General features: G+C 43.2%; 1 protein-coding gene across 1 annotated transcript; it reads right to left on the bottom strand.

The window, feature by feature from the left end:
- Positions 1-4,407: 4,407 nt before the first annotated feature.
- On the bottom strand, positions 4,408-48,267 carry Mttp (microsomal triglyceride transfer protein). Its single transcript, XM_021157355.3, has 18 exons — positions 48,113-48,267; positions 44,093-44,280; positions 42,790-42,933; positions 37,354-37,461; positions 35,465-35,581; positions 35,039-35,178; positions 34,185-34,335; positions 32,940-33,097; positions 31,330-31,498; positions 30,534-30,641; positions 28,053-28,265; positions 26,297-26,505; positions 24,182-24,279; positions 23,904-24,025; positions 22,517-22,744; positions 9,325-9,449; positions 7,138-7,308; positions 4,408-5,775 (listed from the first exon to the last, which is right to left on the bottom strand). The coding sequence occupies exons 1-18, from the start codon at positions 48,171-48,173 to the stop codon at positions 5,601-5,603; spliced, it is 2,685 nt and encodes an 894-aa protein (XP_021013014.1). The 5' UTR covers positions 48,174-48,267; the 3' UTR covers positions 4,408-5,600.
- Between the last annotated feature and the right edge of the window lie 2,582 nt (positions 48,268-50,849).

The raw sequence follows: 50,849 nt of genomic DNA, 5'->3' as shown, positions 1-50,849 counted from the left end.
TCATGTACAGGCACCCATAGCTGCTGCCAGTTCATGAGCACAATGGCCATGTCACATCCAGGAGAGAGCACTTCACAGCACCTCTTATCCCTCAGCTGATACATCCTTGCCGCCCCCTCTCCCATTGTGTCCCCTAAGTGTTGGGGTGGGAGGTGATATAGCTATCATGTTCATAGCTGAGTATTCAACAGGCACTTGTTCTCAATACTCTCATAGCTGTGAGCCTCTACCAAGGGGCTGGGAACTGAACCCAGGTCCCCTGCAAGGGCAACACATGGTCTTAGCTCCAGAGCCTCCATTTATAGAGTTTTAAATGTGTTAGGGTTTCAAATATGTTTTTATTAGTTTTCAATGTTTTAAAAATTGAGCACACAAAGTCATGGACTTCATTGTCATACATGCACACACACTGGAGGTTTGGAAATCTAGACATTGCATGTAAATAAAAATGAGTTATTTGTCTTTGTGAATCTGGCTCATATCACTTAACCTGATGATCTCCAGTTCTACACATTTTCCTGCAAATATTGGGATTGTGTTCTTTATAGATGAATAAAACTCTACTGTGAATATGCCTTATATATATCAGTTCATCTCGGCAACTGAGCTAGTACCATATCTTGGCTATTATGACCAAGTCAGTATCTCTGCGGCATGCTGACTTAGAATCTTTTGAATAAATCCCTAAGAGTATCCTTGCTGGTCTAGAGGGTAGCTCTAGTTTTCATTTTGAGGAATAAGCATAGTGATTTCCATAAGGACCCTACCAATTTACATTCCCACAAGCAATGAAAAGCAATTGTTGTTCTTTCGACACATCATTGCCGGCAATTAGGATTGGTTTTCTGGACGTTAGCCATTTTGACTGGAATGAGGTAGAATCTTGATGTAGTCCTGATTTGCATTTCCTCCAATGATTAAAGATCCTGGCCCCTTCTCCAAGTATTTAATGGCCTTTTTTCATTTCTTCCTTTGAGAACTGTCAGGTCAGCAGTCTATTTTCTGATCACGTTATTGGAGTGCTTATTTTTTGCAGGTTTTCTTGTTTACTATTTTTGTTGTGGCCAAGTCCCTGAGAAACACCAGCTCAGGGAGGACTCAGGATTTGAGGGGACATAGTCCATCATGGTGGAGGAGGCATGGTGACAGGAACATGAGGCACACTGGGTCTTCGGTCAGGGAGCAGAGGACAGGGTGCGGCTGGGCTATACGATCCAAGGCCTACTGTCTGTGACCTACTTCCTTCAGTGAGGCTCAGCTTCTTAAAACTTCCACAACTCTCCAAATCAGCACCACCAGGCTAGCAACCAATTTCTCAGACATGGACCTAGAGGGGACACTGTGCATTCAAAGCACAATGAAAGCCTCTATAGACTGCAGCTATTAATATCTTGTCTGATGTGGCGTTGGCAATGATAGTCTCCTATTCGGGAGGATTTGCTCCCTAGTCTGCTGCTTGTTTCCTTTGCTGTTCAGAGTGCCTTTAATTCTAGGCAATTCTGTCAGTTCTTAGGATCATTTCTGCTCTATTAGAGTCTCTTTACAGAAAGTCTGTGCCTATTCCTGTGTCTTGAGATATCTTGTCTGAGTTTTTCTCTAACGGTTTCAGAGTCCCAAGTTTTACACTAAAGTCTTTGACCCATTTTGGAAGTGTGTGTGTGTGTGTTCCAGTTTCATTGTTGTGTCAGCACCAATGTGCTGAACAGTTGTCTTTTTTTTTTTTTTTTTTCTAATCTATGTGCCGGATACCTTTGTCAAAGGCTCTGTGGCTATTGCTATGTGGGTTTATTTCTGGATCCTCTATTCTATCCCACGAGTCCACACACCTGTTTTGTGTCTGTGCCTTGCTGTTTCTGGTACAAAGGCTCTGTGGTGTAATTTGAGGTCAGCCTCTACCGAGACCCCAGGGGTCTTTCTGCTTAGGGTTGTGTTCCTATTCAGGGTCTTTTTGTGCTTCCTTGTGAACTCCTGAGTTCTTCTTCTTTCTGCCTCTATGAAAGACGACCTTGGAATTCAGTGGAGGCACATGGTAGTTTGCTTTTCTTGATGTAGCCATTTCACAGTACTAATTTCTGCCAATCCATGAGTGTGGGGTGTTCTTTTATCTTCTTGTATGGTTTTCAGTTTCTTTTAACAGTGTCTTTCTGTTTTTATTACAGAGGCTTGTTACCTTCTTTGTTAGGGTTATTCCTGGGATTTTTTTTTTAATGCATTGTGAACAGAATTTTGTTCCCAAGTTCTTTCTAAGAAAGCTTGTTATTGGTATACAGAGAAGCTACTGATTTCATTATGTTAATGATGTATCCTCCTACTTTGATGGGCGTGCTTATCACATTGCAGAATTTTTCTGTTTATTTTTAAAGGTCCTTGAAGTAGAGGATCATGTCCTGTGTCCTCCCATTAATGAACAGGTAGACAAAAGACACATCCATGTGATGGAACATTACTCAGCCATACAACAGAATGAAGCCCTGATTATGCTACAGTCCAGACAACATGGAGAACACATTGCTGAGTGAAAGAAGCCAGTCTCAAACAACAAGTAACATATCTCATTCCGTTAGCACGAGATATTTGGAGCAAACAGGTCATTGATTTCCTACGGTTAAGAGAATGAAAAGATTGGAGGCAATAGCTAAAAGGGGAAAGATTTCTTTTTGAAATGATGCAGATGTTCTAAACATGATTATGATGATGATACACTGCGATTATACTAAAATATTGACTTCTACAAAGAGGCAATGTGTGTAGATTCTTATCCGGTAGAGATTGTGCCAAAAAATTATTGTATGTTATTGAGAATTCAAACGTGCTTCTGAACCTAAACACTCTTCAAAGAGGAAGGGACTTCTGGCAAAAGACAAAGGAGCATGGAAAGAAACCTATAACATAGAGTGAGAGAGGGCTTCTGAATAGCCATACATACACCAGGGTCTACAGAGGGACGCAGGGGCTCCAGGAACTTAGGACTCTTCCTCAAAGCTTTGTAGCTGCTGTTGCATTGTTACCCAACCTATTACCTGGATGCTTTTAGCAGTAAATATTTGAAACTAAAAGACAGATATAGGACAGTGGTGCCTGACACCAGGTTGCTCAGCAGTGAGCCCCAATTCTATCATTCTCTAGGTCAGAAAATGTCTTCTGTGCTTCATTTTCTCCACCAATAAATTAACAGCTCAGTATAGTAGTCACTAACCCTGCACGTCTACCAAGCACTTGAAATGCTAGTCTGAGAAGCAGGGAACAACCTGTCATGAGTGATTCTGTATCCAAGGACAGGGAACGGTAGTCACAGTTCATGGAAGAGAAGCTGGCTAAATCCTCCAAGCATGTAGGCAGGTGCTGGCTGAGCAGAGCCTGGAAAGCCACCTTAAGAGTAGCCCACAGTTTCCAAAGCCGGGCGTGGTGGCGCATGCCTTTAATCCCAGCACTCGGGAGGCAGAGGCAGGCAGATTTCTGAGTTCGAGGCCAGCCTGGTCTGCAAAGTGAGTTCCAGGACAGACAGAGCTATACAGAGAAACCCTGTTTCGAAAAACCAAACAAAATAAAAAAAATTAAAAACAAAAAAGAGTAGCCCACAACTTCCAAATCTCTTCAAAACACAAAGTCTGTCTCAAATGCACAGCAGTAAAGTGTCCAGGACTGGAGAGAGGACTCCAAACAGGTTCAAACTTAGGTTTCTGACTCAAATACCTCATTCCCCATCCTGGCTTATAGTCCAGGTCTCTTAAATTTCTATCTTGTTTATCTAAAAAGGAATTATTGCTTGCCTTGGGTTTATGGGCCCTTGTCTCTTTGGAGCATGTCTGAAGCATGCTAAGTCTTACCCAGTCTCCAGTGATTGGGTTCAGCTAGGCTAGTGGGACACTCACGCTCCATGTACCAGAGTCATCCCTTCTAGAGAAATGATTCCGCCACATTTCACAGAGGCAGCTGTGGCTTATTCCACAGGCTTAGAACTGAAGTCCCTCAGCCCATGCCCCCTCAGCTTGTGCTACAGATCAACCTGCCCAACCACCAGCATCAGAAGACGGCCTCCCCCAAAGCCAACCCGCCACCTTCCACATTCCCACCCACCTTCAATTTTTGACTTGATTTCCCATTCTTCAATAAGACAAGCATGCCAGTCTATATCAGTAACATATGTGTGCTAATCAATGTTAGTAACATAAGCGTTTCAATCTATATTGGTAACATAAGCATGCCAATCTTTGTCACTTTGTTGAAAACTTGAGTTGTGTGTTGTTTGCAGACTGCCAGGTCCTGAAGGATTGGTCCATCTCCCTCAGAGAGCTGAGTAGAGACTGTGTGCTCGGCTGGCTGCTGGGTTTAATGCGGTACATCCCTGGGCTCATAAATAGCAGGATTAAAGGACCATAGATTCAAAGTAACCCAAGACAAAAGGGGCTCAGTAAATTATAAATGTTTATTTGTCATCATCACAATTTATTTTCTACCTCAGCTAAACGTCCACTTCGTGTGTTTCCACTTCCATTTTAAACTCCCATTTATTTAGTAGACTAACAAGTACCTGACATTTGGAGGGGGGGTGAGATACTATAATAAACACATCTGCTTTACTAATAAATATGTTTAAATGCTTGGTGTGGCCTTTTAATTCACACAAATAGACATGGTCTTTATTTAATTTCATAGTTTTGAAATACAAATCCATCATTTTCTTGAAGCAACGATCATCCCAATTTTTATTGACTGCATAAATTGCAGTCAAATTGATGGATTATTTCCAACAATTGAGGTATAGATAGAGTGGTAGCTACAAGGGTGTCCCCTACAAAGAGAACAATGTACCACATTACACTATCAAAAGGACACATCCAGGGAAAAATCTAATGGATACTCTGAAACTCAATAATTTTTTCCCTGTATGACAGTTCCATTTTTTAAAAGGGTGAATGACTTCCAAGTGGTCTCACTGTGGGGCCAGCAGAGACATGTCACCGTACATTTTAATTCTGTCTCTTGCCTTGTCGCTTATAAAACTATCAGAAAATATAAATATTAATTCTTAAGATTGACTAACAAAATTCTTTTAAGTCTTATCTGTATCCTTTCTTAGAACCTTCCCATATACACCAGAAGGGGAAAAAAGTAAAAGAAAGAGAAGAAAAGCAAACAGAACAAACCAACAACAAAAGAAAAATGGTTTGCTTGGGTTCCTTTCACCCTGCCCTTCTTAGGCAGTGTGTTTCATAGAAAACAAGCTTAGGGGTCTATCAAGGGTTCACTTTCACTGAAAAGATGTTGAATAAAATTCACATTTACCTAAGTTTTTATGGTGTAGGTTTTTGTTTTGTTTTTATACAAATACTAGTTTCTCAATGCAGAACTAGACTCATGTACTAGTTAGAACTTTTGCAAAGTTCAAGAAGTAAGCATGTTGCTAAGTGTCATATGGTGACTCAGAGGGACACTGTGGGTCTTCTCCTGAATAGGTTCAACTTTAATCAATTGAAGTTCTCCACTGCTCTTTACAAACATCTTAAATACAGCTAAATATGTAAACACTGTGCTCTCAGAGAGCAAGGGTTAGGCACATCAAAGCATATCGTTCTGATGGAAGTGAACCCCCACGGGAATCAAAACCATCCACCGGAGTTATCGCTTTCTGGCTGAGGTGGGAATACCACGTTGCACATCTCAGAGTTCTCTTGATGGAGGGGGAGTTCACATCCGGCCACTAGGCTCTCTTTTCTTCTCCGAGAGACATATCCCCTGCCTGTAGATAGCCTTTCATACTTTGTCTCAAATTGCCTGTGTTGCAAGAGGAGGAAGGGCAGAGTTACACACAGTTACGTCACCCACGCTGGTCCCTGCTTCTGCCCTGCTTGGGAAGCTCTGTCGGGGGAGGAGTCGTAGGAACTATTCTTTAAAGCATCCTCATTGTTCTTTCTTCTGATATCAATAAGTACATTGTGACTGGATGGAGTGTGGGGATCCTACCACACTTTGTTCTGAAAAGAAGGACCAACGTCCTGGGATGCTGTTAAGCCTTATAGACCTTGCTGCCTCCTACCTCCAGGGCCCTCCCCTTCGAATCACTGAGTTCAACATGGTTGAACGTTGAGAAGGAAATATACCTAGAGAATGGTCCGAGAAAATGGTAAAGTAGTCTAGCTTGCCATGTGGCGGGGTTTGTGGTCACTGTATGTATTTATGGGGAATTACTCCAGACAAAAACATAAGTTAATATCAGTGAACACCAGACATTCTGAACATAAGCTGCTATTATTTGTTCCAGGAAAACGTAAATCCCTGGTACTTGTAATTAAATCATTGGTGCATTTTTAAAATATGGATCATGAAATCCCAGTAGAATAAGGTATTCAACTTTGGCCTGGTTATCACAAAAGGTGATGTAAATTGTGACTTGCTAGCTCAAGAGAACAAATTGCAGCTTATGGTTAGATACGGTTCAAGAAAACCTTCCTAAACACTATGGAGGAGTTGGGTGTTAGCTAGACTCAAATCATGCTTGCTCTACAGGATAAGTCTGCTGAAAAGAATGGCAACTAGACCCAAGGATGTGATGATAATGAGAGTTTGACCCAGAATGGAAGAGGAGCTATGTAGATACCTAGACAATTGTGTGGTAGGTTTTTAAGGACCTCAGCTTTCTCATACTTTTTTTTTTTTTAAAGAAATCAAAATGCCAAATTCTCAAGACTGAGCTCAAATTTAAACAAGGTCAAGTTGCTGCTGTACAATTAACTGTGGATTCCCTTGGGCTATAGGACATGGGTGACCAGATGTATTCTGTCCATGAAGCAATTGCAAAGATGCCAGACGGCAAAGGCACATGTGGTTTATGTTTTTCTGAAACTAGGTGGTGACTCCTAGAGTAAACTGAAACCCCTTCTTTCCTTAAAAATTTCCTTAATTCTAGATTAAATATGACTTAATTCCATATCAAACGAATGGGTCCTTGGTATCTTAGAAACCAAGCTTTCTTTGTTTTAATCTACCATTCTCTTCTTAGGATAACTTGCTGCTCCCATGGTTTCCACTGTCTCCTTTTACGTCTCACACTGAGTGCTGAGGAGCGGATGCGAGCTCGTGGTGAGGCAGGCGAGACTCTGGAACTTGTGCGAGAGAGCAAGCGAGCATTCATCTTACCTGAGTGGGGCTTCAGCCTTGTCCATCTGCATGCAGACCAAGAACGGGTACTGTGAAAACTGCACTGTGGAGATGAACTCCAGCCCAGCCTCTGTCTCTGCTCTGCTTTCCAGACCAGCTTTCACAAAAGAGGCATCCACTGTGACGTCGCTGGTTATCACCACAGCCACCCTGCGATTTTAACAAACATCTCGTATTGTCTCATCGAACTCAGCAGGAGGACTAACAGAACTTCAGCAAATCTCCATTCATGGCACCATAAGGAAATACTTAAGAATGGAGGTGTCACCTCAATGCACATAAAGTCTTGTTGAAACCAGGGCACAGTGGTGCCAGAGATTAGCCACGGAAGAGTCACTCTTTCCCTGGGCTTCCCTTGCCTCGAATTCTTGACATGGGAGCTAAGTGTATATCACATATAAGCTGTTTGGAATATGTGTCCCCCAAAACCAAGGTGGATCTTGGCCTGGAACCTTTCCCAGTCCCAGAAACATCCACATTTTCTTAGAAAGAAGTAGGAACACATCGAGAAGACATCTGGCATTTATGATAATTCTGTTATTAACTATTGGCTTGGTTAGCTATTTCAGCTTCATTTCATTACTTTCTCCCAGGGTTTGCTCAAGGCATGTATGTGGTTGCCAAGGTACATGAAAGAGTGCTGTGTGACAAAGAGCCACTCCCATGGTGGATACACAGATAGGGTGGGTTTAGCAGTGGTCACTTAGAGCAACAGACAGACAGGTTGGATGGTGAGGGAATATGGCTCGGTTGGCAATGTAGAAGTTAAAAAAAAATCTAGTACAAGTTTGGCTTTCTTTAAGCAACTGTAAACTTCATCTAAATGGTGGGAAGTGATGTTCACGGTGAGATCAGATTTATGTGTCCATACTTTTTTATTTTAAAAAGAGGAATGCTAATTTGTGTCTGGAAAATTATAAAAGAATTTTGCTGTTGTTGTTCTCAGTATCAAACAGGCCATACGGTCTTTGAGATGTGCACAGGTAGCCTTTAGTCCTTTACGAGATCTTCCACTGTCTTATATGTAAGCAAATGTTCAAGGAGTGTTATTTATGTGAATAAACAAGCAAATGAGATAGAAGACAGAAGAGTCACAGCACAGACGCTGGGGAATGGAGGGTGAAGGGGAAATGAGCTCAGCAAGCAGTGTGTGCCTATGTGAAAACGTGCTTATGCACAACGAGTATACAAAAATGAAAAGTTTTAATTTGGTTAAAGGTGAAATTATCACTTTATTATTATCCAGTAGAATTAGCAAATGAAGAGAGATTGGTGCCAATAACAGAGATAAGCTTAAACTTTTACGTTTTATGGTGTAATTTTAATGTGAGATCTTGGGGATAAACAAGAAAGGAAAGGCTATGGTTTGCCAGCAAGGTGTCTGTGCATCAGTTTGACAAGAGATCAACTTGGCTGGCTAGCTCCATGTCAGCACAAGTTAGTGTCATTTGAGAAGAGAGACTCTCAATGGAGAAAATCCCTCCATAAAATCAGGCTGCAGGCATGCCTGTAGGACATTTTTAAAATTAGCAATTGATGTGGGTTAGCTCGTTGGCTCCTCATCTCTGTGATTCTTACCTCAGTGCTCATCTCAGTGTTCAACTCAGTACTCATCTAAGTGCTCACCTCAGTACTCATCTGAGTGCTCACCTCAGTGCTCCTCACCTCAATGATCATCTCAGTCCTCATCTCAGTGCTCACTTCAGTGCTCACCTCAGTGCTTACCTCAGTGCTCATCTCAGTGCTCAGCTCAGTGCTCATCTCAGTGCTCACCTTAGTGCTCATCTCAGTGCTCACCTTAATGCTTATCTCAGTGTTCCTCTCAGTGCTCATCTTAATGCTCCTCTCAGTGCTCATCTCAGTGCTCACCTTAGTGCTCATCTCAGTGTTCCTCTCAGTGCTCCTCTCAGTGCTCACCTTAGTGCTCATCTCAGTGTTCCTCTCAGTGCTCATCTCAGTGCTCCTCTCAGTGCTCACCTTAGTGCTCACACTGACCTGTTTCTAAGACACTATTAATGTAATGAATTCCTACAGTCGTTTCTAGTCCCATGGCTTACAAACACTTCAAACAGAAAGCACAGATTTGAAACAGTCAGAAGGTTAAACAACAACCAAGACATATTCCTGCTTTGTTGTTGTTGTTGTTTGTTGTTGCATTATGCTTACCGATTTTTCACTCGGGTTTTAGACTCGCGATACCACAGACTGAATTCCATTGCACCAGAAATATCAATAGCTAGACCACCCTGGATCTCCATATTGGCCTTTAGTCCAGATTGCAGCTGAATATCCTAAAATCAAAAAGTACAGTATAAGAGACACACTTGGCTTCCTGATCTACAGTCCTCTGCTGGAGGACTTTAAAAATCAATGCCCATCCATTCCTTTGTTTCCATGCAAGCCCAGGACCTCTCACCTACTAACTAGTGTTCTACCATCACACTATACCCCGCAGTGAAGAAGGCTTAGAAATACAGTATCCTGATCTTGGTCACCAGTGAAGGCATCGCTGATATGCTAAATAAGTCAGTTAAAGTAGTGGAGGGACAGAACATCAATAGAGAAGGCTGTTTTCCGGCAATCGGTGCCTCTCTTTGGGAGGGGCCATTCATTTTCAATGCGTGGCTTTAGGCAGTGTGTCAGCACTATCTGGGAACAGTTTCAATATGCAATCTCTGATTTAGAAACACTGAGGATGGGTGGGGGCCAGCAATCTGCTCTACTACGCCTTCATGTGATTCTGGCACAACTGAATTTGAGAGCCACTGGACCAAGAGAATGAAGGGATTTCCATCAGAAACCTAGCCATGGCCTTTTGGGAAACCTGAAGATCGGACAGAGTGATGTTCGAGTCCTGAAGCACTCTGCTAATTGAATGCTGAGGCAAACACACACAACTGAATCTTCTGGCAAACGAGCAGACAAACAAAGGCAGGATGAAAATCTCGGGAGTAGAACTCGAGCACTGGGGACTGCCTAGGGCAAGCTGGAAATCGGAAGGAAGGCAATTTAACCAAGCCTCAGCACCTGCTGCTTGACATTTGAAACGACATCCAAACAGTGGTCAAGCCAAGCACACACTCCACTGTATTTCCCACAGGCACAGTGACCCTCCTGGGTGGATTTCTGAAGAGGCTTCGTGTGAGACTGAAATGTCACGTCTGAAGCTGTGCTGAATGTAACAGTGATTCTGGAAGCACGGCTCTGTATTCCTCCAAAGATGTTAGAGTTCCTGGCAGCTAAGAGCATGACTAACCTCCTTGTGTAGCCGCCATAGCAGCCATGCATTCACCAGGAACAAACGCCCTGACTGTGTTTTTTTGTTTTTTGTTTTTTTTGTTTTGTTCGTTTGTTTGTTTTCCGAGACAGGGTTTCTCTGTGTAGCCCTGGCTGTCCTGGAACTCACTTTGTAGACCAGGCTGGCCTCGAACTCAGAAATCCGCCTTCCTCTGCCTCCCAAGTGCTGGGATTAAAGGCATGTGCCACCACGCCCGGCCCTGACTGTGCTTTTTAGAAAGGATCACGCTCTTCTCTCTGAGTTTCAAACAAACAAGGGAACCAAACAGGGCAGGAAACATCAGAGAACTGGTTTATACCGAGTGGACTAAGGAAGTTTGACCTTGATATGGAAACGCTTTCATTCTGAAGGCCACCCCTCAGAAAAGCATGGAGCACTCAGTGCCAGGGCTGGGACACATGACTCAAGATCTCTAAGGCCACTTACAGTTATACTTACTCTAGGACAAAAAACGTGGCTGCCATTGGATACAGGATATATACCATGCTTCATAACTAATTTAATAAAACAAACAAACAAAAAAACCAACTCACAACCTCTTCTGTAAAATCCACATCAGTCACACCCAAATGTGTACTTAGACCGATGAAAAAGAGGGGAGATGTCAGAGGTCGGCTGCATCCCACCTCCATGTCTGTTGCCACATAATTCCTAATGTGTCCTGCCTCAGAATGACTCCTTTTTCTTGCATAATCTTTTGTTTGCTTGATCTGAAACACATAGCCTTGTTAATCCATCTAGTCCAGTAGGACCCTAACGTGTAGCTCTCAACCTTCCCAAGGCCATACATCATCGGGATGTCAAAGCAGCCAAGCCACAAGACAGAGCATTTCACAGTTATCAGACAACGGGACTTGTGTGAGAAGACCCTGTTCACTGCGAGTGGTTTGGAGAAACACTTTGTCTTTCTCAAATGGTTCCTTTCCTCCCCACAATGGGACCAGGGAAGAAGTCACAATTAGTTCTACTGAATCCTCTTATGAGGACAGACCGCCTGTCCACACCTACCACCCACCTCTGTGGAGGGACTAAACCATACAGTGCACTGGATAAGTGGAACTAACAGGCGAGCCCCACTATGCTGAAGCCTTACACGTGATAGGTCATTTAAACATGCCGATTTACATCGGAGGCATTCTTCATTGATAGGAGTTATGGCTCACCAGTGCACTTAGAGCCAAAACTGCCCACACCGTGCCTAAGGTCGGGACTTTTCAGCTGCTGTCACACAGCTATCACAGTCACAACTCTTTGTCTCGTAGACTGAGTCCATTCTGAGGGAGAGTGCAAAGAAGACAGAGCATAAACTTAAGTCCTCAATTGACCCAGAATACACATTGGTTTAATGTTTTGTCAACAGACTTCAGGAAAAAGGCTGCAGAACTTTGTGTTTGTGATTGGCGTGATTCCTTTGCCCTTTAACTCTGACCTGAAAACTTTCTTGTAGAATAGACACTGACATCTGACAGCTCCTCTTATTGCTTCTAAGAAAATGCATTATTTCCTAGCTAAAGAGGCTCCTCTTTTTCAGACATCTGTCTCTGAAATGTAATCCAATTCTAATGAGAGTCAGACAGAGAGAAAGACATGTGTGTGTACACACACACACACATACACACACCGAGAGAGGAGGGAGGAGAAGGGGAAGAGACAGACACACACACACATATAGACACAGAGACAGAGAGATACACACATACATGCACACAGAAAGAGAGACAAAGAGAGACAGAGACAGAGAGAGGGAGAGACTGAGTAATGATATCTGTCCTGGCAGCTGTGACAGGCTACCAGCTGCCAGGACTCCCTTCAATGTCAGCACTTGACCTGGAGTGGAGTGTGCTTCTGAGGCTAAGATGGAATCACTGGGGTGGTCTGCAGAGCCCAGGACCTTGGTTATTTGTAAAATAACCTCAAATCTGCCAAATACATCAGCCTGATACACAGAGACACTGGTTATGGCTAAAACTGAAGGGGCAGTCTCTCTTTGACCACACCATGCCCAGGGTGTCTTATCTTAATGAGCAGAAAAATCATATAAGAAAATTTAAATCAGGGATTAACAAGCTGTAGCCTATAGGCTCTCTGCCTCGCTGGCCATTTTCACTCAGTAATCACAGGGTTACACAGATTATCAAGAGCATTGGCTCTTGAAGGCAGAAATAGTCACTCCCTGCCATTTACAGTTTTGCCAGCACGAGTGCTTATTTCTGTGTGACTTGGGGGTTAGAGAGAATGGGCTGCACCTCTGTTTTTTTCTCCTTCTCTTCGTTCACATGAAGAGAAATGTGCTTTTCTTCAGAGCGCGCCTAAGCTGTGGTGGTTTGAAAGAAAATGGTCCCCATAGGCTCAGAGGGAGTGGTGCTATGAAGAGCTGTGGCATTGTGGGAGGGTGCGTGTCACTGTCATTTCCTGCTGCCTGGGAATCAAGACATGGAATTCTCAGCTCCTTCTCCAGGACCATGTCTGCCTGCACGGCACCAGGCTTCGCCATGATAAGAATGGACGAAACCTCTGAAGCTGTAAGCCAGCCCCAATTAAATGCTTTCCTTTGTAGGAGTTGTCATGTTCGTGGTGTCTCTTCACAGCGATAAAACTCTAATTAAGACATATGGGATCAGCGCCGGGGTAGCGGGAGCGCAGGGTTGCCTGACACCCGCCAGCTACCCACGACCCCCGCCGCAGGATTTTGGGACTGCTGGTGAGTGGAACACAGCTTCTGCTCCAATCCAATTGCGCGGGACCTGAGACTGCATTAGTTAGGGAAGCAGAAACCGGCCTGAGTAGGGCCACAGGCCTCATCCGGCTGGATCAGCACCAGGGTAGCGGGAGCGCAGGGTTGCCTGACACCCGCCAGCTACCCACGACCCCCGCCGCAGGATTTTGGGACTGCTGGTGAGTGGAACACAGCTTCTGCTCCAGTCCAATCACGCGGGACCTGAGACTGCTCTGGTTGGGGAGAGAGAAATCCGGCCTACATAGGGCCACAACCCTCTTCCGGTCAGAAAAGCACCGGGGCAGCTGGGGCGCAGGGTCTGCTGACACTCGCCAGCTACCCACAACACCCGCCACAGGATCTTAAGACTTCTGGTGAGTGGAGCACAGCTTCTGCTCCAATCCAATTGCGCCGGGACCTGAGACTGCATTAGTTAGGGAAGCAGAAACCGGCCTGAGTAGGACCACAGGCCTCATCCGGCTGGATCAGCGCCGGGATAGCAGGAGCGCAGGGTTGCCTGACACCCGCCAGCTACCCACGACCCCCGCCGCAGGATTTTGGGACTGCTGGTGAGTGGAACACAGCTTCAGCTCCAATCCAATTGCACGGGACCTGAGCCTGCATTAGTTAGGGAAGCAGAAACCGGCCTGAGTAGGGCCACAGGCCACATCCGGCCTGATCAGCGCCGGGGTAGCGGGAGCGCAGGGTTGCCTGACACCCGCCAGCTACCCACGACCCCCGCCACAGGATTTTGGGACTGCTGGTGAGTGGAACACAGCTTCTGCTCCAATCCAATTGCGCGGGACCTGAGACTGAATTAGTTAGGGAAGCAGAAACCGGCCTGAGTAGGGCCACAGGCCTCATCCGGCGCGGGAGCCCAGAGTTGCCTGACACCCGCCAGCTACCCACGACCCCCGCCGCAGGATTTTGGGACTGCTGGTGAGTGGAACACAGCTTCTGTTCCAGTCCAATCACGCGGGACCTGAGACTGCTCTGGTTGGGGAGAGAGAAATCCGGCCTACATAGGGCCACAACCCTCTTCCGGTCAGAAAAGCACCGGGGCAGCTGGGGCGCAGGGTCGGCTGACACTCACCAGCTACCCACAACACCCACCACAGGATCTTAAGACTTCTGGAGAGTGGAACACAGCTTCTGCTCCAATCCAATTGCACGCGGGACCAGAGACTGCATTAGTTAGGGAAGCAGAAAAACGGCCTGTGTAGGACCACAGGCCTCTTCCGGCTGGACCAGCACCGGGGTACCGTCAGCTACCCACGACCCCCGCCGCAGGATTTAGAGACTGCTGGTGAGTGGAACACAGCTTCTGCTCCAATCTTTAAACAGTGACAACGATAACAACTAACCCCAGAGATTACCAGATGGCGAAAGGTAAACGTAATAATCTTACTAACAGAAACCAAGACCACTCACCATCATCAGAACCCAGCACCCCCACTTCGCCCAGTCCAGGGCACCCCAACACACCGGAAAAGCTAGACACGGATTTAAAAGCATATCTCCTGATGATGATAGAGAACTTCAAGAAGGACTTTAATAACACACTTAAAGAAATGCAGGAGAACACTGCTAAACAGGCAGAAGACAATAAAGAGAAAGCACAAAAATCCCTTAAAGAATTGCAGGAGAACACTGCTAAAGAGTTACAAATCCTTAAAGAAAAACAGGATAACATAATCAAACAGGTAGAAGTCCTTACAGAAAAACAGGAAAACACATCCAAACAGATGATGGAAATGAACAAAACCATACTAGACCTAAAAAGGGAAGTAGACACAATAAAGAAAACCCAAAATGAGGCAACACTGGAGATAGAAACCCTAGGAAAGAAATCTGGAACCATAGATACGAGCATCAGCAACAGAATACAAGAGATGGAAGAGAGAATCTCAGGTGCAGAAGATTCCATAGAGAACATCGGCACAACAATCAAGGAAAATGTAAAATGCAAAAAGATCCTAACTCAAAACATCCAAGAAATACAGGACGCAATGAGAAGACCAAACCTACGGATAATAGGAGTGGATGAGAATGAAGATTTTCAACTCAAAGGACCAGCAAACATCTTCAACAAAATTATAGAAGAAAACTTCCCAAATCTAAAGAAAGAGATGCCCATGAACATACAAGAAGCCTACAGAACTCCAAATAGACTGGACCAGAAAAGAAATACCTCCCGACACATAATAATCAGAGCAACAAATGCTCTAAATAAAGATAGAATACTAAAAGCAGTAAGAGAAAAAGGCCAAGTAACATATAAAGGCAAGCCTATCAGAATTACACCAGATTTCTCACCAGAGACTATGAAAGCCAGAAGATCCTGGACGGATGTTATACAGACACTAAAAGAACACAAACTCCAGCCCAGGCTACTATACCCAGCCAAACTCTCAATTAACATAGATGGAGAAACCAAAGTATTCCACGACAAAACCAAATTCACACATTATCTCTCCAGGAATCCAGCCCTTCAAAGGATAATAACAGAAAAAAACCAATACAAGGACAGGAACCACGCCCTAGAAACAACAAGAAGGTAATCCCTCAACAAACCTAAAAGAAGACAGCCACAAGAACAGAATGCCAACTTTAACAACAAAAATAACAGGAAACAACAATTACTTTTCCTTAATATCTCTTAATATCAATGGACTCAACTCCCCGATAAAAAGACATAGACTAACAAACTGGCTACACAAACAAGACCCAACATTTTGCTGCTTACAGGAAACTCATCTCAGAGAAAAGGATAGACACTACCTCAGAATGAAAGGCTGGAAAACAATTTTCCAAGCAAATGGCATGAAGAAACAAGCTGGAGTAGCCATTCTAATATCTGATAAGATTGACTTCCAACCCAAAGTCATTAAAAAAGACAGGGAGGGACACTTCATACTCATCAAAGGTAAAATCCTCCAAGAGGAACTATCAATCCTGAATATCTATGCTCCAAATACAAAGGCAGCCACATTCATTAAAGAAACTTTAGTAAAGCTCAAAGCACACATTGCACCTCATACAATAATAGTGGGAGACTTCAACACACCACTTTCACCAATGGACAGATCATGGAAACAGAAACTAAACAGGGACACAGTGAAACTAACAGAAATTATGAATCAAATGGATCTGGCAGATATCTACAGAACATTCTATCCTAAAACAAAAGGATATACCTTCTTCTCAGCACCTCATGGTACCTTCTCCAAAATTGACCACATAATTGGTCACAAAGCAGGCCTCAACAGATATAAAAAGATTGAAATTGTCCCATGCATCCTATCAGATCACCATGGCCTAAGGCTGATCTTCAATAACAAAATAAATAATAGAAAGCCAACCTTCACGTGGAAACTGAACAACACTCTTCTCAATGATACCTTGGTCAAGGAAGGAATAAAGAAAGAAATTAAGGACTTTTTAGAGTTCAATGAAAATGAAGCCACAACATACCCAAACTTATGGGATGCAATGAAAGCATTTCTAAGAGGAAAACTCATAGCTCTGAGTGCCTCCAAAAGGAAACTAGAGAGAGCACACATTAGCAGCTTGACAACACACCTAAAAGCACTAGAACAAAAGGAAGCAAATTCACCCAAGAGGAGTAGACGGCAGGAAATAATCAAACTCAGGGGCGAAATCAACCAAGTGGAAACAAGAAAAACTATTCAAAGAATCAACCAATCAAGGAGCTGGTTCTTTGAGAAAATCAACAAGATAGATAAACCCTTAGCCAGACTCACTAGAGGGCACAGGGAAAGCATCCTAATTAACAAAATCAGAAATGAAAAAGGAGACATAACAACAGATCCTGAAGACATCCAAAACACCATCAGATCCTTCTACCAAAGGCTATACTCAACAAAACTGGAGAACCTGGATGAAATGGAGAAGTTTCTAGACAGATACCAGGTACCAAAGTTGAATCAAGATCAGGTTAATGATCTAAACAGCCCTATATCCCCCAAAGAAATAGAAGCAGTCATTAATAGTCTCCCAACTAAAAAAAGCCCAGGACCAGATGGGTTTAGTGCAGAGTTCTATCAGACCTTCAAAGAAGATCTAATCCCAGTTCTTCACAAACTATTCCACAAAATAGAAACAGAAGGTACTCTACCCAACTCATTCTATGAAGCCACAATTACTCTGATACCTAAACCACAAAAAGACCCAACAAAGATAGAAAACTTCAGACCAATATCCCTTATGAATATTGATGCAAAAATCCTCAATAAAGTTCTTGCTAACCGAATCCAAGAACACATCAAAACAATCATCCATCCTGACCAAGTAGGTTTCATCCCAGGGATGCAGGGATGGTTCAATATACGGAAATCCATCAACGTAATCCAGTATATAAACAAACTCAAAGACAAAAACCACTTGGTCATCTCCTTAGATGCGGAAAAAGCATTTGACAAGATCCAACACCCATTCATGATAAAAGTCTTGGAAAGATCAGGAATTCAAGGCCCATACCTAAACATGATAAAAGCAATCTACAGCAAACCAGTAGCCAACATCAAAGTAAATGGTGAGAAGCTTGAAGCAATCCCTCTAAAATCAGGGACTAGACAAGGCTGTCCACTTTCTCCATACCTATTCAACATTGTACTTGAAGTCCTAGCCAGAGCAATTCGACAACAAAAGGAGATCAAAGGGATACAAATTGGAAAAGATGAAGTCAAAATATCACTTTTTGCAGATGATATGATAGTATATATAAGTGACCCTAAAAATTCCACCAGAGAACTCCTAAGCCTGATAAACAGCTTCGGTGAAGTAGCTGGATATAAAATTAACTCAAACAAATCAATGGCCTTTCTCTACACAAAGAATAAACAGGCTGAGAAAGAAATTAGGGAAACAACACCCTTCTCTATAGTCACAAATAATATAAAATATCTTGGCGTGACTCTAACTAAGGAAGTGAAAGATCTGTATAATAAAAACTTCAAGTCTCTGAAGAAAGAAATTATAAAAGATCTCAGAAGATGGAAAGATCTCCCATGCTCATGGATTGGCAGGATCAACATTGTAAAAATGGCTATCTTGCCAAAAGCAATCTACAGATTCAATGCAATCCCCATCAAAATTCCAAATGAATTCTTCAACGAATTAGAAAGTGCAATCTGCAAATTCATCTGGAATAACAAAAAACCTAGGATAGCAAAAACTCTTCTCAAGGATAAAAGAACCTCTGGTGGAATCACCATGCCGGACCTAAAGCTCTACTACAGAGCAATTGTGATAAAAACTGCATGGTACTGGTATAGTGACAGACAAATAGACCAATGGAATAGAATTGAAGACCCAGAAATGAACCCACACACCTATGGTCACTTGATCTTCGACAAGGGAGCTAAAAACATCCAGTGGAAGAAAGACAGCATTTTCAACAAATGGTGCTGGCACAACTGGTTGTTAACATGTAGAAGAATGCGAATCGATCCATTCCTATCTCCTTGTACTAAGGTCAAGTCTAAGTGGATCAAGGAACTTCACATAAAACCAGAGACCCTGAAACTTATAGAGGAGAAAGTGGGGAAAAGCCTTGAAGATATGGGCACAGGGGAAAAATTCCTGAATAGAACAGTAATGGCTTGTGCTGTAAGATCGAGAATTGACAAGTGGGACCTCATGAAACTACAAAGCTTCTGCAAGGCTAAAGACACCATCAATAAGACAAAAAAACCACCAACAGATTGGGAAAGGATCTTCACCTATCCTAAATCAGATAAGGGACTAATATCCAATATATATAAAGAACTCAAGAAGGTGGACTCCAGAAAGTCAAATAACCCCATTAAAAAATGGGGCTCAGAACTGAACAAAGAATTCTCACCTGAGGAATACCGAATGGCAGAGAAGCACCTGAAAAAATGTTCAACATCCTTAATCATCAGGGAAATGCAAATCAAAACAACCCTGAGATTCCACCTCACACCAGTCAGAATGGCTAAGATCAAAAATTCAGGTGACAGCAGATGCTGGCGAGGATGTGGAGAAAGAGGAACACTCCTCCATTGTTGGTGGGATTGCAAGCTTGTACAACCACTCTGGAAATCAGTCTGGCGGTTCCTCAGAAAATTGGACATAGTACTACCGGAGGATCCAGCAATACCTCTCCTGGGCATATATCCAGAAGATGTCCCAACCGGTAAAAAGGACACATGCTCCACTATGTTCATAGCAGCCCTATTTATAATAGCCAGAAGCTGGAAAGAACCCAGATGTCCCTCAACAGAGGAATGGATACAGAAATTATGGTACATTTACACAATGGAGTACTACTCAGCTATTAAAAAGAATGAATTTATGAAATTCCTAGCCAAATGGATGGACCTGGAGGGCATCATCTTGAGTGAAGTAACACAATCACAAAAGAACTCACACAATATATATTCATTGATAAGTGGATATTAGCCCAAAACTTAGGATACCCAAGATATAAGATACAATTTGATAAACGCATGAAACTCAAGAAGAATGAAGACCAAAGTGTGGACACTGTGCACCTTCTTAGAATTGGGAACAAAACACCCAGGGAAGGAGTTACAGAGACAAAGTTCGTAGCTGTGATGAAAGGATGGACCATTTAGAGACTGCTGTATCCAGGGATCCGTCCCATAATCAGCTTCTAAACGCTGACACCATTGCATACACTAGCAAGATTTTGCTGAAAGGACCCAAATATAGCTGTCTCTTGTGAGACGATGCCGGGGCCTAGCAAACACAGGAGTGGATGTTCACAGTCAGCTATTGGATGTATCACAGGGCTCCCAATGGAGAAGCTAGAGAAAGTACCCAAGGAGCTAAAGGGATCTGCAACCCTATTGTTGGAACAACATGATGTACTAACCAGAACCCTGGAGCTCTTGTCTCTAGCTGCATATGTATCGAAAGATGGCCTAGTCGGCCATCAATGGAAAGAGAGGCCCATTGGACTTGCAAACTTTATATGCCCCAATATAGGGGAATGCCAGGGCCAAAAGAATGGGAATGGGTGGGTAGGGAAGTGGGGGGCGCTATGGGGGACTTTTGGGATAGTATTGGAAATGTAATTGAGGAAAATATGTAATAAAAAAAAAAAAAAAAAAAAAGACATATGCCCAGTGCAAAGCTGCAAATTACCACTTGCCTCGCAGCTACAGAGAGCTATGTGACGCCATTGTGGATTTTGGTCAATAGGATCCTATCAGCACTTCTGGATGGGCACACAGCTCTTCATCCTTCCCCTTTCCTTCTTTGGGGGCAGAGGAGGCGGGGTTTTCTGTGCCAGAATGGGGGTTGCCATCACATAGTCACAAGGTGACAACTGTGAGATTTAAAGTCGTAGTAAAACTGGGCGTGGTTGCACACACCCTTAATCCTACCAGTTGGTGGGCAGAGGCAGGCAGATCTCTGTGAGTTTGAGGCCAGCTTGATCTCAGTCACGGTAGGCAGGCAGAGGTAAAGTGCACAGATTCTGGTCCCTGAGGATTTCTGTGTTAGCACTGAACTGTTTACTTCCAAATACTTATTGCATCATAAAAGCCAAACTGTCAAATCATGTTTTTCAATCTATGGCTACCTTGAACTTATATAAGGAGCAATAAAGATCCAGACATGATATACTTTCATTTCAGCCATTGATGTTTTGGGGTGAGTTCTAACAAAATGTAGTATCAAAGGTTTCCCCAACTCTTAAAACCCATGACTTTGTAACAAGAGCCTTAAAAAAATAGGCCAAAATCTTCAAATAATTTGGTGAAGAGCAATACAGCTGAGAAAATATTCAAGTCTGTTTTAACTGCCTCACTTTGTAGCAGGAAACCATGACTTGAAGCTATTTTGTAGCTTTCTTCCCAAGATCACACCTAGGAATCTGTAAAAGTCAACCTCGAGCTCAGACTGTTAGGTATGATGTCACCTCAGCCCCAAAAAAGCCAGTCTCACAGTACATACATTTTAAAGGAAATCTCTACTTTGTGCTTCAATATAGTAATAGGAATTAGAGTAAATGCCAATGCCCCATAAGATGTTACCCAGTAACATTCCACTTTTAATATCATCCTGCTAAGGCGGGGCATGCATCAACACAGTAAAGAAAAAAATCCAAGTATCAAGCACTCAATCTCTAGGGCTCTTCAGATAGAAGAAGAACCCTCTCTGACTTTCAGAAAATCCAACTGGACAAGTCATCTAAAGCCCACAGCATCTTAGACACAGAAACCGTTCCACATAAGAACTAGTGTAAGGGGGCTGGTGAGATGGCTCAGTGGGTAAGAGCACCCGACTGCTCTTCCGAAGGTCAGGAGTTCAAATCCCAGCAACCACATGGTGGCTCACAACCATCTGTAACGAGATCTGGCGCCCTCTTCTGGAGTGTCTGAAGACAGCTACAGTGTACTTACATATAATAAATAAATAAAAAAAAAAAAAAAAAAAGAACTAGTGTAAGACTTAGCACCAAGGAGCTCTGGAAAAATAATCACGAAGAACAAGGTCAAGGAAATGAAAGTATGTGTGTTCTCTCTGAATGAGCAAGCTTGTCTAAGAGCCTACGACCATGACACCAAGACTGGTGTCAACTAGGTAGGTATTCAGGCCCTCGCTTGTGTGACATCATCAACATGATGCGCCACACTGGTTTTCATAATCATTGTCATCACAAATGATGCCAGGTAGCTCATGTCCTGCATTCCAGGTAAAAAAGACAAGACACCTCAGTCTCCCCAGTGCAGGAAAACTGTGTTTGCAGGTAATACGAGCTCGGCTCTGTTGCATTGCAGGCATTCTTCACTAAGCAGCTAATAACAGAGAAGGCAAATGGTACTTACCTATAGCAAAGGGGAAAGGGCAGCAATAGCAAGAGGACCAAAGGCGTAGGGAGTGAGCTCGAGGATCCGCAAAGCTTTAACTTGTATTTTCTAGACATGCTTACAATTTACAAGCTGGGTAAAACGTCTGCTGTACAAGCAGGAGGCCTGATTCCAGTCCCCATCACTCGCATAAAACCAAGGCACCCGAGTGCCCAGCTGAGATCCCAGTGCTGGGAGGCAGAGATGGGAGAATTCCTGGGACTTGCTGTCCAGCTATCATAGCTTAACTGAGCATGCTCTAGAGTCAGCGAGAGACTATCTCGAAAAATAAGCTGGAAAGCAATTGTGGAAGACTTCCAAGGTTGACCACTGGCTTCTACATGATCTAACAGAGCAAAGGCTTCTTACTGTGCTCCAACATGTACACATGCAAGTGAGCACACACACACACACACACACACACAGAGTGTGTGCTGGAACTCAGTAAGTATTTGCAGGCTGAGAAAGTTAGAGAATTACCTGAGAATGGTCTATTAACAGAATAAGCCCTTTCACCACGCTGACAGGGTCGCCGGATGCTGACAGCATTTTGGACATTAAATCACTGTATCCATTAAAAAATGTGACAGGTCTAAGCTGAACATCAAACAGGATGGCTGACATGCCAGCATAAGAGTCAAGGTTCTCCTCTCCTTCATCAGGAGTGGCTGCAATTAAGCCTTCCAGCCCTTGGGCTTCAATCACCACCTAGGGGAGAAAAGGACACACGGTTGATGGTCACATCGACCTTTTTCAGGACCAAAACCTCAAGTAACTTCTGCAACTAGGCAAGAATGAAAACTAAACCTCTATGTCTAACATAATGGAGATGAATTTTCTCCATGTGCTCTTTGCAATTACCCTTGGATATGTGGAAGATTTTATTCATTTAGCAGACAGAAGTGAGGACAGGTGAATATTCACTTAGCTAGTATGTGGCAGAAGTGGGGCTTTGAGTCCTTGCTATGCAACTACAAAGACCGCAGGCCTTCTCTTGGAGGGCATCACTAGTGAAGCTCAGTTACTTTCCCCACGCTGTCTCAAGCAAAGGATCTGCCATCTTCACGAGCCTCTGACAGGAGATGGAGAGGCACGGGCACTCCACTCAGTCAGCTGTGCTGAGAGAGCACATTCACGCCTCTCCATGTCAAACTTTCATCCCTCACCACAAAAATGATGCCACACCATGAGGAAGTTCACGCCCAGATGACTAGCCCATAAGGAATTTTGCTTATTTTCCATCCTGCATAGCCAGGCTCTAACCACTGTGTGCTTGGCATTTCTGAGGGCACATGAGACAGCAGGTGGAAATGCCTTGGCATGGCAGGTATGGGATTCTGAGTGGTGCTATCGAACGGGAAGATGAGTTCATATTGATGAGCACCCAAGTTTCCATAACAATGGATCATGTTGAGGCTTGAATAACTTCAATTAGAATGTTATAATCTGATATTCATAAAGCCAAAGTGATGGTATGGTTGACAGTAAAGATAAACCGTCATTTCATTTAGGACTAAAATTCAACCAGTCCTCAACTGCTAATAATACTCGATTCTTTTCTTTCCTAGCAGTATTGGAGAAATATAAACTAATTCTTTTGTCTTTTTTGTACATTGAAATTTCTTGTCGGTGCAATCAGTCTCTGTAGAGATAAGCAAAACAGGCAAACACAGCATAAACTTAAATACTTGGGGATATCTAAGTGATGTATCCCTGAATGAAAGTCTAACTAGCAAATTCTGGCACAGTTTCAATTCTCTGTGTGTGTGTTATATGATATAAAATATATGCTATAATGCTGCACTCAGTATAGGTCATTTCCCCTCAGACAGGTTTCTCTCATTAGTAACTCTTGGGCGTGCGGTACCTGACTACCATGAAGCTCTGCCTTCCCGATGTACTGGAAGATGTTCAGGTTACTTCTCCTCAGAATGCCAGAGCCAGAATAAAGGATGTCAAGGCTGTATGTAGACGCTGCACGGGGGCTACCTAATGACAAAAGAACCACGGAACTCAGTCACAGTCCCAGCGACGAAAGGGCACGAGGGCAGGAAAGCAGGGGTCCTCAGGGGTGGAACTCAGTCACAGCTCCAGCAATGTCGATGAAAGGGGGTGCAGGGGGGAAGCTCCTCAGGGGTCACCTACGTTCTACGTAGCCAGTATAGGCAGAAGAGGATCCACTCTTGGAGAAACGGTCATAATTGTGAACAGCCATCTCCTTGAGAACTCGACGGATCATTTTGCTGCAACACAGAAGAGAAGGCTTTTCATTTACGGTAATGTCTGTTTCCCAGATCAAATCAGGAATGCAACCAAATCCCCGGTGTTAAAAAAAAAAAAAAAAAAGTCCTCATGCCACTGTGAGACCCAAGGACGTGCTTGGCTGGGCACCAGTGGCAGGATGAGGGCTCACCCCTTCATTCCTCAAATAGCTGACATTTAGTTTGGTGTCAAAAGGATAGAGCATAAGAATGCCCAGCCATGGGACGACTTCAGCTGACTGGTGGACACTTAGGGAGCAGAAAACTCACGTTTTTGAATCATCATGGTTGTAATGTGAAATTGTATATAAATTTAAGAAAGCCGTGCCAAACAGGAGGCTGGCATTTTTTTCTTCTTCTTTGCCTTCTAAAATCATCATTGGCAGACAACACAAAAGCACAAACTTCTAGGATTGCTATTTATGTATTTTCCGCCACAGAAAAAGCCCAATAGGGCCCACAAGAGAACAAACTATAGGTCTCCTCCAAACCTTTCACTCTTCCTTCATGCCCGTGTCGCGTTTATGGAATTCGCATTGAGATCCTCTCATTTCTCATGATCTCACACTAATCCGTCAGTAATGGTACAACTACTACATTTTGAACCCCCCAACTAGTCAACTAGAGTAAACCAGGCCTAGCTCTGAGGCAGAAGCATTTTGTAAGGAATAGCTCTTTATTAATAATCTCCCTATCCATCAATATTACCAGGTCACTGGATTTTTAGCTTAGAAGGGAAAAGTTGATATTCTGAGATATCCGAGGGTTTCACGTGGATGAACTTTATAGACACATCCTGCTTCGTTCCAAATACAAACCCAGAGCCAGGAAGAAGGCACGATAGGACAGAGCACAATAATGAAGTCCTGAATGGGGGCACACATTCACTTAGTGGCAGTGAGCTTCCTGTCATTATAGAGAGTCAGTGGGGTCTGGTGCCACTTGCCAGGAAATTAAACTAAGACAGACAAACAAACAAGCAAAACGGCCCCACATGGAAAGAGATACACACCAAGCAAGGGGGGCCTTAATTTCCCCTCCTGTTGTAAGGATTTTGTTTCTGAGAACCTGGTGTAAGTGGTTACAGTGGCTTCTTTCCATTTGCCAGGTTGCTGTCTGTCCCACTCCCTCCTCTTTCCTGTCCCCAGATGACTGGGCTCATGAAGCAGAGGCACTGGCTACACCTGAGGCCTCCTCTCAGAAGTCCTGAATAACAGCAGAGAGCCAGAAGAATCCAATCCACACAGGCCAGAACGTCCCAGATTCCTTCCTGCTCCTGACAGACACCTCTGTTCTGACTGTCCTGCTCCTGCCATCTCTGTTCTGACTGTCTGTCCTGCTCCTGTCATCTCTGTTCTGACTGTCCTGTTCCTGACACCTCTGCTCTGACTGTCCGGCTCCTCCCTTGAGGGGAGATGCCTAAGGAGTGGGTGACATTCAGAGTGAATGTGGAAGGCGGCTTTTGGGAGATGGGATGAAGTGTGTTTAGGGAGAATGACTGAGCACAGTGAAGTCAGCCGGTGCAGCTCTTCATAGCCTGGCTCCTAAACTGGGCCATGACTAAGATTTGCAAATTCAGGGGAGTTGTGATAAAAGACTTCAGAAAGTCCTCACATCTGAAAAGTTAAGATGAAAGAACTTTCTTCGTCTCATTGTGCTACTTACAAAAATAGTCCTGTTGAAAATGCAATTAGACTTTAAAACTTTACTAACATTTGGTGATATATATATATATATATATATATATATATATATATATATTTACCATACTGAGTGGATACCCAGAGAAGCCGCCCTACCCAGAGTTCCAAATCGCAAGGAGCGAAAGGAAAGCTGTTTTATCCAACTCACTAAAGAGTTCCTTTGGGGAAACTTGACACTCATTAGGTTTATTTACCATTGCTCAGTGTAATGGCCAGGTCATGGTTATTAGCTATGTGGCACCACGTCAATATTCAGATAGGCTTGCATAAGAAGAGGTACGTAGAATGCATTGTACCTTGCAGGCATTTCAAAATGCAGGATGTCTTGCACAACGGTGAGCATGTACTTGTTCATCTCTTTCGGAAGTTCCCCAATGGACAGCAGAATGTTCTTCACATCCATGTAGGATGGGTTCTTTAAGATGACAGCAGCGGCAGTTGTGCGCACCGTCTTCTCATGAACCTTACGATTCTGGTGGTATATCCTGTTCAAGGTCTTCTTCACCTGTGGGGAGATGCTTAAGCTTAGCACATCCAGAGTTTTAAATTTGCTATTGCAGGGACAGTGAGGTGGGTCACCAGATAAAGGTGACTGTGACCAACCTTGATGTATATGAGTTTCACCCTCTGGGTCCACGTGATGGAAGGAGAAGTCCAAAAGGTTGCTCTCTGAACTCTCCATGGTGTGTGTGTGTGTGTGTGTGTGTGTGTGTGCCCTGTGTGATGAGGTCAGCTACTGGACCATGAACAGAAATGATGTGAATGCCAGGCGGTGGTGAAGCACGCCTTTAATCTCAGCACTTGGGAGGCAGAGGCAGGTGGATTTCTGAGTAGTTCGAGGCCAGCCTGGTCTACAGAGTAAGTTCAAGGACAGCCAGGGCTACACATAGAAACCCTGTCTTGAAAAAACAAACAAAAAAAAAAAACAAAAAAAAGGAAAAAAGAAAGAGAGAAAGAAAAGAAAAAAGAAATGATGTGAATGACTCAGGCAGAGGCAGTTAAAAGCTGGCATGCCTTCTGCCTCTCTCTTGACTGCTGGAAACACATAGCTACATATCCCCTAGCCCACTCTAGACATATCATGTATAACAAATTGTGGACTAACTGTAAGGTTTTGTGGCTCATGTGCTACAGCAATAGTGCTTGGTATTACTGGAATAAACTTTGAAGGCTACTGCTGTGGTATTGGGCTTTTGGGTAGGTGAAGGGGGCGGGGCAGGGGAGAAAGCAATATGAACTGGTATTTTCTTACAACAAAGTACCCCAGGTTCCTTTCCTCTTTAATAATTTTTTTGTTTTTGTTTTTGTTTTTTGAGGCAGGGTTTCTCTGTATAGCCCTGGCTATCCTGGAACTCACTTTGTAGACCAGGCTGTCCTCGAACTCAGAAATCTGTCTGCCTCTGCCTCCCGAGTGCTCGGATTAAAGGCGTGCGCCACCACACCCAGCTCCTTTCCTCTTTAATTTAAAAGAAAATTTAACATGCTAGTTTCTAGTAGCAGTTTTATGCTCATCATAAAAGTCAAAAAAGTTTCCAAATCTCTTCAACCCCAGGTCATGAATAATCCCTGCCCCGCTAGCAGCCTTCTGCACCAGTCTCTGTGGTTTGAGTGTGTCCCTCCAAAGGTCTATATGTGGTCATCTGTGTGGCGGTGTTCAGGTGGCTGAGCACTTGAGAGGTGAGGTCTAGTGGAGCATAATTAGGTCACGGAAGCATTGCCCTCAGGAGGAATCAACACAGGTTTAAAGAGAATTTGTTTCTTAGCATCACATTCTAACCAGCTGAGCTACCTGGCCAGCTACTAGAATTTGTTCCTTAAAATAAGAAAATGTATTTTCATATGAATGCTTCCGGATACAGGACATAACTGTTCAAAATGTAAGGCCAATGGAGATTAACCTTAAATACAAATGAGGAATTATTTCTGTTATGAGAAAAGTTAAATAAAATAAAATATAGAATAAAGCAGAGTGACTTGAGGATAGCATGTGGTTTACCAGAAGTGGGTTTTTTCCTTCCTCCTGTTAATGTGGCACAGAGTCAAGATGCCTACCTCATCTGTGATGAAGGAGACGTCGTATCTCTGGAGAACAGTGGTGGCCAGGTGGCTGACGGGCCCTTCTCCAGCCTCAGCATACTTCAGAAGGAGCGGGATGCCTTCGGGAAGCAAGGCATTCTTCAGGGCCAGCAGGTACATCGTGGTGTCTTCTTTTTTCTCTGGTTTTTCAAGTCCTCCCAGGATCAGCTTCTTAGCTTCCACCACTGCCTAAAACATCACACACCTCAGACAAATGCCCACCCACAACACTCAGACAGGAAAACAACATCAGTTTCAAGGGAGCTCTGCTTTGGTTGCCATGGGAAACATGTTAAGGTATGGAATCTTCTCAAACGTGTGCTTACGTGGTCTAGAAAAGCAGAGCATAATTAATCATGGGCAGTCTTTGACACGTTCTAAGTGCATCAGGGAGATTCCAGATGAAGCTCAGTTGTTCTATATGGAGAAAACTTCCTCACACCCCAAACAAAAGACAACTGTGGTTCCTGATTCCCAGATCATCCGTTTATGGCTTAATAATAGCATTTATGGGGATTGGCTCCTGGACCTCCTGGAGATACTGTGATTCATGGTCCTTGGGACCCTTAGATGAAATAAGGCAGTATTTGCTTGTCTATAAGCACCACCCTGCTTACCTGAGGAATCTCAGGGGGATTTATTGTCCTCAATACAAGGTGTCTGCCAGGCAAATGGCTGGGCTGTGTTGAATGCATGGCCATGAACATCTGTTTCCCTCACTATTTTTAACCCATGGTTGGTTAAATCTCAAATGGGGAATCCACATATGTACAGGGAATCACTGCATTGGTATCTTTGTATTGATAAACAGACAAGGAATTCTTTGAGGGTGGTATGATATTCTGTGCATCTTTATGTTACAGGATTGGCATTGCACCTAGTATAAAGTCAGCATTCACTAAATAATGATACCTGGGTATTTTATATATGGGTTTTATCCTTAGTGATAATATTTAACACAGAAATTGAGCAAATAGATCAGCTCTTTAACAATTATTGAAATCATAAATGTAGGGACTTGTCATCCTCAGGTGAGATGTAATGCTAAATTTAATTTCTAGCATAACCGAAATCATTTTCAATGTCCATGTTTTTCATAGACTTTCCTTGCTTGTTTATTGTGCATTCTGTCTGTAGGCTGCTCCCTATGGAATCATTTGGGCTCAGTGGTGATCCTCCATATTGTTTTTAATGACAGGCATTTAGAAGAAAAGATGACACAGTAATGTTTTTCTCTAGCAGAAGAAAATGGGAACTGAAGAAAATAGCAGAAGAAAACTATGAGCTGAATGTTAGCTCATAGTAATAATGGAGAGAAGAAGAGCTGCACAGATTTAGCATTTTCATTTGTGAAGTAGAAAACAGGCTTTTTAAATGGATATTACTAGATGAACCCACTCAGGTTTTCCATATGTGGTTATGTTTCACACAGTTTCAGCGAAACCGAAGGCCACATGGCACGATGACTATAGTTAATACTATTGTATTGTTGTTATACTTCAAAATACATTGAATATATTTTAAATCTTTATTCTAAGAAGATAATGTGTATTGTAGGTTATGGCTATGCTAATCACCCAATTTGATCATTGTACAATGCATAAATGCTTGAAGCATCACATTTTACCTCACATGCATACACATATATGTACATATGTATGTATAATTTGTCACAGACAAATAAAAACAGAAGCAAAAATAATTCCTGAGGAATTATAGAGGAATCTCAATGAATTTATATTTTGTAGAAAAATTGATGGGTGATTTGATTTCTAGAGAGCATTTATTGATCGCAATCTATGCAGTAGACATCTTTTAAGCAACTGGTGTTGAAAAACAAAGATTCATCATGGTGTGGAGGCTCTATTCCAGCGAGAGACAGAGATAAGCAAGAATGCTAATGAGCAGCTAAACTGTAAAGTTTATGAGACAGAATGATTGCAGAGTTGGGAACTGGGGAGTGGCCAGGTTGGCAGTATGGCTACACTGGACATGTGCAGTCTGGACACAGTGACCATGAGACTGTGACATTACACTGCACAGTCTGGATGTCAGCAGCATGGCATTACACTGGGCAGGACATAGTGGATATGAGACTGTGGTGTTATACTGGAAATTCTGGACACAGTGGGCACCAGTCTGTGGCGTTACACTGGACAGTCTGGACACAGTGGGCACGAGACTGCAGAGTTACACTGGACAGTCTGGATACAGTGGGCACTAGACTATGACATTACACTGCACAGTCTGGATGTCAGCAGCATGACGTTACACTGAGCAGGACATAGTAGACACGAGACTGTGGTATTACACTGGGCAGTCTGAACATAGTGGTCATAAGACTGGCGTTACACTGGACAGCCTGGACGCAGTGGGCACAAGTCTGTGGCATTACACTGGGCAGCACACAGTTGACAGGAGACTGTGGCGTTACACTGGGCAGTCTGTAGCACTTACCTTGAGCTTGCAGCCTTCATTCTGACACAGCTTCCTGACTAGGGCTCCAATGATGATCATAACCGATTCTCTGATGTCGTTGCTTGCAAAGGAACCTTTGAACTTACTCTGTGGCCAAACAGGGGTCAAATAGGTCATCAGGACACTTCAGCTTTCCAAAGGGACACTTACCAGCTAATAAAGTAACCATCATCAGGGGAAATGACTTTGTGTTTCTAGACAATAAACTCAGAATTTTGTTTTTGAGACACTTAGAAATGTGTTGTCTAGTTTTGCATGAAGGATTGCTAAACTGCCTGGCCCGCAATGATCTTAGCCCCTCCTTCCACCACCCAAGTCTGTGAACCCTTCAGGGTTCAGGGATTTGATTGTTCAAAGATCCCCCAAAAGTCTGTAGCATTCCGTATATGAACTGGAGATGTCAATGTGTATGTAGAAATAGCAAGAAGATTTTTGAAGTCAAAGTAATCCTAATTGCTTATTGAAGCATCATATAAAACATTTACTCTGTTTCTTCATTTGCCACATGATAAAGTAGGTGGCCGTAATCTTCAGGTTGTCGTATAGTGTGGGTCATGCTGCTCACTAGACCTTCAGAGCCCCTAAGTGAGAAGGTTGACTGTGCTGGTTGATGCACAGAAAAGAGGCCAACAGTGTGAGTGCTAAGAGAACGCTCTCCTATGGCCTCAACTTGGACTGGATCCACTTTTAATAGCTGCTTCCATTTAAGAAGTTTTGCTTATCATCTTTTACCCAGCAGCCTATGATCACCATTTCCCCAGTGTCCCTGACTTACAAGGAGGGCTCGTAGGAGTTCTTCATCAGGGTGGGTGGCAAAGCCGCAGGCATAGAGGAACCTTTCCTGGAGTACGATACTGCTGTCGCTTTTGAAATCCAAAAAGTCCAGGATGGCTTCCAGCGAGTCTGGAGTCTGAGCAGAGGTGACGGCGTCCACCAGCTGAGGGCTGTAAAACAGGCATTACCACGGACATCATGCTTCCGGGCCTTAGGGAAGCGCTACACACACAAACACACACACACACACACACAGGCACACACACACCGCCACTCACAGCCTTCTGTTAATTTAAACTTCTTAAGGAAGTACGTTTTTCCCTTCGAACAAAAATTATAAATAATACAGTCCCAAAGGACTGCTTTATTCTACTGAAATTTCTCCTCCCCTTCTCTTGTCTCAGAACATACAAACCATTACACTATACTAACCTAACCAAAATACGCTTGAAGATTTGTAAGTTAATATTATGTAAATATCATAAATCAGACCCGGAAAAGCGATACTTTTATGTGTGTAATACAGACAATCTGAAGTCTCAAATTGAATTTTCTCTAATTAGATTTACTAAAACACACATTTCTCAAATGCCTAATTTAACTAAAGTACCATTCATTATTGATAGAAAATGAAAACTTTTATGTTCATATATAAGGAGGAAGTTTTTGCCCTTTAAAAATAAATAAAGACACAATTATATAGTTCTGTTTTATTCACAACGAATATGTCATTGTCTTCCATGAAAAAAAATTGTTGTTAAAAATTGATCATGAAAACATCTTTGGTTATTTGAGTCTGGGCGTGATAAAAATTTCTAATCAATTTTTCACACTAATGAACATATGGATATAAATATTACACACTGAGCTCACATGCTCATGCTCACAGTGGCTCATCCCTGTAATCCCAGCCCAAAGAAAGCTGAGACAAGGGGATCAACCCAGGTCCAAGGCTAGCCTGGACTACATAATAAGTTTTAGGATAGCGTGGGCTACCGAGTGAAGCCTCATCTCAAAATCCATCAAACAAACAAAACTGACCAATGGCTTGAGAGCACAGTTCCACAGAAGGAAGGCAGCCCCCGTCTCAGAGCATGATAAATTCAAGCCTGTACTAATTTGGACTCGTGGACACAAAACAACAGTCATGAGAATCATTGAGAAAGCCTGCTGGTGCGATTCTGGCCAAGTGAGCATTAAGTTACTGACCTGTGGTACAGCTGTTAGAAAATGCAGGCCAGCAGAATCACTGGTTTGGAAGTAGGACAGAAGACAGAAAGTGGGTCCTTCTTACTTAATAAAAAAAACTACCAGGGTTGCAGAGATGGCTCAGTGGCTTAGGGCGCCGCCGCTCCAGCAGAAGAACCTAGTTTGTACCCCAGCACACATATGGCGGGGCACACAACCACCTGTGACTCCAGCCCAGGGAATCCAACACCCTGCACTGACCTCCAAGGGCAACAGGCACACACGGTGCACATACATACACACAGCAAAGTGTTCGTACACACAATGCAAATATATCTTTAAAAAAGTAAATAAATGAATGAAAAGACAGTGGTGGTGTAAAACCTTTCCTGACCGACGGCCCTGAAAAGCAATGTGGCTTACAGCACTTCTTTCTTCTCTGCCTTCAGAATCTGGAGGATCTCTTCTCTCCTAGAAGTCCGGAGGTGCTGGATGAAGGCCAGGAAGCTCTGGACGGCCTCGGCCTTGGACAGGTTTTCAGGCTCCAGATTCTTTCTGATGGACTCCCAGTGCTCCGCCAGCTGCAAAGCACAGCCCCGGGTGCAAGTCCCTTAGTTCTGAGCTCCCGATTTACGAAAGGCGAAAGGCGCTGTTCTCCACAGAGATACAACGGTCACGCCACCCATCTCGTACACTGTGTGAAGCCAGCCGCTAATATGTAAGACTGCTTCCCCTATGGGGGGGGGGGGACGGGGGGGGGGTTACGCTAGAGCTGGATTTGCGCGACCTTGGACCATTAGCCATCTTGAGGTTTGGATGTGTGGGTCCAGCAATGACTGTGTTGTGACAAGCACACCCGAGGCCAGGCTTTGAGCACACTAGGGGAAGTGTGCGGAAGTTTCATTAACAGCTGGGGACTTGGTGTTTGGGAAAGGCAAAGTGAGACCTGCCAGGGTCGTACTGCTTTCTAACTTGCTCGGACCTCACTGCAAATCAAAGTTTCTTACGGCATTGCTTGTGTGGAATCCAATGCCACGCTGTTGCTGGGATCGCAACTGTTCAGAGTTTGTATCTATGCTTAACAGGGAGAGTTGAAAAGGGGTCATTTTCTCATATGCTACAGTTATCGTATAATGACCTTGAGAGCAGTAATAATGCCGATCAATGTCATCTTTCACTTTGGAAACAAGCCAAATAACTTCCCTACTTCAGTACGTTTTCCCTTACCCCATTGTATAGAATGTTAAATTCTATCAGTGTGACTGTTAACTGCGTGGTTAATCATCATGTTGTTTTAAAATGATTGATTCCTTCTTTTAAAGAACTAGCAATTACCTCTGCTGCAGAAAGAAAGGAAGGGGGAGAGAGAGAGAGAGAGAGACAGACAGACAGACAGACAGACAGAGACAGAGACAGAGCCAGAGCCAGAGCCAGAGCCAGAGCCAGAGCCAGAGCCAGAGCGAGAGTCAGAGAGATGGGGGGGGGGAGGGAGGGAGAGGGAGGGAGGGAGGGAGGGAGGGAGGGAGGGAGGGAGGGGGAGAGGGAGAGAGAGAGGAGGAGGGGGGGGAGAAAGGGAGAGGGAGGGAGGAAGGGAGGAAGGGAGGGAGAGAGAGAGAGAGAGAGCGAGCAATTACAAGCCGGCATCATCCCTAGCCTGTCCACACTTACAGAAGGGCATCCTTTGCAGACGCGCTCGAGGACCTGTCCCACAATGGGAATGGCTTTGTATTTGGAATCAACTGCTTTAATTACACCTGCCACTTGCTTCCCGGGGATCATCCTTGGGCCGGCTTCAGTTGTCTTCAGCTCCAATTTCTGCCTGTGCAACACCAAATGGAAACAGCGCATTGTAAGAATTTACAAGTGTGAGAGAGGGGAAAAATACTAAAACTGCAACTCTTTCAGAAAACACAAAACCAACTAACTTACTCCATCCATTTACTCATGCAGTCTACGGCATCTCCAGAGACACCTTGAACCCCAACGGCATTATTTAGTTTTTCTGGTCTAACTATTTTATTAAAAGATTGGGAAGTTTTAGGTCTAGACTTTCAAAATATCATGCTAAGAGGACAGAAGAAAGAAGACTTGTCAGGATGCAGAAGAAGACACGGGCGGTCTATCAGCCCTTTCACCTCAGTTAGCTTTCTGAAAATCCCAAGTCAACTACTAACCAAGACAGTCAGCAAAGCTCATTTTACAAAAAAAAAAAAAAAAAAAAAAAAGGTCTGACACACTCTCCTACTGACACACTCTCCTAGAATTTTGTCATTTGATCATCAAAAGACAGGCAGGTGTACTGAAACTAGTATTTCCTTATGTGTTACTGTAGATTGTATGAAAAATGATGAACAGGTTGAACCCAAATTTTGCAAGGAGTTCAGTCAAAATAAAAAGGCCCTCTGTGCGCGCACATACACACACACACACCTATTACAAGTCAAATACAATAATATAGAAAAGAAAATGTTGACTATAACAATATGTGAAGGAAAATAACACTTTTAGCATTATTGTCTTACTTCGACACTATTTTTCCAGCTATGGTTTGTTGGAAGTTCAAGGCAAAAGCCCTGGTCTCTTCTGCAAGCACAGCAGTGACGAAGCTGTCCTCTATCTTGTAGGTAGTGACAGATGTGGCTTTTGAACTGACACCCAGCACCTGCATAAATAAGTAAGTGAATCAGTAGAAAGTAATTATCCTTAAATTTTAATTGAATCAAATAGCAACTGCCTTTCAATTTTCAAAAGGGTGCCTCTTTTACACCATCTCCCATCATGAGAACACCCACAACACACTGAAATATCTGTTCATGTGGTGCTTGTAAGGACATAGCCTAAACTAAAAATGACAAAGATTTCCTAGGTGTATTGCTTTGTTGCTTCTCTATTATGTTAAATCTCTACAGAATGTCATTTGTCGAGTGCCTCCGAGGAAGCTGCCATACCTGGTTTGCCGTTGTAAATCCAGACCGCTCAATTTTGCATGTATCCAGAGCCTTAATTTTGACCACTTTGTCTTGCTGGGCCTGGTAGGTCACTTTACAATCCCCAGAGATATCTACCTGGAACAGAAAGCAAGAGCGTAATGCTTGGGATGCCACGTGGGCCATCTCCATTCTCATGGGAAGAGGCTTGAATCGTGGGTACCCTGATAGGCCATTGGGAACTTCACCCTACCCCGGGATGACAAAACAGAACGATAGAAGTCCTCGAAGGCTTTGTACAGGATGCCAAATCTCATTGTCTTTGATTAGGCCTGAGAACATCTCCTCAGCTGTCCCAGGAATCATGGGCCATCCTACTTCTCTCAGAGTTCAGGATCTGAATATACTGCTTGACCACTACTGAACTCTCTGGCCATGTGGGTAATTATCTGGTGGGGGCGGGGGGGGGGCAATGCTTTTAAAGCCTGTATCAAGATGGTGTGTGTGATCTTTCAAGAGAGAAATATGGCCAAAAACTCTTGAAACTCGTGAGATGAACTAAATTCATTGTCATTCATAATAAGAATCTGAGTTTAGACAAAAACATCCCAAAATAGACTCTGTTCAGCTCCCGTGAGCTTTCCCCTTGGGTTCCCTGCCAGCACCATTCCTGCTGCTATTTTAGTAAGCTAGACACATTCTCTTGGCCCAGCCCGGCCATCCCAGTTTCTCCTCTGGTCGTGAGCTGGATGAGTTAAGATCAGGAAAACTGGTGTCCAGCTCAACTCTAGTCGGATAGCTGGAACCCACTGAATTCTCTAACTCACTTCTATTTCCTCTCTGAATTAGGGGACTTGATTCTGAAAGCCAGTGATCCATTCCAAATCCCCGAGATGATTAAAATACAGCTACGCAGGTCATCGCTTTTCTATGATTTTAGCATCCTTGGGATAAATCTATGATTTTAGCATCCCTAGGATGAATCTATGATTTTAGCATCTTTAGGATGAATCTAAGGAATGTGTTTTTTAAAATATGCTTGCCACAAGGCAGCAGGACAGAGACACTTAATAACCATTGGACCCCCCAAAGTTATCTGCATATTTTACAGTTATCCAAGGTTCCTTTAATAGAACTGATTCCAATTTCTTAACTCTGTATTTAAGCAAAAAATCATTTCATATGTAAGTGAAATGTGACGATCCAACTTAAGTCAACCTCTTTAAAACAATACTTAATCTTAAAAGCAGTTATAATTTCTGTGGAATTTCAGTATGCAAAAACGCTTAGAAACAATTTGATATACCTGTTGACAAATAAGATGTTGGTTGGCTTACTTATTGACCTGCTCATTTAATTTGTAGTACTGGGGCTTGAACTGGGCCTCATACTTGCTCAACAGGCTCTCAACTACTGACACACATCTCCAGCTCTTTTTATATTTTATTTTATTATTGCTTGGGAGACATATGTGTATTATCTATGCGTGTGTGGTAAACGCGCATGCTATGACTGAGTGTATGTGTGCACACATCCATATGCATACATGTAGGCCAGAGGGGACATAGGTATCTATCTCCCTCCATCACTTTCTGACTTATTCCCTTGAGACAGGTTCTCTCACTGAACTTGCAGCTCACCAACTGGGTCAACAGAGCTGGTCTGTGAACTCCCAGAATTCACTTGTCTCTTCCTGTTGCACTGGTTACTGGCACACTAGTAGCCACAACCATCTTTTATAAAAAATGGTGGATTTCATTAAGTCACCAGACTGTCTTAAAGTTACTCTATGACCCAGGTAGACCTTTGCTTAAAACTGGGCCTTAGCCCCCAAGTAGCTGAGATTACAGCAAGTGCCTGCCTCTCCCCCTTCACCCAGATACTGACTTCTTAGCATTGTCATTAAGTACCTCGTTGGTAGTTCCAGAGCTTAGCTGCATCTGGAATAAGCTAGCCAAGCCTCTCTTGAGATTTTCTATGCCCACTGGCTCATTTTCATAGGAGTAGAACTCCTTGACCTAAAGGGAAGAAGAAAAATACAAATGAAGTCATGGGACCTTGTTTATCAGATTCAGTTAAATGCGTGGCTGGAGAAGCCTGGTTCTCACACCCACTGATTATGTGAGAGATTATTCTGTTAGTGCAAAGCTGTGATTTCTTTCTTGTAAAAAGAAGCAGTTTCAGTTTCTATGAAGTGAGATAATCAGAAAATGGAACTTAGAAGGCAAAAATGAAGGTCCTGAGTATGAAGGTCACTGTGGAGAGGGAGAGCCCAGGGTTTCTGTGAAAACCGGGGCTGTGGAGAGGAGAAAAGCTGGGCCATCATTTTCCTTCCCAGCACACATGTTTCACCTGCTAGAAACAAAAGCTGAATAAACAAACAAACAACAACAACAACAACAACAAAAGTGAAAGAAACGCTCTTAGAAGAGAATGAGAATCGCCACAAATGGCAGTTTGCATTTCTGAAATGGTGTAACGTCATGGCGTAGGCCATGACGAGGCGCTGGGGTTTGCTGATGAACAGCTGTGATGCCCATGAATAAGGGGCAGAGCACCAATGTGATTCCCTAGCAGTGACGCTGCCTCAGGTAGCAGAATGGCAGAGGCTGCAGCGCAGGAGAGGCTGCTTCTACTGCACAGCCCGTCTACTGCAGAAGGCTCTCATCAGAACGTAGAGGGAGGGGGTTGAAAGGAATGTGATTTGGCAGGAAGAGGAAGTGACTTGGCTCTGTTTTATATCCTTGTCACTTATTGACCCTATATCTTTTATCATTTTAATGAGTTGGTTCATCTATAAGAAACAGCACGGAAATCATAGAGAAGTTTTTAGAAGGCAGCCCATTACTTTCACCCACTGACTTCAAACACACTCTATGGTTCAGACATGGAGGACAGATATGTCTTCCCTGTAAAAATACCGTGCTCTACAAAAGCGATGGCAGAGCATTCCTGCCCCCACCGATCCACTTCTCAGAAAACAAAACAAAAACAAACAAATACACAACAACCACAAAATGAGAATTTTAAACAGCTCAGGAGTACAATGAATTTAATTAATACCAATCTGAATAATTCAGCCTACCTAAAAATTTCTCATTTCTTAGGAGGCAATATTGTATCTGAATTAACCACATGAGTGCTTCAAATCTCTATTTTTACTTCCTAGACATACTCCGCCTAGTGACAGGTTTGTTGGATACTGTATCTGTGATCAGTTTTAGTCACTCCACTGCGTCACCCTTAAGGGTAAGGATAGTGTTGTCTGTGCTGGTTAAAGGGGACCTGTGCCAGTGACTTCACTGTCTGAAAATCCAGGGATCATATTCTCATACAATCCACTGGCTGTCTCTCAGCTGCAAGCTGGCTTTCTGATGCTCTGTGCTATGGGATTTCCTTCCCATATGATTTCCAGTGCATATGACTGGATATCTATGGGCATCATGGCTACACAAGGCTTATAACTAGAGTTCTCAGACCCAGGAAAGTCAGACGTGCTTGGACGGTGGCCATGGTGTGTGTCGATGGAGGGTGATATTTTGGTCCGAGTTTGAAATGTTTCCGAAGCCATTAGCTTGGGAAGCTAACGCTCTGTCTTCATTCACTCCCATTTCCCTAGCCTACAAAGAGCTCTTAGAGTTCTGGCCATGCTGCAGAAGACTCCGGTCTTGCACTCAGACTACAAATGAGGTGGCGTGCTCATCTATCACTGGTCACCTCTGCGACGTCCATCTTGCTGTCTTAATAAGATCTTGCTGTCTTGATAAGATGACGATGCAGTGTTATTTTTTTCCAAGTAAATAATCCAAAAAGCATGAACCCTTCATAGAAAAAAATTTAATTTTTTTCTATTGGTATCTATTGTTTTCCTAGAACTAGAAAAGTGAACTAGCCTTTTCTTTTTTTTTTTCTTTTTTCCTTTGTATGGCTGCCATATTTCAGAAGCTAAAATTGTTCATTTTTAGAACAGACCAATCTCATCCAAAGTGAAGATACCATTCTTATGCATATTTGTCAGACATCGAAATTAATCAACAATTGATAACATTAATAAGTTGGAACTTTGAAGTTTGACCCATGTGACCGTCATAGCAGTAATCTTAAATTCACTATCTCACAAGAGGAACCAAGTATGTTTTATGGTGTTCGGGCCATAAAGCTGATAACTTCATTTAGTTCGAAATGAGTTCTAAATATCCAGGTGCTAAGGCTTCCGATCAGAATCCACGGTCACTAGAGTGTCCAGAGAACAGTACGCTAAGTTTGCCACACAGGACCTCAGTGTGAGGCTAGGCAGACTGCCAGGAAGGAACCCCCAGGCATCAGGTCGTCAAGCCGGGGGGCCGTTTTTTCTTTGGAACTATATTTACCCCTAGGAAGAAGTTGCCCCTCTTAAATGGCTACGACAACAGAAGGCAAATTTACATCCATTGCCTAAACAACAGAAATAAATTGAATCGATCCTGACAAACGGAGTCACCATCTTATCTGTGATATCTAGCTAAGGCAAAGCACAGTTAAGAAGTGCTGTCAGAGTAAATAGACAGGGGAAGAAACCTGAAGCTTCCAAGGTGGTGTTGACAACCGACCACACACAAAGGGCACACAAAGGGGCTACTGCTAAGCCTGAGGTAAACAGCAGATCCACCCCAGGAAAGAGCACACAGCAAGAGACAGACTTAATTTCATCAATACAGACAAGCGAAACCAAGGGCAGAATATATCTGGTTGGCTGGATTAGCATTTCAGGCCCAGAGTGAATCTGTGCTATGAGCAAAGGCACCGTTCACCCTTCGGCGTCAAGGAACGGAAGAGGGAACTGCCATACTCCCAGCTTAGTTTATTCCATGCAGATGAAAATCAGGTCAGGCCCACGCACTTATGTATGAGCAATGAGGGACTGTCAGAAAAAGGAAATCTACAAGGAATATGTATCTAAGTTACTTTGTTTGGTTCAATCATGATTTAAATATGGGAGATTTGAATGCGGAGAGGAGAAAGGGGGACTCTGGAAGGAAAAAAAAAAGATTTTCTTGAAATCCCAAGAATTTTGAGTAGAATTTAATTTTGGCTTAGGGTAGAAATGTCCTCTAAGAAAATTGTCCATCAGCACTTTCTCTGCTTTCTCAGTTTCTCTCCTTGTAATCTGAAACGACAGTGACCTTTCTAACAGCGATGGGACTGGAACTTCCCTTTGGCTCCTTCTTAGTCTACAGGGTAGAGCCTTTCCAAGCCCTTTATTGCACAGCGGAGAGATATAGAATAATGTACTTTAACCTGTGGTTACAGCAAGTCATCAGAGACCTCAGCTCCCACTGACCCGGTACACTGGTGTCACCAAAATAGTGATGTGGCAGCTTCTTCCAGCCTTTGATCACTGAGGGCATCCAGTTCTTGTGTGTGTGTGTGTGTGTGTGTGTGTGTGTGTGTGTGTGTGTGTGTGTGTGTAAAACAAGACTTTGTACTCAGCTTTTGGCAAAGGCACTGTAAAGTGATAGGTTGTGGTTAAGATAATAAATGCAATTAATATTTAATGGATTCAAGAAGCTTGCCACTTTGGAGGTCCTGAGAAGAAAAGGACTGTGTGGTGTGTTAATAAAGTGGAGCCATGTGCAAATCAAGTGAGTGAATTCATACAGTGAAAAATGACATAAGGAAACTGCCAAGTCAGCCCAGGGGGGGCTTGCAATGTGAGGACGGGGTAACATAGATAGAAGCTAGGGCATAGACTTTGCTCCGAGTGCTGACTTCATAACCTGCCAGTTCTGCGCCCTTTGGAAATTTCCTTAACTCCTCAGAACTCTCCGTCCTCCTCTGTCACAGGAGGATGATATCAACACAGCAGCAGCCTCCTGTGTCTCTGACTAGCCCAGGAGAAAATTCTGGTAGCATCTTCAGGCAGAGCTCAGTGCAAGCACAGAGGTCTCCTTCCTTATCACTAACGAATCACAAGCCAAGTCTGGCTTATTTAGCCTCACATCAACTCCTGTATTCACCACTTTCCATTCATTAAATTTTCTCCATAAGCAGTTAGTTGCTGTATGCACTGAGAGAACGATGTAATTGCCGCTCGTGAGAAACTGGTTGTTGCCTCATGGGAGAATTAGACTGCACTGTGACACACGTCAAAAGAAATACTCCCAAAAGCTGGTGGGCTTTGGGGGATGTGAGGAAAGCTTTATGGACAAACCGGTCTGCACAAGGTATTTTGGGGAAGGGGAAGAAAGCCATAGGGCAGGGAATGGAGTGGCTGAACTATAAACAGGATTGGGTGTTTCCCTGCTGAAAGCTATAAATTAGCAATGAATATAGTATAGATGGCTGAAAGAAAAATGGGAAGAACCAAGGAAGGGATCCGGTGTACCAAGAGTGATGTGGAGTCAAATGCTTGCCTCCTGCTGACTAAGAGAGTGCGAGCATCCCAAAAGCAGGAAGGACGCGCAAGCCAAGCTTGAATCTCTAGGAAGATTCTGAGTAGTGGGGGAAAAACAAAGGAGCTCCGAGAGACCGGGGTTCACATGCCTGCCCCGGACTCCTTCTCTCAGGGCTCCATAACAACAAAAAAAATTGCATCCTGTTTGCAACACCAGTTTCTGACGTTTTTTACATTCAAATACTTGTCGTCGGTATTTTGAGTGTAGAAAGTCAAACTTTGGAGACATGCAAAGCAACCTGCAAAACTCTCGTATCTTTGTCTCTCAACCTCATGACTGAGCTTGACACTCAGTTTTAAATCACAAAACTTCTGAAAGCTTGCAGAATTTTCTTACTGGCATTCTAGATGGACATTATAATATTCACCCGTCATTTAGCTATATTTGATGTTTTCTGAAGTCGTATTTATAACAGATGTCTACATATTTTGAAAGCTGCGTGTCTTCAATATGACACAGGAAAAAAGGTCACTTTTATGCTTTGCCCAGACAGATAGCCTCACAAATTAATATTATTGACATACCCTCTAACCTTCCATTTCCTGAACTTATGCAAACTCATGCTGTGATGATTTTCTGTGTTATACTAGCTCCATAATAGCTCCATACATTAGGTTCTAATTTAATAGTTAATAAGGTGTACTTTAGGAACAGTGTTTCTCATCCATAAGCCAATACTTCATCCTGTTACAATGATTTAGAGAGAGAGAGAGAGAGAGAGAGAGAGAGAGAGAGAGCGCCTGGGTAGGGAACAGAATTCAGGGCATGATTTTATTTACTTTGGCAATGTTTCAGCTGCAATCTTTGAGATGATTCCACTGTAAAGGTGGTAACAGTGTGATTCCCTCAGAGTTCTACCTGCTGCAAGGGAGCAGCCTAGGAAGCCGTGGAAGAAAACACCAGGGCCATTACCTTCCCCCGGACCAGATGAAGAAGCATGGGTCTCTGCAGAGCCTCCAGGTTGTCCTTCCCTATGATCTTAGGTGTACTTTTGCCCTGGAAGATGCTCTTCTCTCCTCTCTGTTGACCCGCATTTTCCACGTTAACAGCCGTTATCTAAGGTCAAGGAAAGAAAACTATTAGGAAAAACCCCCACATCTGCCTCTTGAAAATGAAAGTGGTGAAGGATACCAATTGAGGTTGTCATCTTTCAAACCATGACTCATGGGACTTGTCCCTTGTGCCACTCAGCAAGAGCCTTAGCCAACCAAGCTACAAGGGCTCACCATGTCATCCCACTTCTAAGAGTGGAGAAGGTGTTATATTTCAACTAGTGGCTTGAATTTGGTTCTCGGGTGTCACTGTCACCTTTCTGACTTTTGGGCAGTCGCTGCCCACCTCATCGCTTCCCTGTCTGTAGCATGTCTGAACCACGCCACCCATTCTGCCTCTGTGTGTTTTTAAATGGAAGATGGGCAGTCAAGGTACAGGACAAGAATGTGGACAATGTCTTCTGCAGGAAAGCTTGCTGTTCTTGTGATAAACGACTCAGAGGAATGGATGGTGATGTTTTGATCCAACTTTGAAAATACAACAAACACTACAGACATAACAAAGCAAAACAAAACAAAACCAGCAACAGATTGGCAACAGATTGGGCTGCAATCAAAGTCACTATAAAGAACATCCAAACTATTGGTTAGCTTTGGTTCAGTGCACTATTTGACATTAACCTGCAGAAGAATCACCTAACTTTAAAAGGAATTCATTGCCCTTAGGTTTTTGGAAAGTAGAACTACAATAGATCAACATTAGGAAAATTCACAAATCTAAACCACTATGGCTGACCAAACCCTGTCATTCTTTGGAATAAGTGGTTCTTTCTAGTAGAGGTTCTGTCATCCCACCTGTTAAGTGAGGTCTCTCTAATGCTTCTCCTTTCCAGTCCCCTTGGTTCCTTGCATGATATGCATTGCAAATCCCTTCCTCCCAGGACCCTTTGAATGGATTCCAATCCCATGTCCCTATCACATTAAGATGATAAATAGACCTGGAGATCAGACTCCAGTTACTCAGCAGCCTGGAGCACGTATCTCCTAACATCCCTCTCCGACAATTTGGAGAACACTCACTATTGGTCAGCAACAATTTCAAAACAGCGAATGCTTCACCTGTCTTTGTAAAAGAGAAGAAGCCAAGTCTAACCAGGAGCCCAAAACAAGGGCTAATCTTGGCGAAGTCTTGTGTTTCATTTTGGTAGGAAGGGCCCACCCACCGTGACTTGGATCACTTGATCATCGTCACCGTCAGGATCCCTCCACAGTAACACAATGTCCACATCAGATGAGATTCTGTAGCCCACGCTGTCTTGCGGTTTTCCTTTGCCCCCATCAAGAAACACTTCAGTGGAGTACGTGAGCTTGTATAGCCGCTCATTATTTAATGAGAGGCCAGTTGTGTGACCTGCATTAAAAGAGGGACAACAGATCAAGTTTCAATTGTCAGGCACCTGTCAGGCCAGAGAACATACTGTCTTGCCACCATTGCGTTCTTTCTGCTCCCTGAGGCTCGGTGGGGCTTAACAAGCACCGGCTGAACCGAAGATGGTGTGCTTCTCCGAGACTTAAAAACCACACATAACTGAATTAACTGATGAACCGCAGACAAGCTTTCATTTCAGGAACCATTATTTATATAAATCATCAAGTCATCTCTATATTGCTCTGGCTGAACATTAAAGACACTTTTAGAGCAACTGACAGGTTGCTTTTAATCACGTGACTATAGGTCAAGCAGAGGTCTTGACAGGAATTGCTTTAGAAATTAAGTAAGATCATTTGTAATTCACATTTAAAATTTTTATGTGTAGGGGTGTTTTGCCTTCATGAATGTATACCAAATGCATGCCCAGGGAGGTCCGAGGAGGGTGTTGGATCTCCAGGAACTGGAGCTACATTCAGTTGTAAGTCGCTGTGTGGTACCCAACCCCAGGTCCTCTAGAAGAGCAACAAGTGCTTTTAACCAAACCACAGATCTATCTTTAAAGCATCATAATTAATATATTTTTAATTTCAATAGTCATCAGAAAGACAATTCTTTCGTTGGCATACTTGGTGCATTTAAAGAATGCTTTCTCTTTGTGGCTCTTTCTGAAAGCTTGCTTAGCAAACTCGTCCACAGGTCATTTCTCTGATGGCTGTGGAGGTTCATACTTAGAAGTTCAGTGCTTTGAAGACTGAGACAGGAAGATGCCCATGAGTTTGAGGGTAGCCTGGGCTATATAATAATTTCATGCCAGCCTGGACTCCATGGTGAGTTCCATGTAAACCTAGACTATAATGTGAGACCATGTCTCAAATAAATAAATAAATAAATAAATAAATAAATAAATAAATAGGTAAAATTCTTACCCAGTTTCTGTTTCAGGGTATTGCTCTTCAGACTGGACATAATGACACTTTTTTAAAGATTTATTCATTTTATGTATATGAGTACACTGTTGCTGCCTTCAGACACACCAGAAGAGAGCGTTAGATCCATTACAGATGGTTATGAGTCACCATGTGGTTGTTGGGAATTGAACTCAAGACCTCTGGAAGAGCAGTCAGTGCTCTTAACCGCTGAGCCATCTCTCCAGGCCCTATAATGGCATTTGTTTGTTTGTTTGTTTGTTTGTTTTGTTTTTTTGTTTTTCGAGACAGGGTTTCTTTGTGTAGCCCTGGCTGTCCTGGAACTCATTCTGTAGACCAGGCTGGCCTCGAACTCAGAAATCTGCCTGCCTCTGCCTCCCAAGTGCTGGGATTAAAGGCGTATGCCACCACGGCCCGGCTCATAATGGCATTTTGTATTCCCAAAGTAGAGACAGTGTGACGGAGCTGCTAGTTGGCTGAAGCAAGGAGGCAGAGCAGAGGTGAGTCGGAGTGAGGCTCCTTCAGGGAGTTGGGTTGTGGAGATACACGAAGAGGTAATTAAGACCAAGAATCTGACAGGGAAATGGAGGGCAGGAGGAGGGAGGGGGTGCGCAGGTGATTAATGAAATGGACCAAAACTGAGGACTGGATGGGGACAAAGCCAACAGAAAGTAAAAGCCATTCATTAACAAACCGGAAACAGCACTGAGAGCAGATTCACCCTCAGCAGCCTGATCAACAGCAGGTGGGGAAAACTTCAGCCTCTGGCAGTCCCATTCAACAAATCAATATCCTCCACACTGTCCTTCATCCTAAGAAGGGAGAGTCCCCTCCAGCCTTTTGCTCATTATCTCTCAATCATTTTGAGGGCAAAGAATCTACCACCAAATCATGGTCGTCTGATACCAAAGGTGACTCCAGGTAGAGGGAGAGAACTAAGCTCTATATCGTATGCTTGTGATACTTAGCATAAGAAAGTCTTAATGAAATGAAGAAACTCAAAGAAGCATAGGCCCTGGGCCCCTCACACCCAGGCTCCTTGAAAGCCTCTGGAAGAGGGCCCCATCGACCTGCCCTCATCCCTTATCTTTCCTCCATAACCTTTGTAAGCACAAGCTATTTTTGTAGTGTTTTCTCAAAGACGGCCTCTCAGTTGCACAAGCTTTGGGTTCTAACCACCTGGATTTGTCATTGAGCTTGTACACAACAAGTTGTCATGTTCTAAGCCACATTTTCCCCATGCGCAGGCGGCGTGCCTCCACGCTGCTGGTGCTTGTGTGTTTGCGTGTGCACGCGTGTGTGTGTATGCATGTATAAGTGCATGTGCGTGTGTGTGAATTTACTATTTTTAAGTTAACTGAATGGAAATCAAACATGAAACCACAGTAACTGCTGTATCTCCATTATTTTTTCCCTTCAAATAATCATGGTATTGGGTTCTATATTATACTGTTTACATCACATTAGACAAACAATAAAACTCTGTCTTATAACACTCCCAAATCAGAGAAGACTTACAAGGATTTTTTTCACTCGAGGAAGGGTTATATCTTTTTTTTTTTTTTTTTTGGTTTTTCGAGACAGGGTTTCTCTGTAGCCCTGGCTGTCCTGGAACTCACTTTGTAGACCAGGCTGGCCTTGAACTCAGAAATCTGCCTGCCTCTGCCTCCCAAGTGCTGGGATTAAAGGTGTGCACCACCACGCCCCGTGTGGAAGGGTTATATCTTAACCACTGATGATTTTTAAAAGTATTGAAAATATTCCCTCTAGTTTAAGACCCCATTTGCTCAGGTAAACAATTGAATTGTAGCCCTCAATAACTTGTTGTAGTAACAGTCCCTTTTCATGTAGAAATTTCATACACACACACACACACATGGTGGGGGGGGGGAGAGAGAAATATTGAGACAAACTTTGCTTTATGATCAAAAGTCACATTGGTCCCAAACAGATTTAAAGTGTGTGTGGTTATTTTATGTCCATCACTCAGGAACACAGTACTAGAAGTTGACCCTACCATGACAGATTGCCTTTAGAGCGATTGGTCTTAACAGTGTAACTTTTTATAAACTATAAAAAAGTGACATCTTTATACAAGGTCACAATCCAAAACCCAAAGAGTTTACAAGCTGGTGGATTTATAGAAGGTTTCACAACAGTACAGTATTCCATACAACACTTTCAAACCTCTCCTTGTGAAATCCCTTTCCTCTAGGATTTTCCTGATGTCATTAATTCATATTTTAAAGTAATGTTTGCCTTAAAACAAAAATTGTTAACTAGGATCACTATTTTTAAAGGACGTCTTATTTCTTACATCCATATTACATCGCTTTATTTTCCTTCACTCCCTGACTCAGGTTATGCTACTCCCTTTGAAAAGCAACGGGAGTCCATACAGGCTTTACCAGTTCATTCATAATTCTTTGGCCATCAAATGCCTTCCTTTTATTGGGTCTAATTCTTCTTGTCCTTCCAGTGCTAAGCAACCAGACTGGGTTATTTTACAATTCAAATGAAGGCACTGCCTTCTGTGTGTCTATCAGCAGGTAACATTAGCTCACATCTCTCTCCAAGAGTGAGAAACTGAAGCTAGAGACACACTGCTCTGGGGTGGGGTGGCAGGGCTGAAATGAGAAGGGAATCTCTACTTTGGTAAAAGAGAGCAGGAAATTAAATTCTGTCTTCCTTTCCACCTTGTCACTTCCTCCCCCCAGATATTCCAATCTTATATACTTTCAAAAATTGTATAGTTAGGAACTCTTTCAACACACACACACACACACACACACACACACAGAGAGAGAGAGAGAGAGAGAGAGAGAGAGAGAGAGAGAGAGAGAGAGAGAGAGATTCAAGTTTAGGGAAAGGCGACATAAACTTACCTTTAACAGAAGCAGAGTAGGAGGAGAAGAAGCAGAGAAAAAGCACTGCCAGGAGGATCATGCTGGCTCCCTCTGCCGCATCCAGTCCCTGGGACTCACTGAGCAGTGGTGGCAGCCAGCAAGGAAGTGACCCTCCTCAGAACCGGCGACGACAGTGTTTATCTATAGGGGAAAGGTCAGATTCCAAACTCCAAAATCAGGACCTAAGTTCATGGAAGGGCTCACTATTAATGATTAAACGCAGGTGGGATATAGTTTGTAGTCTCTCACTTCTAAGAAATTTGTTTCAGCAGGGCAGTGGTGGCGCACGCCTTTAATCCCAGCACTTGGGAGGCAGAGGAGAAAGATTTCTGAGTTCGAAGCCAGCCTGGTCTACAGAGTGAGTTCCAGGACAGCCAAGGCTACACAGAAAGAAAGGCTACCCTGTCTTGAAAGAAAAAAAAAAGAACGAAAAAAGAAAAAAAATTTGTTTCACCCCAGAAGGAAAATCAAGGGAGTTTTTATCTTGTATTCCAAACTAAACCAGTGAACAGTCTTACATATGCAGAAAAGACAAAGTACTAAGAAGTCATGCCAAAAAAAAACCAAACCAAACCAAACCAAACTACAACAAAAAAACCTAGTTGTGATACTCTTCTGCTCAAGTACACAATCATCACCAAACCTGGAGTATCCTATAATTTGTATGGAAACGTGAGGTTCAATAAATCCCAACCTCGTTGAACCCTACTGAACCAGAATGCATCTTCTATGATTATTTTTGAATTTTTATACTATCACCAACCATTACAAAGATGACTTCCAATTGCAGAATTTAACCTAAGTCATACCACCATTGATAAGGATAATGCTATGATTAGGCCTTTCATCCCTGAAGTACAGATCGTTGTCCTTATATGGGAGAAATGTCAGGGTTGGGGCAGTCAGCATTTGACAGCATTAATGTGTCAGTAGGCCAACTGAGGCTACCAGAGTGGCCCTCTGTAAAGTCAAGTGATGCCTGTTTCCCAGATACCCAGGTTCCTAGACTGGGCAGCCAGAGTCCCCTTGTTCCTTCTGAGTTACATTTCTTCCTTTCTTCCTTTCTTTCTTCCTTTCTTTCTTCCTTTCTTCCTTTCTCTCTTCCTTCCTTCCTTCCTTCCTTCCTTTCTTCCTTTCTTCCTTTCTTTCTTTCTTTCTTTCTTTCTTTCTTTCTTTCTTTCTTTCTTTCTTTCTGGTTCTGGTTTTTCGAGACAGGGTTTCTCTGTGTAGCCCTGGCTGTCCTGGAACTCACTCTATAGACCAGGCTGGCTTCGAACTCAGAAATCCACCTGCCTCTGCCTCCCAAGTGCTGGGATTAAAGGTGTGCGCCATCACTGCCCAGCCTGCGTTACATTTCTAAGAAGAGATTCAGAGGACAAGTCCCAGTTCTCACCACTTTTGCAACTGTATATTATCTAGGATACCTCTTTCAAGAGAATGCCGTCCTATGTATAGCTCAGGCCACACTAAGTGACCCAGCTAACATTTGTCCCTGGAAGTCCTGATAGAAACATAAACACTTCTAAGGGGGGTGGGGGAGTCGATTGGGTAGAAGAAAAAGGAAGTGTGGAAGTGAGGGCTATTGGGATACTGGTCTATGAGAATATTTATGGCCATGTTTGTTTTACATATAAAATGAATTCTTAAAGCAATCCTGGTTCCCCTGAAAATCTGCCACTCCCCTAACCTTGAGTTTAAGTCTTTTAGACAATTTAGATTAAAGATAGCAAGCAATAGAGCTACAAAATAAAATGTAAAAGTAAAAAAAAATGTCCTTTGAAGTGTGTTTTCCTATGCAAAATTGAAAGGTGAAAATTACCTTAACCTCCTCTTGAGAGCAGAACTTCATTTGTTATCACCAGTTTTCCTGGGGCCAGACAGGAAAGGGCGTGCTCACAAAACAAACAAACAAACAAACAAACAAACAAACAAACTTCCAAAACCCAAACCTTTACAGAAATGCTTTTGTGGATACCGGGTGGCCATAGACAATGCACATACAATGTAATGTGAAAATGCCTGTCCCTTGGTGGCCATAGACAATGCACATACAATGTAATGTGAAAATGCCTGTCCCTTGCTTTGGGTTTAGTTGCTGTTGTTGTTACTGTAGCTTATTTTTTGAGATGGCACTGGCTAACCTGGAAGTCAACGGTGCAAAACAGGATGGCTTTCCACTCACAGTGATCCTCCTGCCTCATATCCCAAGTTCTGGGATTAAACACATGTATCGCAATGTCTATCATTGCTTTCATTTTCACAGATTCACACAATGCTAGATAGGTGGACAAAGAAAGCCCTCATGGTCACCGAGGCTTACACACATATTTATTACAATAAAGAACTATTTGTGTCTTACCCCAGTGTCTAAGAGCTACCTTGCATTTTCATCTCAGAGTCACACTCAAGAGTCACACTCGGATATATTTTACAGCTATCACTATAGTGTGTGGTATGTGATACGTGTCTCTTTGGGTAAAGTTCTAGTCGTTGTCAGGAGTTCGTAGCAGAGTCCAACCAATAAAAGGCATATCACGATTACCTAATCAAGTGAGTGCTGTTTCGCTTGAACATTTGATTTCCACCAGAAAGCACTATGGTCAGGAGTCATTTCGTCACAAGACACACAAAGAGGCTGCCTCTGCTGTTCATAGCATTAGCCTATTATATTTGACTTAGATATTTCTCTTTTTATAAAGAATTTGGAGAAAAGACT

The sequence above is a fragment of the Mus caroli genome, unplaced genomic scaffold (genome assembly GCF_978045245.1).
Source record: "Mus caroli unplaced genomic scaffold, Mus_caroli_1 scaffold_3, whole genome shotgun sequence".
NCBI classification, from domain to species: Eukaryota; Metazoa; Chordata; class Mammalia; order Rodentia; family Muridae; genus Mus; species Mus caroli.
This window is presented reverse-complemented; position numbering and strand designations above follow the sequence as displayed.

Bases quoted from the DNA above. Each gene is read 5' to 3' on its own strand.
- Mttp (XM_021157355.3), bottom strand. From the start codon at position 48,173: ATGATCCTCCTGGCAGTGCTTTTTCTCTGCTTCTTCTCCTCCTACTCT. The intron at 28,266-30,533 runs GTAAGTGCTACA...GTGATGTTTTAG, and splicing joins ATGAAGGCTGCAAGCTCAAG to GCAGTGGTGGAAGCTAAGAA. The intron at 22,745-23,903 runs GTACCGCACGCC...TTTCTCCCCTAG, and splicing joins CAGAGCTTCATGGTAGTCAG to GTGGTGATTGAAGCCCAAGG.